Here is a 63,149-nt window from a genome sequence, read left to right on the forward strand (position 1 = left end):
AACAAACTGTTTATTAACACCCAAACAAAACAGGGTAGAACAGGGGAATAAAACCCCTCAAAATACAACAATTTCCCAGAGAGAGAATAGATACACGTGGGCTCGGACCAGCTGGGGCCACCCGCAGGCTCCCTGGACTGGCAAGGACGGAAGGGAGGCAGTGAGGCAAGGGGAAGGGAAGGGAAAAAAGAGCATGAAATAAACCAACAGAACCTTTTCCCATCTACCTGGAACACAAAGGGAACACAAAGGAAACCCAAAGAGCAGCGCAGCGCTCCCGGCACACTCCCTCCCGAGCCCTGCCCAGCCCCAGAGCCCCCGAGCCCTTGGGCTGAGCCGTTCAACCGCCCCGCACTCGGTCCCGTGGCCCCGCCCCCGGGTCCATCCTAAAGGCACAGCGTCCTTGGGCGTTGAGCGGATGGTTAAGGAATAAAGCGGCTTCATAACATCACCCCAGGACACTAAAATTATGCAAGATTTAAAGACTGTGAAATAGATTATTTTCTTTCCTGAAGAAAGAAAATGTGCTATGCAGTATAATTTTAGAAAAATATTCTGGTTTTTTATCAGTTGGTTTATATAATAAACAGGGTCAATTCCGATCAAGGAGACTGATTTCATAGATGGCTTTAGCTACCTACTTGTCTCCAAAATTTGTATGATCTTCAAAACCTTGATCCCTGCAACCTTCCAAGTGTATCCCACTCCTGGGTTTTGGCACTCTCTCTAACAAGCTCCTTGGCTTCCTGCCTGGGGAGTCAAAGCCCCACAAATCCCCTTTCTCAGGAAGATTCCTTCCCTCCTTGCTACTGCTCTGGGACCTGCTGGGGTTTGTATAATCCTTCTGTCACATCTGGTGAACAAGAGCAATTGCACAGCTGGAATCCTATTTTCTACCTTAATCACTTATTAGAAGTCCCACCTGAGGCAGGAAGATCAAGATTATTCTCTTTGTTGTTTGCATTCTGTAAGACCTACGTCTTCAATGTAGTTGTGGATAACAGCCATTGAGATACTCTGCAGTTCACCAGAGAACTCATCAAGCCTTCTGGTTTGAATGACACCATTTTTCATGGAAAGAGGAATTGCAAATAGCTATTTTATTTCTTCCTTGCTGTATTATCTTGAACTAGGTATTAGATACTTAATTGGCCCAGTGGATTTAATCAGAACTCTAATGACCTAGAGAGAAACATGACTAAAAATTAGATATTGCAATGTCCTGCTGTCCAGGAGTACTGTAGGTGCCAACTTCCACCTGAGTTCTTACACAAAGCTGTTCTTAAAAGTATGATACTGCTGCTTTCCAGAAGGCTCCATGAGGGCCACGTGAACCTGAATGTTGGATCAGATATGAAAGCCTCAAGGACTTCAGGAAAGGTTAGACCTAAAACATTCCTTCAGCATCCTTGAATCATCAGCCTTTGCAATACCAAGTTATGGAAAACCTCAGAGAGAAGGGAAAAGTCTTAACATTAATCTGGCAACTCACAGAATCACAGTAAAATTTAGGGTGGAGGTCACCTAGTCCAATCTCCTACACTAAGTTTAGCTACAGTAAAATTTAGGGTGGAGGTCACAGTAAAATTTAGGGTGGAGGTCACCTAGTCCAATCTCCTACACTAAGTTTAGCTACTTGTCATGTAACTGCAACACTAGCACTGAGAACAAGATCCTAAGGCAAATTTATCCTATGCCTGGAAGCCTGGAGGTTTCCCAGTTGCTGCTGTACTCACATGGACCAGACATCCAGTCCAGCTGTGTGGGCCCAGAGCTGAAGCATCGAAGAGATGCTTGCATTGCCTGTCATTCTGGCATCAGCAATGCTGCTTAAAGGCCCCACCTGAGGAGTCTGCATGAATCCTCTTCGCCATGTTACATGTTACCTTTGAAAACCAAGCCTACACAGGCCCTAAAAAGACCTTTGCCTGGACTCATCTGCAAATCTCCTTGAAATTGGTATTAAAGTATTAAACTTAGGTCGAAGGTTGGACTTGATGGTTTTTCAGGTCTTTTCCAATCTTAGATTCTGTGATTCTATAACAATGAGTAGAAAAATGGATTTCTATTAAAGACCAGTAAGGAAATAGTTGGGCTATCCAACTTTTTATTTCCAGCTGTTGTTTAGTGAAAAGAATGGAAAATAAAGAGTGAGTTCCACAGATGCAAGCCTCCATCTATGCTGTTATTGTTCCCATTTTTCTCTCATTTTTATTTTGTGTTGTATCCTCAGATAATATTGTAATATCTCAGTGCTGAGATTTCAACACATCTGGATGCACATAGTACGGTAGTTAATATAGAGATTTTTGGCTTCTTAAATCTGGACCTAAAGTGCTGGACTCAAATCTCACTTCTGTTCATAGGAGCCTTTTTGCAGGGGTTAACCTCATGTGCACAGGAGTGGAACACCAGCACACAGGTGGATACAGGGTGAGAATGGCAGGCACAGATTTTCTGTGCCTGTCTCAGTGGCTGCTGTGCTTTCCTGTGGGTAGAGGGAGGTATGCCAGCAACTAGATTAAAAGTCATGATTCTCTTAAAATAGCATTTTAGAGAGAGACAGGGTACCTGGTACAAACAGAGGAGAAAAGTGGGTAGAAATGAATAATGTCACAGTCTGGCTACCCACAGCAAGGAACTCTGCCTGATACTAGGAAGCAGTGCAGATCTGTAGGAGTCAAGTGCACTGTAGTTCTTTAAGAGCCTATGAAGAAGAGAAGGTTCAAGGGAGAGGTTCTGGCTCTCTGCCTCTACCTGATCAGAAGATCTGAGAAGACAGAAGACATGAGAAATTCCTGTTAGATATCAGTAAACCTTTTTTGGCATGGGGGTGGTCCAATACTAGAACAGGGCCCAGGGAGGTTGGAAAACCTCCATCCTTGGATGACCTGACTGGACACAACCCTTGGAAAAGGTGATCTGACTAGACCTCAAGCAGAAGGTCAGAGCAGAAGGAACCTTATGAGATCCCTTCCCACCTAAATTATTCTGTGGTTTTTCTGAATCTATGTTGCAAGACACACAGAGCCTGTCAGGGGTAAACCTTCATTCTTTGGTCATGAATTGTTATGTTCCCTTTCTGAGTAATCTAGTCTAGTGAAAGGCGTCCCTGCCCATGTCAGGGGAGTTCAAACTAGGTGATCTTCAAGGTCCAACCCAAACCATTCTATGATTCTATGATTCCTTGATATGTTGAACACACAAGTCACTTTCCATGTCCACACATACAAGTGGATGACCTAGATAAGGTTATGCTTTATTTTCTTTGCATATGTTCAGTGGAGTCAATCATAAAAATTTTAATTTCTGAACTTCTGCACAGTACTCCTGCAGATAATATTGGAATGTTGATCCAGACTTTTTGAAGGCTAAAAAAATAAAATTAGATTCCCAAGTCTGGATTTCCAAGAGCCAAGCTTGGAGCCTGATAGAGACCTCAGTAATTCCAATACATGAGTTTATTGTAATTTTCAATGGCTTTTTGTCTGAGGAATTTCTCTGGCGGTAATTTCCACATGGATATACTAAAGTTGGTGTGGGAACATTAGTACATTATCGATGAACTCCTGGTTACACTCCAATGCCCATTCCCATTTACATGCAGAGGCATAGGATTTTGCCTCTTTTGCATGTTACTTGTTGGTTCTTGTTGCAAGCTTACAGAAAGCAAATTGTACTGAACATGACTAAGCTGTAACACTTCTGAGGTCTCTCCATTGTCCATACGGGCAAGCTTCAAAAATCTGATACAGAAGTAGACATCGGTTCAGAGGGGGCTGGTGTTCATTTCTCCCACAGCCTGTACCGTGAAGGAACCTTTGCCCCTGAAAGCTTGTGGTTCCTGGTGGTCTCTCTTCAGGCTCATGAGCCGTGCCTGAGCTGATGCAGACACACAAAGCTTCATGTTCTTCTCTGTTCTCATTCTAAATTAATAAAGCCTTAATTATACCAGCAGAGGAGCAGAAACTATTTTTGAACAAATTAAAATACTCCATCATGTGCTTTGTGCTTTTTTCTAAGCCATTGGGTTTTTTTCCCTCCTCATTAATGCTTTTCACTGGCGATGCTAATGACTCACTCAGCAACGATGCCATTGCTTTTAGTTAATCAGGGCGTTAGCAGTCACTGCCAGTGTCAAAAGAAACCAACCTCCCTGTCTCCCATTGAGTATAACTCACACTGTGAGTGTTAAGAGGTGCAAACATGCACAACAAAAGGTGTGTTGTAAGGTAGCTTTTACCAGATACTTCTCTGTTGCAACCATCACACCAAACCCATCACGAACTATTAATATTTGTTCTCTGTAAGGAATAAATTCCTCTGCATTTTCTCATCTGTAGAGGGAAACAGTTACACAAATAGAAAGCAGTCAACCCCTCTACAAAATGGAAATAAAAAGTTTTCAGTTGGGTAATTTATCTAAAGATTATATAAAGCATGCAAGGAAACAGGCAACAGTAGAAACTTTTGAAGAATTATGCATTTACATATCGGTAATGTCAAATTTTGACAGCTGGAACTAGGGATAGAGAACTTGATACTCTCCACTTTTTATTATAGTTTACGTATCCATTTTTACAACATCTTTTATAAAGATGAGAAGAATACTGGTTTCAGATTACAAAAGGCTTGGGTAACACGCTGGCAGAATATGGTGAGGACAATTGGCAGTACTGACCCCTTGTCTCACTATCAAGGCAGACAGAGGATATGAAAAAAACGCCATGAATCATTGAGGAATTTTACTTGTTATTACTTCTATAGGTAGATTGGCAAGAAATCACTGGTAGAAGGACTCACATTCAATGCTTAAAGTACAGAGACACCCTGCATGAGGGAGAAAATGAAATTACGTGCTAGCCATAACACTGCTCTGGTATTCCCCAAGCTCTGTGCTGTGCCCTTCAAGGGAAAGGATTAGCTGGAGGGGAAGGAGGAAGGATGCTTGGGAAATTCAGGGCAGGAATCATTGCATTTACAACCCCAGACCTCAGAGGTGCCTAGGACGAAGGACTCCAAGTTGCTGTTCCTCTGGAAGGAGGGCATAAACCCAGTTTGAGAAACACACGCATATATACATATACTCACAATACACAAAGAGAGCTTTTCCTGTTTGTAAGAAAGACATGTAAGAAAGAATTTCAGACAAGTGTGTTTCCAGTGTACCCACAAAGCACACCAGGTATAAATGTTGACTGGTGGTGCTTTCCCTTTCTTTTGTTTTCTGAGTCATTTAAAATTGAGCCGTAAAACAAAAAAGTATTTATAGTTCTAAAAGTCAATCTTGCGTCTTACACCAGGCTGGACTAATTTCAGTCTCTTTTAACTCTGCCCCCATGAATTTGTCATTCTGAGTACTGAGTACTGCTCATTACTGGTTTCTTATTTCAGATTTGAATATATGTTTGAATTTTACCCTGTACTGCTGTATTTTGGACACTTTGTGCTGGACTTCTCACATGTGTCTTCTCCCATTAAAATCCCCTTCTCTGACCCCAAGCTGAGGCAGCCAGACAGATTGCCCATGAGTAAGGACACCTGACTGGAGGGCACAGAAACTTTTGAGAATGTTTTTAATTCCAATCATTACCTCCTACCAGAGCCAGTGGAAGGACTCCCATGAACCAGAGGCAACAGAGAACTCAAGTTCTTCAGGAAAGAAGGCAATTTTCACCTGATCTCACCAGTCTTAATGGTACTGAGTAAACAAATATATTTGTAGATATTGTCTGTAAAAAAACCACTGTTTATTACTCAGTTCTGTCTGAAATTCCCCAGAAAATCTTTTTCACAACTGGCTTTTGTTCTTATTGAAACTTGCAAAATAAAAAAATAAAGCAACCAAGGGGATTGTTGACAGAGCATCTTCTTGAACAAGCAGAGCCTTTTGAACGGTCTTTAAACGTGTATATGCTCCTTGGAACAAAGCAAGTCTTATACATTATTGGGTCCCTTTAGAATAGTCAAAAGTATCCATTTAGAAAGAAGAGCTATTATGAGGATTGTGTGGGACACATTTGTCATCAATTCCTTTTTCTTTATTCAGATGCAGTATCTATGGGAGCTTTTGGGCTACAAAAGCTTTATCTCCCCAGCATGTATTATATTTCCACACTCACACTTCAGTGCCACCTGCCTTTGCTGGACCTTATAAACAAATCGGGGTAATTCTGCCCCTCTGTACCTGTGCATGAAATGATTGCATGTTCCAGCTCAAACAGGAGTGACACCATCAGAGCATTTATTGTCATCTCCCAAGCAGCCATAAAATCCTCATAGCTTTCTTTCACCACCAGATTGTGATGCAATCAGTCGGTCAGGCAGGCAACCTCTCTCTCTCCCACTTGAGGCAAAAGCTGTGAGTATTAGAGCAATAACATAAAAGGTTTCTTCCTGATTTTGGCTTCTGGTGATATGACTGCTGATGAATTCAAACTAGAAAATTCACCGCTAATTATCTCACCAGGTAGCTGTTTGTTACATAATTTGTTCTATTTGTGATTGAAATTATTTAAGGATAAAAACAAGGCAGCTTCTTTTTTATATATTTTTTAAAGCTGAATTGGCAGCAGTGCTGCTGTTGTTCTACTTCTCCATGTCAAAAGCCAAACAAAGGCCCCTACTGAAAAAATGTTTCTTCATCGTAGAGAGAACGTTGTATGGTAAAATGACCTCTCCAGAGAGGTTTAGGAGGGGCCGATCCTGATGAGGGAAAATGCACTGAAACCACTGTTAAAGAATGAGGTTGTGTCTGAATAAACTCTTCAGTGTGCTCTCAGGCTGCATAGATAGTAACCATTGATTAGTCCAAGGACGCTTGACGTGTTTTAATGGCCCATTACCCAAGGGCTGGTGAGATGAAAGACTCATGGGGCAGCGCGGCAGAGTCAAAGGGAGGAGCCGCAGGGAAGTATTGAGGTGCAGACGGCAAGGAGACTCAAACCAGGCTTTTCTGGAATTTTTCAGAAAGGACACGGAGTAAGAATGGGTGAGGCGTATAAATGCAGGGGTTTAGGTCCACATGTGAACAGTTAGAGACTACTGACCTCCCCACTCTTGGAAACAAACAGCTTTAATTACACCAAAACAAGTATTTCCCTCTCAGGTGAGAACAACCTAAACAAGTCAACAATTCATTCAGATAAAACAAAATATGTTGAACAGAATTAAACTCCTTTCAATTTTGTTTTTTAATTTTGCTTCCTTTCTATATCAGAAACTGTGGTTTTGAATGAACCATTGTAGTCCAAAAGCATTAACATGAAACGTGTTGACATTTTCATACCAATATTTTATTTCCATGTCCCTTTTCTTTAATGTTGAGGGATTTTACATATCTATGTTTTGGGTGGAGTGAGTACAAGCAGAACTGACCTATATATACATATAGATAGATATATAGATGAGTTTTCTGAGGTACTAGTATGCTATAGCACTGAGGGCTATATAAAATTGTATATTTCTGATGTACAAATAGATTTAGAGGAATTTGACAAAAATTCACTAATCATTACTGAACAGGACCCTATGAACACCACTTTCAGCAGCAAATTCTTAAATTGCAGGTTATGTTTTTATATATTTATTATTACATGCATTGAGTTATTAAATAGTGTATATTAAATATGCAATTATTGAATTATTTAAATACAAGTATAAAGTATTTCAACAGATTTCAGTTCCACTAAGATCATGATTTTTTCCCCCAGTCTGATAGAAACCTACATTAAAAGCTCTGACTTTGGTCCATCAGTTGGTAGAGAAAAAAAAGCCCTTCCAGATTCTGGCACTGGCTTGTGACCTGCTATATCACCACAAGGTCCAGAAATTCCTCTTGCCCTCCCAAAGCTTCTCCATAATCTGCCTTCCACAGCTTTTCTATTGACAAGGGAAGTGAAGTGTTTACAGAAATGGGAAATGTGCAGTGGCAGTGTAGCAGAAAAGGCTCCTGGTAAAGCCATATTGCATTTGTCAGAGCAAAAGGTGAATGCTCCTGGTTCATATAAGGAAGATGCAAGATGTGCTGGGTTAAGCCCTTACAGTCTGACCATGCTGAGCATGGCACTGTGGCCTCACCCCTGGGCAGGACTGGGCAATGTGCCCTGTGTCTCCTACCAGCCCAAAGTGTGGCAGGTCACAGGGATGTGAGTAGACATGGCCCCAGTGTTTGCTGCATTGCAGGTTTGCCCTCCCTGTTCTACCACTTGTGACACGACGTTTGAGCTGCAAGAAGCAGCAGTGTGAGCCACCAGCACCAAACCTGGCTCTTTTTTTGGCCTCTCACCCCAGTTCTCCTGGAGCCATCTCACCATGCTTGTCTTAGCCTGGGGAGACTGGTGGGCATTGCCTGTGCCACTCAGAGACAAGGTCCTGCCCACTAACAGCCCATTCAGCCTGAGAAATACTTTAGGCAGGCCAGACACTGTTCAGGTGAGCATCAGACTATCCCAGAGCATCTCCAGCTCTGTGCTAGGTTTGCTCTACTCATCTTGCTTTCCTGACCCCCAGCCACCACAGGGAAACTCTCTCCAGAGCGAGAAAACACAGCAGTATGTCTTATCTTCCTTTCTGTTTTGTTTTAAATCACAATGACAAAGAAGAACCTTCTTTTTTCCTTTTTATTTCCTTGTGATTCTAAGTCCTAATCAAAGCACTCATGAATCCCCCACTGTGCTATCACGGTGTTTTAGGAGTTGGAAAAATTGTAATAGTCTTTCCCTAGGTGAGAAATAATGAAGGAAAATCTCTGATATTTACTGATAAAATAAACCCAAGAAAAGCAACTGATAAGTATAAAATCTTGCATGTCGTATACTGCCTTACCTTAGTGGGGCAGTTGCATTTTTGTCACAATTTGACTGCTGTTCAACACGTGTCTGACTTTCCTCCTTTCTGGAGGAAAACTGTAAGAGCTGTGCTGCTTGAGTAAACTCCAGGTTTTCATTTGCAAGTTTTGTGAGTTTTAAAAAAATTTCTCACTTACTGTAATGCACAAAATTACAATTCTGCCTTTTACTGAATACTTGCAACATTTCTACTCTGCTAAAATCAATTCCACATAGTTTTGAAGCACTTTCACATCAAGGTTTTTTATGTCCACAGCACTACTTGGTGTAAGGGTGAACACTCAGGACTGGATGAGTGATCTTTGGAATACATAAAATGAAAGCATGACTAAATTGACAGCTATAATTCGCTGGGAGTTTATATGACAAGGATATAACACCTTGAAAGAGCATGCTTTCTGAAATGGAGCATGCATCCAGTTCCATTCTTCTAAAATGTTCTTAGTGAGGCTGAATCCAGTTCTCCTGGAAGTCAAGGTTTTTTATTGAAGTGGCAGCATTATCATTATGAGGAAGGTTGCTATGCCAGCATAAATACCTGGATTTAGTTCCCCCCTTTCAGGAAGCTATAAAAGATCCTTCTAAATTACGATTTATTGACTTTGTTTCAAGGCTCTTAGTCAAAAGCATGAACAGCAGAGGACTATTTCATAGCATTCTCAGCAAGACAAGCAAAGCTTTTGAGACGTGCTGTGCAGACGTCTCAACGAACATGAAATGTCAGAATCTGCATATTTCTACATCTTTGAAGGTCTGGGATTTTCAAGCACCTAATGCTGCAGCATAGCTGTGCCTAAAAGCCCTGCTGAGGGGAATTAAAGCTCTGCTTTACAAGTTACTGAGAACAGATGCAGTAAGAGAGAGGATTTCTGTCCCAGGGAAATCTTGACCTTGTATATAATGAGACACAATGGACAACCTCACTGAATATGTAGGGAATTTGGCCAATGTAAAATGATCATTTAGTATGAGCATCAGTTGCAGTTGAAAGATAGTTTAATATCTTGCTTGTAAACTGAGGGGAATAGCAAAGCTAAGCATAGTATTTCTGTGTGACTACTGGGACTTCTAAGGCATCACTATGTAATCTGTCTTCCTGCACACACTCCTGAACCTCCACTCAAAATTTGTATAACACCACTCAAAATTTTTTCCCTCCACTACCTGCAGATATAAGCAGCTGCTGTTTTGGAAGCTGTAACTTTGGCAAGGCCTTACAGCACTCTGCAAATGAGGCCTGTTTCTGAATGTTCAGAAAAGTAATGGAAATACCTTTGTTATGAAAGGGAGAGGAGGAGAGCTGATAGAAGAGAAAGCTTCTCTGCACCAGAGTTTCTGACAATGAATTCCCATCGATACCCATTTCTAAACAACTGGTAACAGTGAGATGACAAACTGTGGGGAAATCAAGTCTCAGCTCTTCATGTGATCAGAAGTGATGCTTTTCAAGTCACTGTAGTCTTGCATATCTGCATGTGGGAAAAACATGAGCTCTAGCAGGGTAAGGGGAAGGAAAAGGAGAAAGAGAAGGGAAAGGGGAAAGGTAAGTGTCTTCATACCACCTTTCACTTGAAGGGGTAACTAATGATTTGCCTTTTCTTTTTCCAGGGCTCAGCTAGGAAATACTTGCCCAGAAAAAACACTGGTTTGAGAAACAGGGACAGTGCAACCTAAAGCACGATCCCTACTACCCCTTACAATCAGGTGGAGATCCTCCCCTGAACTGCTTCTTCACCATCATGCATGATGAGAAAACAAGAAGGACTGTCATTATCCATTAAATATCCATGCTATTGTGTTGAAAGAATAGTAGGTATCCATGTTGTCCAGTCATGACTTGTTTGGTAGCAGCCAGGGCCATCACAATGTCCCCCTGCCTGACACCAGGAAGGGACTACAGTGGTGTTAAGTCACAGCCTGCCTGTGCTCCCTGATCATATCTGCCTGTTCATCCTGTTCACTGGACTCCTGGTAGTACTACAGAGGTGCTGGTCACAGGAAAAACAGCTTGATACAGAGCTGAGCAAATTATGAGAGTCCAATTTTTCCTCATTTATAGCTGTGCTGTTACTTTACCACTTTGTAAACAAAGAGGTTAAAGAAGCTTAAAAGCCCTTGGCACAGCACATGGAAGGACAAGGACAGTGGAAGGACAAGGACAGTGGAAGGACAAGGACAGCAACCTCGCTGCAAGGTGGAAGAGCTCAAAAGGGGCATTATATATCAACCACAACATGAGCTATGGAGTTGTACCACTCTAACACACCAGCCTGGCTGAGCCGCACAAGCTCTGCTATAAACAAGCTCTTAACTCTGTTCTGGACAAATTCTTCCTGACAGTTTCAAATGGAGGGGCTTAACTAAGTTACTACAGGGATTAATTTAATCATTTGCATGTAGAGAGGTTGTCAACAGTCTTCCCATTACACACAGTCATTAATTTTTTTTGTCTTCTCTCCATCACCTGGCTGCAGGATGAAAAGCTCAAGAATGAAGGAGCCATCATGCAGCTCCTCTGCCTCAGTGGGGTTCCTTGTCATGGCCTGAGGCTGGAGAGGGTGGGACATGTTGATAAATAGGATTGTGGACAGTGATTTCAGCAGGAAATGTCACTCACTTAGATGAACAAGGGGTGTGTAAAAATGCTGTAGAAGAAATATGATCCTGTCCTTTGAATGCTTATGTCTCTATCTGAAACTTGTTTTTCTACCCTTCTTCCTCAGGGGAAAACAAAACCCACCTCCACCTTGATGGTCATTTTAGATTTTGACCTGCCTGAATTGTGGTGGATTTGGTGTGGAGCACCTAAGCCATGATTTCAGATACTACAGACAACTGAATATTTTCTGTAACAGGCAGAAACCAGGGCAGCAGCTGACAGTGAGAGTGGTGACAGCACAGGAGCACAAGTCTGAGAACCTTTGCAGAAGCCAAAGAGGACAGTACCAGGCTCAAGGGGAAGGATGCACTTAGCAGTTATTTCATGATTTTCCCTGTTATTTCCCTATGGCCATCACATGGCCCTAATTACTGCTATGTACACGAGTACTTTACATGGCCCAAGCAGGAGGTAGGGATGCATCATTTGCCAAGTTTTAATAGCGAATTCCAGAGCTTTGTCTAAGATCATTTGGGAAGACTGTCAGAGAAGGAGAACAAACCTGCAGTTCCTTCCCATACCTCAGCCATGAGCCCTGGTTGTTTGTCAGCATTTTATACTTTAATTTCTCAAATACTCCCACTCTGTAATGTTTCATCCTAATGATTTTTTAATGCTGTCCTACTTTTCTATCTTTTAGTTTGTCTAATTTCAGGGAAAAAAATAGACAACTGATGCCAAGGAAACCTATAAATCACTTTATATAATTTGTAACACTACTGAAAAATCTGTTTGAGATTTATGTCACTGCAAATGAAGTGTGCTATTTGCAAGCTGCCTTTTATAATTTATTAAGCAAGCTGAAATGTTTGCTAAAACAAGCTTTGCTAGCGTGTCATCTACTGGAGTAGAAGAAATAGTTTGCTGACAGATCAGAGAAATTGGATTTTTATGGTCCCCCATCCACTTCAAAGGGTTTCTTTTCTCTAACAGGGTTGACACAGGATGCTTCTTTAGAAGCATTGCATGTGCTCTAGGGTACCATCTCTGTTTTTAATTCCTTCAACGATCTATCTTGCATTTTCCTTGAGTTAGCTGAATACTGTATGCTCCTACACCTTAATCTAAAACAAGTAAGTATATAGCAACACGGGTTAAATGTTTAAGGCCGATGTAATGCACACTTGGAAAGATTTAAATCAATCATTTATGCCACATAACCTGCTTTGGGCCCTCACTCAGTTGCAGGAAGCTGTTGAGCAACCCCAGCTGTTAAACCTGGTGGCTGGGCTGTGTGTGTCAGTCCGAGAAGGGCAAATCCGAGATCCATATCCCAGTGAAGTGATGACAAGGTTTCCCTGGGCTTCACCGAAGTTTGACAGAGGACCCAAAGGAACACAGTTCTGATCAATCTCTTTGCTTCAAGACTCTTGCACTAGCCCAAACATCGGGCAGGTGCCTAGAGCAAGGATTATCCTAAGGGCTGTACCAGTATTTTGGGATACAACGCTAGAAAAGCCTCCTGAGCAGGACGACTTGAACACCCTGCATACAATTTCCAGCGTAAGGCCCAGACCAGGAATGTTCATACATGAATCTGTTTCACAGCTTGCAGTGCTGCAGCTTCTGCTTGCACACTGCCCGGAAACGTGCTCAAGCTAACATCTTCTCCAGTGTTAATTCCACGCACTGAGAGAAAAAGAGAGTATAATTATAGCACTCTGTTATTTTCATTTTGGTGAGAGTGCTCATTTTGAAGAGAAGAAAGAGGTGCCCCAAGCTTCCTCTGAGAGAGGCGAGAGCACCATCAACACACTCAATAAAACTGTTTGCAGGCTGGGAGGTTGGACCTCTGCCACAGCTCATGTGATATAGCACATCTCTCAGAAAGCTATGGAAAATAAAATTAAATAGTGACATTCCTTTGCAGGTGGCAAATATTCTGATCCTACTCACATGTTAGAGTGACTGAGAGAGGAAAAAAACAACTAAATAAATAATTTCTGTTCAAGTTGCATGGCAAATATGGGTCATTGCATTTTTGCAGAATCAAGGGATTTTTATATTTTCTCTGACAATAATAATGAGAAATTATAGTTAATGCATCTATTATTTTCTTGATTGCTGTAATTCCTCTTGCCCTCTTTTAAAGACAGAAAGTCCCAGGTCTTCACTAAACGGTTACTACTATTTGCAATACACATGCTCAGCTCTTGGCTGCTTCCCATGCTCACAGGGGGTGAACAGCTCAGAGTTGGAGGAGGCTGAATCCAGTGGAAGTTGTGGTTGGTGGCCACTGAGGTTCTGCAGAGGAAAGCTGTGATGACAGCAGTGAGAGTGGGAGCATGGAAAAGTGAAAGAAATGGGATAATGCCAGCATGGAGGCTGTGGAAAACCAAGAAGCTGCATTGCAGTGGTTCATGCATGACAGGGCCACCCTTCATGGGTTGGTCTGGAGTCTCCAGTTGCTCGCTGGGTGAGAGAGGAGAAAGCTCAGGGGTGTAGGATCCGAATGCAGGCGAGCCTGGGAAGGCAGGCATGGAAAGGCACCATGTGTCCCTGCTCTGCAGAGCGCTCCCCGGGCGTGCTTGCCCACTTGTGCCTCACGTCGGGGCAGAGCTTCTCGCAAACACTGAAGCACAGGAATTTTTCTCAGATATGTAGCAATGCTGTGGGGAATCATGAAAGTCCTCTGGCCTTGATTTTGTGAGTCTTTTCCGACAGAAAATGCTGAGTGAAAAAAAAAAGATAGGAAAAACCCCAAGGAAATCTCAATGGGAATCTGAAATAGTTGCCAAAGTGCGGGGGTGACAGACTTTTTATCTCTCAAGGGTTATCCATCTTATTAAAGCAAATGCCTAAGTCTACTGTAAAATGAAGCTGTTGAGGGGAAAAAAGGAAAAAAAGAAAAAAAATTTGACCTTAATTGTAAATAGCAACGTGAATCATATTCTGTGAATGCTATTTTCCTTCAAAGATACTCAAGAGGTGCTGCCCAGCGTTGTATGTCATGGAAACACGTGTTTCTTAAAATCGGCTAGAGTGGCATTTCAGTCATATGACAGACTGCAAAAAGATGGTCTAAGAAAACAGTAGAACAATTGCTACCCTGCAAAACAGCTCAAGGACAAGAAAGCAGTAACAGCTGTGGCTGGGTTTGTGCTTTTGTTTTGCCCATGGATGGAAAGAAAAACAAATTCCTCCTTCGAGCAACTTCACCTGTGTTGCAGGTGTCATAATGAGTGTCAAGTTGAAGCAGTGAGCCGGAGTAATTGGAGCTCCTCTTTCCAAGGCACAGGAAACAGCATTTCCAGCTTTTGCCCAATCAATCTAGAAACACCTTTGCTCAGAGCATGTGAGACTGCAAATGATGAAGTTGCCACTGGTTGTGACCTTTCTTCAAGGCTGTTTTTCCCTTTTGCACAAAAAACCCCAGAGCTTCATGGAAAATATGGAAAACTCTTATCCATATTTTTTTTATAGTGGGAGGAGAAGGAGTTTTCATAAATATTTCTTTCAGGATTGACATTTTTTGAACTTTCAGGATTGTCTTTGCTTTGAGCTTAACACAGGGGTTGATTGGGGAAAATGAGAAGTTAATTTTGCCCAGTGTTCAGGATAATTGGGCCCCTCAGCAGTGTCTCATTACACTCCTCACTTTTGGCTTATTTCTCCAAACCTCAAACCTTGCAGAGGTCAAAACCAGCTATTCAAATATGCAAAACTGAATCCAGATATTAGAAGATGCCTTTTTATTAAGAAAAAAGGGGAAGTTAAAGTGAAATTACTATGGTGGCTGCTCTCTCCCATCTGTAGTGTGGGAGTTTTACTCATCCTAGTGAATAGAAAGTTTAAAATTCTCCACTTGATGAGTGGAAATAGGCAGCTGTGTGCCATAACAAAATAATCTTACTTGAGGCTGCTTCTTCAGCTAGGTACAGCACATACAGTGCTTTTGACATGTTAGATTTGAGGCCCACAGAACTCCAGACAACATCTGGGTGCTGTTCAGGCTTCCCTCAGTTGCTGCTTTAATTCCAGAGGTGGAAAGCTCAGAAAGGCTTTATAGTGCACTGTTGAAATTCAGCTTGACCTGCAACATGTCAGCCCTCAGCACCCGCTTCCCTGCACCTACAGCCAGGCCCCTCTGAGGGACAAGCAGGGCCAACAGGCAGGAGGTAGCAGGAGAGGTGAAATCCATCCTGTCCTGTACTCGGGAAGGCCATGATACTTCCAAGGCATCACAAGTTTCGATCTGAGATCATACATAGGAAAAAGACTGTAAAGACTCTGTTTCCAGCTGCTCCTAGAATTTCTCTGGAAATATGTGATTCACAAGGCAAGCTCTCATGAGGAAAATGGGCACAAAGCCACAAAAGAAGAGGAGGTGACATGGCTGATGTGTGACCTGCACTTCCAGAGCGTGGGTGCATGCAGACCGAGGGACCCGTTACCAGCGTGGGCTTGGTCCTTTGCAATTCCACCAGCACCAGTCTGTGCTGTGGCTTAGTTAGATCAGCACTGCACCCACACCTTCCATTCCAGCCTCACAGGGTGTCTCCTGTCCCTTCTAAAGCTACCAAGTAACTCAAACATTCCTGGTCCACACTCAGGATGTAGTCCTCCACCAGCACCTTCACCACAAGTTGCGCCTCCTGCAGCATGGAGGCTGGGAGATGCTCATGATGCTGATCTTACCCCAGGCCCTGGTGCTCATCCAGCCTCTCCCATGCCAAGTACCAGACAGGATTCACTCCCAAAAGAGAAAAGTAGTTTTTATTTTCACAGGGTAGCTCTGCAGTTAGGGAGGAGAGGAGTCACTGGGGCCACAAATGAATAGGTGGGAAGGGAGAAGTAGAAGATAGTGCTGCTGCTGAACTCTTTCTATGATGCAGTTTAACATGGTTTCACTCACAGAACAATGCTAGCTCTGCAGTGGTAGAAAGGATACATTCTCTGACTTTCCCCTTTCTATGCATGGTCAGAACACTGCAGCTGCTGAAGAGGCTCAGTGCCTGCTGAAGGCAGGTGACAAGCTGCTCTACTATCATGCATGGAGTCAATCTACACTTCTCTAATCATCTTATCTAGCCTTTTAAAGAATGACAGCAAAAAAAAAAAAAAAAAAAAAATAGGAAATTACTCCTGTAAGGGTCCTTAAAGGCTGGTTCAGCTGGGGCTTGATAATATGAACACACAACCGAAAAGATACTGATGTGATAAGCTACAGCCAGGACTCCTTTCTGCTAAATTACATCTTAGCTGAAACAGCATCAAGGAAGGATAGAGCCTATGAGGATTTCCTTAGAGAATTCAACCTCAAAACCCTTTGGAGAACATTAACAGTTTTCCATTGCCATGTTCATCTCATCCTCACCTCTCAAGACTTTTCTTCATCTGCCAAACACCTCCATAAATTAATTCAAAAATATCACACATAGATCCTGCTTTTGCAGCACTCACAGGAAAATTGATATTCTAATAAGAAAACCCAACAAATTTTTTCTTCCTCAATGATGCAATTTTTCTCTTTCTGCACAGTGTCATTTTTAGGTTGAAAGTTCACCAGTGCAGGGACTGGCTCACTAAGGACTGGCTCATTCGGGACCTTCTTTTGTGCTCTTGACTTTGACATATTTACTAAATAATAGCATGCCTTGAGCTATAGCTGCAGTAGGAATTGACACTGAATTTCTCAACTCCTCTCAAATCATACAGATAATGCTATGCTGTCATTTCACACAGAACATGCTAATTGTGTTTTATACAACTTTCAGTAGAACTTTACTAATTTTAAATATACCTGCTGTTGATGTCATGACAGGTAGTGTCTTCAAACCAGCATGGAACAGGCCATGTGTACCTCAGTAAAAATGTTACACAGGACTGCCAGACTGCTTTCTGTCTGCTCATTTTCCCCTGTTCATAGCCACATAGTCATGTGTTTATAATGACATGAGACATAAAGTCACTGACACTTTTATGTCCTCCCCTTGCTTGTTTTGCAGTATTTAACATGCCCTAAAGATCACTAGATATTATATCCCATCAGCAGGATCATAAAAACATGAGGCATATGAAACTTGTTTTGTACATTTGATGAAGAAATTGCACCTGAGAGACAGTAACTGTGAGAATGGCTCTTCTGGATGTGCAGAATTCACTGTAGGCTGAGCCGAGCTAAATCAATAATGGAGTCCCATCTTAAATCTGGAACATCAAACTTTTGATTTATTTTTAGAACAACAATATGATCAGAGCCTCACACAATGTGTAAATTATATACCTAGCAACTATTTAATAGTGCTGGGTTTTTTTCCTTTGGCTGCATGACCTCCCTCAGTCTCTCCTCCTTCATGCAGGACTTTGAAGCCTTTTGCTTCAAAGGTACCTGGGTTGCTTAAGAATTTCCCATGTAGCACTGATGTGGGGGCAGTTAGATGCAGGGACTTTTCAGCTTTTCAATTAAAAATTAAACTGTAAAGCAGCCTGGGCCTGCTCAGGTCTGAAACAGGGTTGGGACAGAACCATAGATCCTCTGCCTTTAATGGCTGACAGGAACCGATCGCATTCCTCTCACCAGGACACAGGATTCCCTCACATTTCAGGAGAAAAATATTAGAAGGTGCCCACTTACCTTTGAAACAACTCATGCCTATTGAATCTGACATCAGATGCACATCACCAGGTCACAGAGCAGTCTCTGTGTGAAACATTAATGATGAGAAGGACCAGACCTGAACAGCAACACAGCTCACAAGAGCTTATGCAGAACAGATATATGGGGGAGGGAAAGAAAAAGGAAAAAAGGAAAAGAAACCAAGAAAAAAAAGACCACCCCCACACCCTCAAACAAAGACCTCTCTTTTAACTGAAATGATAAGAATGGATGGAGAAGCACAGTGATATCTCTCTGATCATGGCTAACAGCAGGTGCACAAGTGAATAAATAGGGGGGTTGGATGGGAACCTCGCCATGTTGGCTTTCTGGATCCTGAACCAGAAAATCCCTACTGTGCTCATATTTGCTGAAGGAACAAAGGCACAGGGAAAGCCGAAAATATTCACCACCTTTAAGAGTTACAGAGATATTGCCCTTGTTAGGTCCACCTTCAGAAAAGGCTGCATGATTTCAGGTACAGCCTGCCAAGCCACAGGTATCCATTTATGTCCTAAAAAGCCTTCATGCTAAAAATCAAACTCAAATACATGGTTCTTATCTACTGCTTTTTTTTTTAGGTAATCAAGTACAAAAATCTGTCATCAACTCTGGTATCTGTTGCATGAATCAAGTGAATGGTTTTTATAAAAAAAAAATAATCTGAGACAATTCTGAAAGACTAAAAATCTTTGTATTTGTTTGGAAGATTTTGCAAATCCCATAGCTCTCTGGGGTCCTCCAGCAAGCCTTTGAGGAAGATAAATAAAACATATTTCAAACATCAAGGACAACGGTGTAATGTGGCCTCTATGTTGTCAAATCTTGGATAAAAATGTTGGTAGATCCAATGACGATCTGAGTGTTCAGAATGTTGCATTATATTCAGAAACAACTGAAGACCAGATTATATTTTTTGAAGAAATCTCCCTCTGGTGGCTAAAAAGGGAATTCAAATTTTTCCTGACTAATTTTGTTGGGGTTTTTTTAGGTTTAGGAATCTGTTGACTCAGCCAGTCACATTATAATAGACTTTCAAGTCCTACTTAATCAATACTCTCTGTGAGAGTCAGATCTGAGATGGAAGATAGGCCTGGTACTACTGTGTCTCTCCAATAGTGGCTACCTGCAATTTGGAATACAAAACAAAAACTGTAAGTCAAACCCCAAACCTCAGACTAATGTTACTCCTCACTACTTTCAACCACTTTGAGTTCCAGCAGACTGACAGATTTTGACTGACATATTTTGAATTTCAAAACCCAGCCATATGACAGCCATAATCAATAACAAACATATGTCTGAAATTCCACTAAAATTTTGTCTTGGTGTGCTAGCACTTTAGAAAGGGAATTCGGTTAGCTGGATTTTAAAGGACAAGATGTTTAACTCAAAGCAAGCACCAGTAAGAATTGATTTTTAGACCACTACTGTTGCTGAAAATGCAAATGTAGATGATTGCAGAAGAGATATTATTCCAACTAGAGAGGGTTAGCAACTTCAGAAACTTGGTGAGTTTTGCAGAGAAAGAGCGTGCGTGCTAGGAGAACAGATGGCCTTCCTTTGCATTTTACAACATATAGAACATGTAAATTCCTAATCCTACTAGGTGAGCAAGGGTCCCAACTCACAGCACTGTTAGTGGGATGCACAGCCTTTAAGCTGTGGGACAAAAGCTCAGATTGAGTCCACTATTGATGAAATACAGGTTTTTCAATGATTTGCCAGTGCCAGTTCAGCTGAGGCAAATCCCACCCCAATAGTGCCAGACCAGTGTTCCACAGTCAGCTTAACCTAACTGCACACGTGGCAAAGACACAGAGCACAGTGAGGGAGCTTTAAAGAATTTCAACAACTCTCAGGATTTGCTGCTGATGACAGCTACCCAATTTCCTCAATACTCCCTCTGGAATCCCTGTGACTGAAAACAGGTGCTGGTTTAAATATTAAAAGGGACACTCCAGGTGTCACATAAAGCACCAAAACTATTTCAATATGAAATAAGACAATTCAGAAAGATGCTCAGTTAGAACACGCAGGCAGAACAGCCACAAAACACACTCTTTTTACAGGCTTTCCTATTTATGTGCTCCAGAAGTGCTTAGGAAGAGAAGTCTCACTGCCAACAAAAGTCTGCAAACCCACAACCAGAATTTTGCTTCTTGGGTCTTCCCAGAAAGCCTATGGGAAGGCCTGTTCAGAACAGTTCACTGGATTTTTGGAGACCAACTATTTGACCCACTATTGTTTGTCTTGTTATCAAAACCAAGCCCAGTGGCACTAGAGTGACTTGACTCTGGAATGGAATACAAGATGTTTAAAAACACAGAATCATAAAATTACTAAGGGGTGAAAAGATCTTTAAGATCATCAAGTCCAACCTTTGACTAAGCACCCCTGTGTTCACCATTAAATCACATCCCCAAGTGCCACATCCATATGCTTATTGAACACTTCAGTGATGGTGATTCTACTTGAGCAGTGTATTTCAATGCATGAACTACTCTCCAGCAAAGGAATTTTTCCTGATACCAAATCTAAACCTCTCCTGCTACAACTTCAGGCCATCTCCTCTTGTCCTGTCACTTGTTACTTGGGAGAAAAGACTGACCCCCACCACGCTACCTCCTTTCAGGCAGTTGTACAGAGCAATGAGGTCTCCCCTGAGCCTCCTCTTGTGCAAGTTAACAACCCCAGCTCCCTCAGCTGCTCTTTGTAAGACTCCAGACCTTTCCCCAACTCTGTTGCTCTTCTCTGGACATGCTCCAGCACCTCAATCTCTGTCAGGTAGTGAGGGGCCAAGAACCAAACACAGGGTTTGAGGTGTGGTCTCACCAGTGCTGAGTACTGCTGGCACAGTAGTATCCCATACTATCCCACCAAGTCCTGCAGGCCATACTATTCCTGATCCAGGCCAGCATGCCATTGGCCTCCTTGGCCACACTGATGGGTCATGTTCAGCTGTTGTCACCAGCATCCCCAGGTTCTTTTCAGCAGAGCAGCTTTCCAGCCCCTCTGCCCCCAGCACTGCCAGGGGTTGTTGTGACCCAAGTGCAGGACGTGGCACCTGGCCCTCCTAAACCTCATACAGTTGGCTTCAGACCATGGATCCAGCCTGTCCAGATCCCCCTGCAGAGCCTTCCTGCCCTCCAGAAGGTAAACACTTCCCCTTGAATGAGTGTGGCCTCCCCCCTGTGATCTGTGACCTGACTGAGGGTGGCCTCAATCCCTTTGTCCAGATGACTGACACAGACATTAAGCAGGACTGGCCCCAGCACTGAGCCCTGGGGAACACCACCTGTGACCGGCTACCAGCATAAATAGACAAATGGGGTTTTCTGTCAGACTACAAGTTCATCAAAGAGCACTCACAGTTCTGTTACTCAGATTACACTTGGCAGAATTTAGGATCCCAGTACAAGAACAGCAAAAAAGCAGCCTAAAGAACTTCCACCCACTGAGCCAGCAACTTCTTTCCATAACTGCTAAATTTTTAGAGATATATAAATCAGACCTGAGTTTACTAATCTGTACTCTATCTGTAACATGTTAAAACTGTCATTAATGTAAGGCTGATAGAAAACTTGGGACATGGAAGTATCCTTGCTATGGTCAATCCTTATTTTTAGAAGTAATGGTTATGGAAAAAAAAACAACTTAAAAATACTAATGCAGTTTCTTAAAGTGTGGGGGTTTTTTAATGAAAAAATTGTCCAAAAAGATGAGTATTTACAAAACATTGAGCCTTTCAATTCTCTTATCAAAACCTGCTGAACTAGTACATAAACCTTGAGGCAGAATATTATACAAATCCAAAATATAGTAAGATCACTAAAATTCGTGTGATTGACTTAATAAAAACTACATCACTTCCCAAGTGGGAAAGATCAAACATGAACCAGCACAGCTTGAAGAGAATATGCAGACTTCCAACAGATTCACTGGAGACAGCCTCCAGAGTGTAATCCAGCAGTCTAGTAACTGACACAACATCAAACCCATTGAGGTGTGTTTAATGAAATCTGTACACACAAAATTTACAAATATTTTCAAAGGTTCATTCTTAGTCTTTGGAAAGATGTCATAATTAACTCAATAAAATTGATGCAATCTCTCTGTGTAGGAGCATTTCTGTATAAGGGCTTAAACTGTCTGCCCAAAAGACAAAAAGAATTTAAGTTCTTCTGTTGGATGAAAAAATATAAATTTTTCATAAGGCAAACCCAAATTTTAAGAGGCCATTTTACACACACACTGAGAGTCCTTTCATACCACAGGCAGAAAAAAGGAAAAATCCAGATGACTCAACCCAGGATAGGGAGCAGAATATGGTACACTCTTCAGAAATCCACGTATTTGCTTGCAGAGGACCTTTACTCAGTGCTTTCAGAGAAAGGCAACATATCCCTCATCTAGTGTCTAGTACAAATAGCTAAGACGACCGGCATGCACAGAGCTGGGCAGCTTCATGATGCAAAACAAATCAAAGCAGAAGTCTGTACGTGGTTCTCTGCCCTTTTATAAAGCATCCCAGATTTCAGATCAGATGCTGCTTCACCTTGGTCAGTAACACGAGGAAGCCTTCACACCAAGGTCAGCCCAGCACTTCATTTCACTGGGTTACTGGCAAAGCCACGTTGACGGGCACTTGGCTGGGCTGCTGTGCTGGGGACCCATTGCTGAGGGGCTGCTGAGAAACAGCAGCCGGCTCCATTTTGCTGATGTGTGTTATAAAGCGCAGCCGAAGTTTCAAAGCTGGCCTTAGATTACAAATTATCTTCTCAACCTGTTTTAAAAAAAGAAAAAAATGCATTCAGTAAAGAACAGGAGTATTTTTACAGACTGTTCACAAACATCACATTAGCACAACAATGAATGGAAAAATTTTTATTAAAAATACTGACTTTTGGACCTCTTCTGATAACCAATCTTAAAAAAACTGTCCCTGTTGTAAGAGTTGTGCACCAAAGCTTTGTAAAACAGGTCACACAACTGACACTTTTTAAAGCGCATACTGTTATAAACGAGAGATAAATTGGGTGAATAATTTTTCATTGAACATGAATGAAATCTTCCTTTTGTCACAGGTCAAGTTACACTAATGAATCAGAAAATAAGTAAAACTTTAGAGAAACAGACTGTTATGAAACATTCAATAGCTTTATTTCTAGTGATAGCTCTAATAATAGTATTTAAAGCACCCTGAAGCTGTATCTTAAATTTTAGACTACATAAATTAATCTTGCAATCTGAGATACCTAGACTACTCCATCTGAAGCTTTTAAATGTGTAGAAGTGCACCAACTTCCTAATTTGTATATAGGGACTAATCAACTGTTAGCCAATCTGTTGTACTGCTACTTATGAAAAATGGTTCACAAAAAGATTAAATTACTATATGGGAAGAAAAACTGAAGTATCAATATCTAATGTTTACTTACTTGGTCTTTCACACTGTCACCTGTAAACATATATTTCATATGATACAAGAAATCACATATGGGATCCATGTAGTTCAGGTGGGAGCTGTACCGGTCTGCATTCAGGAGCATTTCATAAAATGCCACTCCAATCTGTTTCCATGGACACAAAGAGCAGCCCAAATGAAAACAGGTTTTAAAATGCTTTAGATTAGAAATACTGTTAAATAATATAATAAATATGTACTGCTTTTTAAGTAGCTGTGATTTCTAACAATTTGCTTTCTTACAGGGACAAATGGACACATCTAAGTCATTCCATTATGCTGAACTAAATGATTCCCAAGTTAAGCTCTTCTTTGTAGCAGGGTCTGTACTATCTGACATTTTTCAGCTCATCTGCCTACTGGCCAGCTCCATCTCTTTTTTCCTCCCCTACTCTTATCAGCTGACATGCATGTAAGAAACAGCTTATATTCTCCATCCTCACAATTCACCTCTTGCATACTCCCTTCCAGGCAGTAAGTTTGATGTATATTTTGCAAGTAGTTTAAGAGCCAAAGAACGCATCTATTGCTTGATATTTCTGGGGTTTTATTTCTTTTCTTGCTTAAAAAAAGTGTACTAGGTGTTTTATCCAACAAGATTTCAGTTAATGGGGTAAACTGAATACCCACTCAGCAATTCAGATCCTTGCAATTACTGCTTAATTTGTATAGAATTTAATTCTGAATATTTATTAAAGATTTCTATCCCTTTCTGCTTCATAAGATAATTGCAAAGGTAAAATAATCTATACAGTATAAAGCAGACTTTACCTCTATCATGCACCGTGTCCTCTCCTGCTGGAACCGTTGCAGGAAAGGGCCCACAAGGTGGTAAACATAGAGCAACTGGAACTCTGTTTTCACTATGGGTATCAACGCTTCTGTGAGAAACCTGCAGTATGTCAAGACATTTACTACATCAACTGTTTGGTTATTAGGGGTTTTTCATTTCTTTCACCTGTACCAAGCTTTAGCCAAAACATCACATTCTCTCTCACAGATTCAGACCTTTATTTTAAAAAAACAGCGTGCCTCTGCAAATATGAACTATTTCAAATATTATTTCAGGGCAGCTCTAGAATTTAGAATAATATTTACTGTTACACTTGATGCTTTAGGAACATGCTACAGTCCATGCTTTAAGAAAAATTCAAATTTATAAAAGCATAAAAGCTAATCAAGATTAAAAAAGGATTATTAAAGGCAGTCTCACCACGTGACAGCCCTAAAGCCCACAGACAACAAGAGTTATGTCAGTGGACAAGGGAGCTGGAAAAAACCTTGTGATCCATCTGGCAAATTTTGGAGCTCCCCTGTACATACTTATTTGCTGGTATAAGTGCTATAGGCGGAGCTTTGTTATCTACAGTATGTATGGAATTTAAAAGACAAATTACATTATCAAGTATCATTACACCTACTTAGGAATGAGAGAAAGCTGTCCAATGCTGGAATGATGCCAGACTGCATGTGCCAAAGCCAAAGTGTAGCTACAACTCATCTCGGAGTAAGACTGGTGACATGCTGTGAAGTCAAATAGCTGGAATGGGTAACCAACCCACTCTGTCTCTGATGTCAAGCTGGGACTGTTGATGACATTCACAATGCAATCATGGAGAACAATCCAGTATGGCTCCTGGGGGAAAAGAAAACAAACGAACAAAACCCCAAAAAGTCAGAATTGTTTATAAAAAGAACATCACCTAAGACAATGCTTCCTCAGCTCCTTCTACTACTATTGCATTTCTAAAATGTGTATATAAAAATATATACATAGGTATATATAAAACTGTTATAAATGACATGGTAGTTTATAACCATGTCTGATGAAGATGAAAATTTAAGACGCGCGACACAGAAAGCATCCATGTTAGTGGGTATGGCACACTCAAGGGTGTGGCATTATCAAGACATATCTCACAAATTTAATTATTTAATCACCTAATATAAAGGTTTCTAAAAGAAGCAAAGACAAGGCAAAAAGCCTTAGTGGAAGAGGTCTGAGAATTTTCTAGTCTTCCAAGTGCAGGCACAAACAGACAAAAAAACCAAGATGGAAACAGGAAATAAAAAAAGGTACAAAAGGCAAAGAATATACATGAAGATGCAAGGAGGGAGAACATGAAGAATAAGAACCATTATAAAAATAATGAGGATTAAATCCATGTTGTCTTCCCTCCAAGAAGAGGAACCATTTTATTGGAGAAGAGAGGTCACAAAGGAAAGACAGCTGTGACACATATAAGCAACATGGCAAAATCAAAATTACTCAGGCAGTCTTTGTCAGGTACCAAGAGTCATGATATTCAGAAAATCAAAGTTTCTACTGATACACAAGCTGCAGTACTGCACACATTTCCTTTTGCAATCTTAGCCACATGTCATTTACATGGTTTAAGAACTATAGGATGTAAAAGTGCAAGCATTAATCAAAAAAAAAACTTTGCATGAGAACCTTTATAGATCTTCCTATTACATAGCTCCAGTTCTCAGTACTACACACATGGCATTTAACTATATGTTTAAACAGGAGTGATTTACTTCTTTTCATCCTAGCCTCAAAACATAATAGAAAAACAAAACACATGGTCAATTTTTCCATGCTGGAGGAGTAGATTTTTCTCAAACATGCACACAGCCTTCTGAATAGCTTGCTGTGGAATCTACAGATGTTGGCTCTAAGTTTTTACAATGTACACTAGAAAGATGATAAATCTTTCATGGAAGATTAAGTTTTGTATTTTAAAATACAACATATTGACTCACTGGTAAGGCTGTGATAATCAGTCCAATCGCATTCATCCAAGCTGTGATGTTCTCTCTTGGCACCAGGGGCTGACTAGAGACAAAGAAAAAGAAAACTAAGGCTCTGAAATACACAACTGCAATTTGTGCTTCTTGTGCATCTACAGACCAGGTGTACTTAGGGCAAGAACATTGAGAGAACTACAAAAACACATACAGGTATTTAGAAGAGCCAAAAGATTGTATAAATGCTACTGGGATGTTGCATGCAAAACTTTATTCGGGCGTGTTCTGCATTAGTAGCAGGTATTCTTCAAAGGCTTCAAACTTTTTTCCTTAAGCTTTCGTGCTTAAGGGTTGTTTGTCCCTTTATTGACCCCTTCCCTGCATATTCCCCTAACAGAGCTAACAATAATGTATTACTAAGCTGAAGGAGGCTAAAACTGAGTAATTCCAGTTTGTCATTGCTCAGTGAACGGCTACAGGAATACCAGGTCCTGTCTCCCACTGCAGTTTTTTTCAGTGGTATAGGTCAAATTTAACGCATCGTGACAAAAGGTCACCCTTGGCACACCACTGTTTCAAAGTACCTCTGATCTGCATCAGCATGGGGAAGATTCAGTCCTGCCAATGACTCCTATCCCTTTCTTGGCACTCAAAGATGCTGTGACATCAACTGATGAGATGTCCTTCTCTCAGCACGCCTCAAAGAACAACAGGCTTTCTCCAGGCTTTCTTGCTGAACCCAAAAGATAAGATCTTTGCCTGTGTGAGATCTTCCCTCTAACTTTTATGGGCATTATGCCAAGTTGACCGTTCCTGAAGCACACAATCCACTACACCACAGTAGTCCAACGTGATTTCTCTGCTTGATCCCTGTCACCTTGTCATCCAAAAATACCTTATATATAAAACATTACCTATATATATTTTAATTTTTTTAAAAATTAGAAAATTAGTATCACAGACTACTTTAGCAATCTCTTAATTATGTATGATATATTGCAAAAAAACATTTCAGAAAGCCAACATACCTTTTCAGCACAACATTCAGCAGAGCATTGCCCACCTCCTTCCCTGGAACAGCCAGAGCCATGAGCTCAACACAGGTAACATGCAGGGCATGGGCAGCTGGGTTAGGAAACTCATTGAACCTCCAGTCACAATTTGGAAATGGACCAGGTGATTTGCCTGCCATAGGTGGCAATGGTTAAGGGAAAAAAAAGCTGCCCCAACACAGACAAGTATAAGCAGCACAGTGATTGAAAACGGATGCATAAACCACATACTAAATTGAATTGAAAGGTATTGAAAACAAGTAGAACAACCACATTTCATAAAAAAAAGACATGAAAAAAAAGTATGAATATAAGATGCTGACACTCAGTCATTGAAGGACTGTGGGAATACATAGCTATAAATGTATTACACACACAAGACCATGCAAAGGATAAACTTCCCTGATTAGGAGGTGGAAAAAACAACACCAACCATCTCATTCACTGTCTGCTTCCAAGATGAGAAAATATAAATAACAGGAATTTTCTACTTGTATATTCAGAAACCATTAATTTGCCTCTCTGTAAGATCTTCTAGCAGACTTCTAGGGTGACAGTTTATGCAAAAGGAACACCTGCTTAGTCTCTGAAAATATTTCATTTTCCCAAACAAGACTAACTTATTTGAAATACATACAGAAAAGGTCTCCAGAGTTAACATTTGCATAAAAGCAGGGGCTTATATAATTTTATATTTCACACCCAATAAACTTCTTTCAAGTTACACATTAAACAAAGGGAAGTTCAGGAAAAGGAGTGGAAGAACTTTTAACATCCTGAAAATTGGTCTACTCGTGTAAAGCTGCTTCAGAAAGAAGCCAAAATCCAAGGAGATTCCTATTCTCTAGTTTGCCAGCTATTCCCACATCTTAAATGTGGCACTGCTCCCAATATTATTCTCAGTAATGCTTAATGGTTGCCATTACAGAACAGTAATCTCATTTTCGAAAAAATTTTTAAATACTCACACTTTGCATCAAGCTTATTTTTTTGGGTGATCAGAATCCAATTCAGAAAGCATAAACACGAGTAACTGTATTTCTAAGTGATGCTTCTACAGCGAAATATTTATACAGCTGAATTTCATTTTCACCATATCTTTTAAGGCATCTACTCGGGCAGCACAGCCCCTCTCTAGAATAATAAAGAAATTGAACTTCATATTTTGATGAAATGAAGCTGTAAGACATTGTCACAGCTTACTTAAGCAAACTTTTACAAGGATATTGTCTACCAGTCTTCCAATGAGCTTGCAATAGTAAGCATCATCAGGAACCCATGGGTTCTCTTCTCGGGGATTCATGGCACATTTGAGGTAAGTATCACTCAGACACCAGCCGAGTGGACGATTATCTTTGAGAGAGCCAATTATGGCATGAACGAGTTTTCTCTTGAGGTTTGTGCGCTCTCTGAGATGCCCCTCGTAATAGTGAAGAGTGTTGTACAGGTAGGTCACTGGTCGGTCTGCCAAGGAGGAAAGGAAAACAACAAAACCCAGAAATAACTTCCAGCATCACGTCTATGTTTTTGGTAGGAAACAAAACTGAAATCAAGAGCTCTGCAAGACTAAGTTGCATGTATTTAAAAACAGCACTTATGGAATTGATTCATGTTCTTTACTTCAATGTACTCTACAAAACTGATTTTCCTTTGTCTTGTACATACTTTAGTGCGTATGCAGAACAAAAGAAGTGGAACAAGGAAGGTCAGTATTACTAACAGTTCACACCTTAATGATAATATTAATATATTTGTAAGTAAACTGACTAAATCATCTCTTCATATAGAAGGTATTAAGTAAGAAGAATCCAGGTACGAAGTTACAGTAAAAAAGATTACTGTAAATTGTCTGAGCATAACACAGCAATGACACCCATTTAAAAAAAATTATTATAAAAGTGCATTTCTAAAAGTATTCAAGTATCAGGTCAAACTATTTGAATCTTAAGTAAGGATAGAGAGAGGAACAGCTTTTCAATTGTTTCAATCTTGGTAACAGAAAGTTTGTTAGGACACAGGGGTCCAAGTATTTACTACTAGAAGGGAATGGAAGTGAAAAGTGTGAACGAAGCATGAATTAACAAGAGATAGCCGAATAAAAGCAAGTTCACTGTTAGTAAGCTGAAATTCACTAAACAGGAAATGCACTTCTCTGTGTAAATGTACACGGGGCTTAGAGAATAGGAAAGGAATAAAGCACTGCTGTGCTAAGACATGAACATTATGAATGAAAGAGGTGAAGAGGACAGAATGATCACAACAGGAATACATCCGTCTGTATTCACGGTTAACTTACCGTGGAATTTGTATAAACCTCCCAGATGATCCAATAAAGTTTCTAGTGATTTGGACACTGGAAGCAATTCCAGAAATCTATGAATTACAATGTCAAACACTGGCAGAAAGCGCAGGCATACATTTCCAAAATAAATTGGTAAGTACTGGGGCTGGATCTGAACTGGGGGATTCACTTGCTCTGCCAAGCCTTCAAAATACAGCTTTTCAGGGTATTTCTGGAGGGAAAGAAATCCAACAAAATCAAAATCTCTTTCTTTATAAGCAATGGGTTAAACATTCAGCATCTACATTGCTTTAAAAAGACACTTCATAACCCTCTTTATCACATTTGAATTCAGTGAGATGATTTCACTGTAGAGCTTACTGAAGAAAATTGAACTCTGACTTAAACTGGCTATATTAGAATAGTAGATAACATCTTAAAGAAACCCCCAGAACAAAGTTTCACCGCCACTCAAAATGGGCATAGCAGAACATTAAGAACCCCAAAGCAAAGCTGAAAGCAGCCAGCACTGAAGTGTCCTTTGTCATGTACTTGAAGAGAAAACCTAGGGGAAATCAGCACTACTGGAAGTTTCTGCATCATATACTGAATTGGAACACTAGAAATAATTGAATGAAATAATTCCCTGGGAAAGAACTGTAGTGTATTCAAATAACAGATGGGTACTGCTGAGGGTTGAGCTTGTTTTACCTGTGACTGAACTTTCCATATGGCAGGCTGGGTCTCGTGACTGTGCAGCCATGTCAGAGCATTTCCAGGCTAATTTGCTTCCCTGCTACCCTTACACTTTTAGGCACTGTCAAAACACTGCACAGCCAAGTCAGAGGGCTAATATAGACCAAACAGCTCCTGGATCAAACTAGATGGCATGTACTGAGCTACATGAGAGTTTGCTTGTATCTGTTCCACCTCAGTGTTTATTTTTTGACAGAACAGCTCATTGGCACATCCCTTTCTAGCCAGCAGATACCAGTATGCTTACAGGAGCATTAAAATCTCAGCAATTCTCTTCTCTTAAATATCAGGCTATCATGTTCTTGCCACACAGAAGATGGAAGAAGTTTTAATAATTAGAAGAAAATGTAGGTTTAACTGTTGGTATAGTCATAAAACACCAGAAAGAAATACCTTCTCCTTGACACACAAAAACTGTGCTCTAAATGAATTTCAGTAGAACCAAGATTTTAAAATTATTTTATTTAGATGAGCAAGAATGGACATCCACCAAATTCTTAAGCTGCTTCTATCTTTGAATATTACTGCATTATAATTTCAAAGTTATTACGTACTAGCCTAAACAAATTACAGCTTATTAGGCAAGTCCAAAAATTGATAAATCTGTCCTGTAAATGATGGCTGGTATCAATTCCACAGAAATTACTACAATAAAAGAATGTTATTAGCTGTGATACCTTGTGGTAACTCATATGCTTTGTATGCCAGTCATTCTGCAGCCAGTGTTCGGGAGAATTCTCCTTCACAAAATCACTCACTCTGTTTCTGAAATCATTAGGCTTCAGTAAGAGTAATTGGATTATGAAGTAACAAACTTGAGCTTCATTTCCTTCATGACTACGCATAGCCTTAAACGAAACAGATCAGATACATGAAATCACACTTGACACTGCTGTCTGCTCTAAAACATGGCAGCCAAATTTGCTACATCTGCACACAAATTCCCAATGAATATATGGTCTTTCAACTCTATTTTTCAAGTGAAGACATGAAAAAGAGGCAGATTCAATCCCTATCCCATTCTTTATTCCATGGGCAGAAGGTCTTACAAAATCCCCAGTGACAGCACTTTCTCCACAAATTCCAGCTCTCTTTTATCTGTCACGTTGTCTTATTGAAAATAATAAATTAGTGACAATGAAATTAAGATTGCTTTTAACCTCTGGCCACTCTGACATGATTGAACTTCAGTCTGAAAACCAAATTAGAATTCAAACAACCAGCTTTACATTAAGATGAGATTTTAAATTATATATAAAGGACAACTGTTGAATGCAAATGTAGTTCTCTCTAGGTGAATACTGCTTTATTTTATAGGATAACACGAAAAGCAAGAGAATGCCATTTCTGCCTTACTATTATGATGAAACAGGCTGATTTCTAAGCAAAGAAACCATACTGTAATGGGTACAAGATTTTCCGTATGCTTGAATCATAGCATACCATTTCCCTTCTACCTTCTAAGGCTGCAGGAATCGCACAACCATAGAATCATTTAGGGTAGAAAAGACCTTTAAGATCATTGAGTCCAACCATTAATTAAGCACTGCCACTAAACCATGTCCTGAAGCGCTGCACCTACACATCTTTTAAATACCTCCAGGGATGGTAACTCAACCACATCCCTGGGCAGCCTGTCCCAACACTTGACAACTCTCTCAGTGGAGATATTTTTCTTAGTATCCAATCCAGCACAACTTGATGCTGTTTCCTCTTGTTCTATCGCCTGTCACTTCTTACGGAAGAAGAGGCCGACCCTCACCTGGCTACACCCTCCTTTCAGGTAGCTGTAGTGAGCGATAAGGTCTCCCCTGAGCCTCCTTTTCTCCAGGTTAAACAACCCCACCTCCCTCAGCTGCTACTCACAGACCCTTCACCAGCTCCACTGCCCTTCTCTGGCCATGCTCAATGTCTGTCTTGTAGTAAGGGGCCCAGAAGTGGCCAGCCTGTAGCACTGCGTGGCGCTGTTGTGACTCAAGTGCAGAACCCGGCACTTGGCCTTGTTGAATTTCAGACAAGCAGCCTCAGCCCACTGATCCAGCCTGTCCAGGTCCCTCTGAGGAGCCTAAACAACTGCACAGCTCTGAGGTCAGAGACCCAAACCACTAATCACAACATTTAATAATACCAGCTCAATGGTTGCCATTAAATAGCGAAGAAATGCTTCCCTGAAGACTCAGAGAACTGTAAGAGTTGGAATTTTATGTTGCTTTAAGAAGTAATCTCTTTCTTTTACTCGATTATTGACTTCGCAAATAGTCACTATTTAAGAACAATCCATTTTAAAAAGATTGCTCCTAAAAAATGAGTCAGAAAGCAGACTGCATGAACTGCCATCTTATCTTCTGAAGTGATACTTACCAAACAGAGGATTAACCTATCCAGTGTTACAATATTGTATTTCCACACCATGTCATTGAGAATCTCAATACATTTATTGAGCTGCTGTCCTCCTGCAGATGTAGAGAATTCATACACCAAGAAATCTGCAAATGTCCTGACATGTGCCACCAGAGCTCTGGCCCCAATTCTTTCTAACACTCTACCAGGGAAGAAAAAAAAAAGGCAACAAGAAATTGTTACAGTTCCTAATACATTTATAACTGGTCTATTTGATATGACTTAACAGGTTTTAACACAACTGTCTTAAACAAAAAAAAGGACAAAATTTCCTCCCTTTTATTAAATTAACTGAAGGAAATGCCAAAGCAAAGCAAAAAACCCAACTTCGGAGCAAGTGAATTCCTATGTCCAAATACTAATCAGGAGAAATGCTTCAAGTTCACCAATTTCATCTGTAGTATTCTGCCCAGAACCCATGCTTTACTTATGTAACTGTAGTTATACACCTCTGAGGACAACCTTCTGCAACTCAACTTTTATTTCCTATGCTATGCACTTTAATACAGCCATAGCATTATAAACTATTTCCTCATTGCACACAAGAGTAACACATGCTATCATAAATACTGTTTCAGCAGACCTAGGAAGGACTGAAAAGAAATAAATATATTTTTCACAGCTGGAACTAATGCTATTTCTACTAGGAACAAATCTTAAAAGTCAGGTGATTACTACTTCTGTAATGAATTTTCATCTGAATCCAACATTTGTTTTTTAAAGAAATGTTTGGCCTTTATTCATGCATAAAGGCTAAGTAAATGAATGCTTCAGATTTTCTGTTTACTCTTTCAGATTGCCTGAAACACTGCTATTACAAGTAAACTGCTTAATTCAAACACCTCACATCCTTGTTTCTCATCAGGTAAAACATGCACTGTGGACCACTGCATGGTGGAACCAATCTGAAACCCTACACAAGTATCATGGCATGCTGGCTACTACCTATCTTCACTCTCTTTTTCCATGCTGTGCATGCTTTGGATTAATTAAAAGAACAAGCTGTTAATCCACAAGACCTATATCCTCAGAACCGAGAATGCTGCTGTAATAACTTTAAATTAGCACATTTTTAAGCTCACCTGTAACCAATTTGATTAATGTGATCAGTGTCTAACAACATCTTCCAGAGGAGACAAAGGAAAAGTGGGGATGAACCTTGCGCAGAGAAGTGTGTGATTATTTCATTCTCACTGGTCATCGACTTCCACTTCCGGTATTCTTCCTCTACATTCTTCTTCAGGTTAAAACGGCTTTCCTGGGGCACATTGTTCTGCTTGAAGAACACCTGAAAAAAGGAGGCTTTGCTGTGACTGAGAGCCTACAGTAAAACATTTGAACAGGGAAGTTTTGCCTGACTTAGCATTGTATGTGTTCCTACTTTCTTGTACAATACAACCTCCTAAGGAGGGCTGTTATTTCACCGTGATACCACAGTGACTGTTTTGTCACTAACAAAATCACATGACAAATTGCCACAAGAAAAAATGGCTTTTCCAACTTTTTACTTTTTCATTTTTCAACCATCTGATTGACCTTTCACGAGAAGTATCAGTTGACCACACTTGGCCTTAGAATACTCCAGGGGAATGTAGCTGACACATTTCTAAAGAAATAGCAATGTTATAATCACGCTGCATTCTTTAGGGACTTGAAATCAATTCCCCTAGACAGGGGAAGAATCTCACCAACCCACAAAAGGCAAACGATCTTGTTAAGAGAGTAAATTCACGGTATTTCTAATTTTAAGATCTTCAGTTTTAAACTATTACCTGCAGAGGAGCTGGAAAACAGCTCAGTGTATGTGATGCCCAGTTATGTGGAGTGAAACTCATGATAGTCTGCAGTATGTCCTTGCACCAAGTTCCCTGAATTGAATCAGAGCCTGTGAAAAAGTCTAGAAAACAGATTGATGGTATTAGAATTTCACACAAAACCATTTCTTATTGGTATTCCTTTTGTCATCATATGCATCCAGGCTTTTCTAGTTCAATAGTTTCCTTTTTGTCTGAGTTCTCACAGCCCCTTTCTTTGACTTTATTTCTCTACAGAAGAAGCTGGATATTACCTTTTTTATGTTATTAACAATAATGAAATTATTTGTAAGTTTTGAGCTAGAAATAAAGCAATCAGGATTTTAACATTTTATATTTAATTTCCTGTAATGTCACTAAAACAAGCTTCTGCTAATTAACTGATTAGACTTTTAGAAAAAAATCCTGAGGAAGATAATGATGATGAAATCGCCAGATGCCATTTTATATTCAAAATAGCTTCAAAAAGGCTGTTCAGTAGTACCTCTCCCAATTAAGCTGTAGATATTAAACAGAAGCCTCATTCCCCCAATCCTTGGGTTGATTTCATCAAAGGTTGAGAAATGGCTAAAAAAACAAAAAAGAAACCAACACAAAGAAGTCCTTTCCCTTTCAAATCACCTCCACCAGTCTCTATGAATCAGTTGTTCAAACACTCCAGCGAGGCTGCAGACTAAAACCATAAAAAAGGAGAGAAAAAACATCCCCCTCAAAGCTAAGAAAAACTTGATCCATGTCCCATAACTGCACACTGTTAGAACATTAGAAGACACATTGAAAGCTTCCTCTTCTCTCTTCCCAAAAAAAGAAACCCAAAATGCAGACTACTTTTTCTTAAATGCAAGCTGTACAGGGGCTGGCTTCCACATGAGCAGCACAGTTGCTGTGAATATTTCATGTTTGTTTTTTTAAATAGCATGTATCAGTAATCAATCCAAACATTTAGATGTAAAATAATGAAACTCAAAATAAGACACTAAAAAACTCCAAACCCTACAGTGTACCTCAGCATAAATTTTTAAAGAATGTCTCATTTCACTACTGCTTCAATAATACCTTTTTGCCTAAACAGAAGCAGTTGGAAATTAAAATTAAACTTTTTTCAAAACCAGAAGTGCATGGGATATGTTTTATTAGTAGGTCATTTCCATAATACTCTTTTGAACAGTACTTTAGAGAAACTGTTTGACTACAGCTTTTACTGGGATGTACTGCCATTACCTGTCACATGTGTTGCCCTTGCCAGAGTTAAGATCAAAGCCCTGTTGAGCTCTTCTGATTCTGCTGAAAGAACTGTTTTGGGATCATTGAGGAACCGTGTGAACTGCGGTTGGACTTCTGAGCTGCCCAAAGCTGTGATTAGCCTTAGAGCAGTACTCTCAACACTGAAAGAAGTAAACAGTCCAGTTAGCAAATAATGCTTAAGCTGATGTTTCTAAGTTTCCAAAAATACCTATTTTTTTCCTCCATTTACTGCTTCAAATAATACAGAAACATTTGTTTTAAAGACTATGTTCTTAACCTTTTGAAAAAGTTCACTTTTTCTACTGTTTAATAAATTTGTTATCAACTATTTCAGTATCTTGTTTTCAAATAAAGCACTCAAGACTAGCTTTAGCAAAAATTCCAAGTGCAGAGACCTTGAAAAAGAGCCTCAAGTCTCTCAGTTTAGAGCCCCCCATTGTTCTTTTTTGCACATCTTCATCTAACGAAGGATACACAGATAAATAAATATATGCAAAACCAAAATAAAAAGGCATGAATAATGCATAGAAATCTTCAAAGCTAACTACCATCTTCAAGTAGACAGCAGTAAATTGTCCTTATTAAAGAAATGAGGAAGTTGAGGAAGTACAACTTTTGATTAAAAGCACTTTAATTTCCAGTGCTTTAGTTGGAAGCACTTTTCACACCAGGCAGTTTGAAGTCATTGGAAAGACTTTTATGACATTGTGTCTTTGAAATGCCAAAGCCATAATTTCGTTAACTCTATTCTACTTGCATGCAGTGCTCATTAAAAGTGACTAACATCTGTATTTTACAGACTACGATGCTAAAACAAGATTGAGGTCAATAAAGAGAGCAAGGCCTTGAATTTAAGGAGAAACTTGTCTTAACTTGTTTCCTTTATGCTTGGTACAGGATAAGCAACTAGGCAATTTGAATTTGGACTAAGAAATTGAGAAGCCTGGTCCAGTGGAAGGTGTCCCAGCCCATGGCAAAAGACTTGGAACTAGATGACCTTTAAGGTCCCTTCCAACCCAAACCATTCTACAAATCTGTGAATTTAGTGTATAATTAGACTTTCTCTATATGAACTGGTAATAATGAAGTTACTCTGTCTCACATACTCCCAACAAGATTTATTGTACTCTAAGAGTGAAAGGACACTATTTCCCCCAATTTTTGACAAGCCCCAGATTCTACATACAAACTGAATCTCATGCTCTTCAACTTCGTTAACACTAAGGTAAACTCAGAGCTTTTGCCTGGAATTACCTGCATAACCTTTCTAGACTTTCTCTAACGAGCTGTTTCACTTTTCCTGTATTCAAATTAGCTACTGTTTTAGGCTGATAGGACACACCCCCTATGAGGGACTCCACTCAGGTTCACGTACAGTTACCACAGCTTTGCACAAACTCCTTTTCAGCTGCAGGGTAAACCAGATTAATTCTCTGATCTGACTGAAAAGCAACCTCACATAAGAATTAAGTGGGACCAACTTAACTCTTGTAATGGAATTAAGCATCCTCTACAGAAAGAAGCAAGGACAGTCTCACTGGCAGACAAGCCAAGCACTGACTACAAGTTACAGGCATTGCCCTTTATCTACCATGCAAGAAGCACTTCTGGACATGATAGTTCTGGTGCACATCCTGTGTGCTGACTCATGACACTGCTGTCATGTCTGTGCAAAACACTGCCTCATGCAACTCTGAAGAGCACTACTGCTAACATCCAACTGTACTGCTGAAACATGCCCTGCTGAGATACCCCAAAACAAGTTAGCCACAGAACTAAGACTGGGAAGTATCATTTAAACAGTTCTCATGCAGCTGAATCTGAGACTATGGTCAAATATGGCAAATGTCACTCACCAGAGATGAAGCTGGTTCTGATTAGTCTGTGGCACAGCAGCCAAGGAATGAAGATGGCTGAGGAGCTGGACTCTGTAATGAGGCTGGATGTGATGCATCCGATAGCTAAACATTTCTAGCAGAGTATGCAAAATTCCCCATGCATGAGATTTGAACACTGTTGGCAGGAGCTGACCTTATGAAAAAGAAGTTTGTAAAGTAAGTTTTACAGCTGATCACACCTTAAAATATAACTACAGAGTACACTGGTTTTATTAGGCAGCAAGTCAGACATTTGATTTGAAAAATGTATTCCCTCCAAAGAGCATATGTGCAAGTGCTGTCTGAAGATGCTGTAAATGTACAGAGCTTAATAATCTTTTGAATGAACATATACAGCAGACATGCAAATTATTTTAACAAGAACAATTAAGTATCTTGTGTGTCTCATAAATTATGCTTTTTCCATTAAGCATGTTTTTGCACAATGCAGCACAACCAGGAAGGTCCTGGCCATACAAGTGATGGCCTAAAGGGACAGTAGCACAACTAGTCTGGAATTTACTGCAGCACTAGGACAACTTCTACAGTTTCTTGTATGTTAAAATAATTTATATATGCTGCATCATTACATTTTCAGTTTTACTACAGTCTCCAGTTGCCATTAAAAGAAAATACTGCTTAACAGAAAGAAAGGGGAAAAAAAAGAGGTTTTCTTACTGATAAAGCCTTTGATGCCCAAGGATTCTATTTCCATATAAACCAACAGGCGACTATAGGTTTCCACAAGAGCAGGAGCCAAGGCCACACTAGATTTTGCATGAGCCAGTTTAATTACCCTTGTAGCTATGCTATGAATCAGACTGAGGAAAGAGAGAAAGTGTTTTTCAATCAAAAACGTGGACTTGAAATTTAACACATTTTTAAAGTAAATGAACAGACCTATAAATGACATGTCCAGAAAGCCTTTCTGATGATAATTAGCTACACACAGATTAACAGGTTAAAAAAAAAAGAAAAGCTAGCTGTGTATACTGTACCTCATTTTGGCATGAACTGTGAGTGAGTCCAAGAGGTTCATTGGCAATGGGGTAATAGACCCTGATGCCATGCAATTAGTCCCTGGAAGAGGTGTCCTCATGTTGCCATTTCCATAAATAGTCTCTACTAGTACACCCATTGGCAAAGTGAAACACTCTGAATTGGTTGAGTAAGCATTGCACAACAAGGCAATTTTGTAGTCATTCATCTGTAAGCTTTTGTTCCTTAAACTCTGTTGCAAAAACCTGTGTGCCAAAAAGATTAAACATTAAGCAGAAAGAAGAATACACATGCATTCCAGGAATACAGCTACAACAATCTCAGTCAAAAAATCGATTAGAAAATAGTAGAAAAAATCAAAAGTTATTAATTACACCACATCAAAACAACTACTTCTTATGCCACAGTTTCACTGTATTATGACTTTTCTACATTAGATAAACACCTCAGGAAAAGAAATACACTTAAAAATCACCTTTCCTGACAAAAACTTAACCCAATGTACTGCTTATCCACACTTTCCAAACCACAGCATAACAAAACAAAATCATCCATTTACTTTCAGATTCTCTATCACTAATAAAGACTTATTATTCTGAGATAAAATATATAGTTTCCACTAGCTGGATAACAGCATTTCATGAAACATTTTGAGTTTGAGCTCTGTCTTTTTGAATGACTTTGAAGTCACTCTGTTGATAATCTTTATACAGCATCCCATCACACAATACATTCTGAATACAGACTTGGAACTGCCTATTTCATTATGCCTAGACACAAATCAAAACATAACAAAACCCCCACACTCACTCATGGTGAAGTTTAAGAGAATGAGGAATGGGAATCTGTAACTTGGAGTTGTCACTATGGGCCTTCCGGTTCAGATGAATCCAAATGCAGGTCATTGCAAAAGCATGAGTTGACTGGGGTTTGTTAATATCAGGTACAGGAATATACTAAAGAAAGAACACATGAATGCGACATACCACATGGATTAATGTACAGAAAGCCAACTTAGATAGCCAGTATTCACAAGATCAGGTTTTCCTTTTTTCTGACTTGCTACACCATAAGGAACATTTTTAAAGAACAGATTCTACCCTCATTAGTGTTTGTAATTTTAAATCAAGAGCTATGGAAGAGACCTGGACCTCAGTAATTATTCTGAAAAACACCCAAACCAAACAAAATGTCTAAGACCTTGGCAAAAGGAAATTCATGCTTAAGAGTATACAATTTCCAGACATATATAGTCACAAAACATATACTTTTCCTCTCAACCTCACAAATCATTCAGAAGCCAGTTGTGGTATGTGCTTCCATAGCAGGTACTCAGTGGTTCAACAGTATTTTCTAAAATGTCTAATTGTTCAGCATCACAGTTAATCCTTAAACATTAAACACTTCTCAGGAAAAGGTGCAGACACAACCTAAAATTAAAAAGTTTTGGAGCCAGACAGCTATAGTACTGCCACTGAAAAAGGAACTCTGGCTCTCTCCTTTTGTCAACATCCACATTTCTTTCCCTTGGATACAGTTACTGCTGCACAAGCACCACTGACAGCGCAAGTGAGACAGCACCAATACATAACCAACAGGACAGCAAGACAGATCCTCTTAAGAGCAACAGCCAGAAATAACATTTTAAGTGCTTGTGAAACTGAATCCTAAGTTTCACAAGCACTTAAAATGTAGCACTTAAAAAGCACTAGTCAAACACAGACTTTCTGTAAGTGTAACTTACAGCCATCACTACAGCTGAAGTAAATAGTCCTATTGCTCTTCCCATATTTGATGCTGACAAAAGCAATTGAAAACTCCTTATACAAATTTTACTGAAGAATTTCTGTGGGTCAAAACTAATGCAGCAGGGGGAAAAATATGAGTTTGATACATCACACATTTGTATTATACCATCCATTCACCCAAGTAAAAAGCACAACGAAAAGAGTAAGCAATCAGGACCTGACACTGACAGTGCTGCCAGAATTAAAGCTTAAGAACTTCCTGTAAGTGCCCCCTCCTCAGGAACTTCGATTCTAGAGGAATGTACAAAGCATGAATGTGATTCAATTTGCCCCTGCAGAATGGATTTAAAGTACTATTCTATTACAGCCCAGATGTAACAATAGAATTACACATTATTCCTTTACAGTCTCCTCAGTGCTTTAACAAGCTCCTCCAAACCTCAGTCAAACCGAAGTCAAGAAAGAGAGGAGTTAACACAAGTCTTTCTTGCCCCTAAAAACAAACATGGTTACACGGATAGGAAATCCTCAAAAAATCATTTACTTATGAAACATCTCCCTCCAAATATGCAGCACACTGCTCTAAGAGTGACTCAAGAATGATAATAATATTGACATATGAAGGTCCTAAGTTGAATTAAAAATGAAACTTTTAGTATCAGAGACTTACTTCTTTCTCAGGATACAGGAGGTCAAACAGCTTCATAACTGGGAGGAAGTCAGCCAGTGCATTCTTCTGGATGCTGCCAGAGATGAACTGGAGTAGCACCCACATCAGGTGGTCTCTCCCCTTAATGAGACCACGGCCTGCCAACTGTCAAGAACACTCAGTAACAAATACAGCATGCAGAAGAAAAATCACTGCAAAGATTCTTATAAAAGCAGAAGGGCAGACTAAAACAGTTCCAGCAGAGGTCACTGAGAATTTTATAGCAGGACCTAGGCAGAAACATACATTGTGTTTCCAGAAGGAAGGGAAATAGGTACATTAGCTACAACACACAAAAACAGACTCTGTGAGGGCCACAACAATTAATGGTAAGATTTAAAATGCAGTTAACTCCTGAGGCTCACTGCTTTGAAAAATTAGCAACACTTCAATATCGGTCTTAAATTGCCACCTTGTAGGCCCGCAGTGAAGTACCACATTGCCATCAGGCCACAGGTTTTATAAACTCCTACCAAGGAAGTCCCTGAGCCAGAACAACTTGGGGTTTGCTTCATCTGGACTCACCTGGGTTTTTTTTTTTTGTTGTTAATTAACTTCTTTATCTGTAACAGCAACTCTCTAATAACTAATATTCTACTCTTATCTTCCTTGCTGTAGTTTTATACTTGATTGTGCAATTGTGTTGTATAATGTCTATTGTTTCAGTGGTTTATTAACAGTAATTACAGAAATACAGCCCTGGTAAAACTAATTTCAGGGAAAACAAAGAGAGCAGAGAACTACAATCCATCACAAGCAGAACACAAGATACATAGTAAATTTTTATGCAACACAGAACTGTGGACAAATGAAGACGGAGTAGCGTGTTGGGCATATTAGAAACTGCACCTAAATAGCCACAAGCTGATCCTACAGTGAGGAGAAAGAACCATCAACAGCATACAGCTCTCAGCAAAGAGCTCAGGATGTTGCTGACTGACTGTAACCCCTTGCTTCGCTTACGGAGGACTGGCATCACCACCCTTAGAACTATAACCCTGAGCACCAGAGAAAAGGGCAAATACTAGTATCAGTTTTAATGGAATTATTACTAGGAAGTAATAATAACTTGGGACTGTGATTGCCAGTATTACTATGATTGGACAAATTACCTTTGATTGCTTTGAGTAGATTGATTAGACAAATAGCAAGTTCCTACATCCATTTGCCTGGCATGTTTTTTTAGTCCACAAACAGAACAGGGCATTCACTCTGTTCAAAACTCATTTGTAAACTGGATGCAACAGCACGGTACTTGGATCTTCTGAATTATGCCAGTTTACCTCTTTATTCTAGTTATTAGCACACTTTGAATCCAAATATAGTGCAACATCCTGTAACTGAATACACTAAAAACACACCTAGCTCACAGAACCATAACTTGAGAATTTGACTTCTAGAGAGACCAGTGATTAAAAATTTAATTAATTCTTTCACATAAACTAGTTCTTGCAGGGATGAGCAACACTTCTTAAAAAATACTGGGTTTGTTTTTTAAATCCCTCTTACCGTGTGGGAGTGATACAAACAATTTACCTTTTGATGGAGTGACAGGACCATATGAGGAAAACTTGCAAACTGAAAGAGCACAAAGAAAATGAGCTGGCTGGAGAGATGCTGCCACAGAAGCTGACTGGTTCCACCATCATCAAACTTCTCTTCAGTCTCAGACCGTTCCATGGCATACACCACAAGATCCACCAGCTGGTCCTCCAGCACAGGGCAACGTTGCTTGTGCTGTAAGGCAGAGATCAGATACAGTATTCCAAAAGCCTTGCCATTAACTCCAGAACTTGCACAGTTGCAGTTACAGCACAGTATTTTGACAGAAGGCTGGGAAGCATGAGATGAAGTCTGAACTTAAGTTAAGGATAAGCCAGTGTATTAAAGCTGCACTATGTTACAGGTCACAATGATTTTTACATTTTATCATATATTCCATAATGCCCTACTCAGTTCCAGAACACAGCTCATCAATGCACAGATAACATCTGGGGTTTTTTTTGCTGTTTTATAACAAATCCATGCAGAATGTTATTCCTCTGATCTTGCATTCACAGAAAACAAAGCCCATTCTTTGGGTTTTTTGCTGGATTTTTTTTTCATTCCTTCTTTTCACCATTAAGTCCATTTCAAAAGTAGGCAACACCATAAAGATGTATCAATTATACCACCAAATGCAGAGGAAACATCCCAATACATGATGAAGGTAGTTGATAACTATTCTCTTTTTACTCTCTTTTTACTTGGGTTCACCTACAGCCTACAACTAGCAGCAAAATTAACATCTGGTTATTGCTCCTATCACTAGATGCTGTCCTATTGACACAGCACCACAGGCTACAAGACAACATCAAAAAGGCTTGAAAATTAATCAGTGGTACGTTCTACATACCGTAAATAGAACAGAAATCACACATCAGAGTGAGGAGCTCCTCAAATGTTAGACTGCCACAGTCTTCACACTGAGCTATGCAAACCCAGAAATAATTAAAAATACACACCATCTCTGATGATTTTTAATAATGAGCAAATAAGGAATGCATTATATATTCAGATATATTCTGTTAGTACAGATGTATATAAAATAGGTCCACTACCAGTAATTTGGAACTCAGATGACAAATCTTCAGTTCAAGACTACCAAGTATAATGTCACATGTTACAAGTTCTTCAGTGCAACAACTTTTTATTACTATCCTGCATTTGTATTGTTACACTCATATAATGTACTATTGTTATGGAAAAAAAAAACCATGGAGAATTTAACTTATTTCAGAAAGTGCTAGCACTTTGGAAATAATCTAACCTGTTTGTTTTGATGCAATCTATACTCAGGAATGGTCACATTTACTCATTTATTTATTTGGCCTGATGCCTGTAACATAATGCAGCCTTAAAGAAAAAAATATTACTTTAATGATACAAAAGAAAAGGAACTGAGCTGCTCAAACACTCATCATGAAAATGCATTATCCCTTTCTAGAGGCAAAAAAGTGTATGTAAAAAAGTTTTAAAAGATCACCCAAATACTCATAAAACATTTTAGGGATGCCTTAGATGAATTCTTTGACTTACTAGCCAGGCAGCCTAAAGAAAGGCTACTAGAAAGATATAATAAAAGTAAAGAGAGATGCTGAAAGGAGATGCTTGTTCTACCTTCATTGATGGTAGTCTTTTGCTATGAAAAAAAAGAGATTCTCTTCAATTAAAAATAGAATACAGAATTGGCGAAGTTGACAAAATACAGTGAACAGCATCCCCTGTTGCATGCTCTTTGCGAGCTCAAAACTGCAGAAAGCTACAATTCCAGCTGTGCTTTCTTGAAGCATGCTTAACACAAACCTCTAGCTAAAACAGGAAGCACCGATGATACCTTTTCTCCCAGTACGCAACGTCATTATCACAGACCAACCACGGTACAGGTTTACAGAGAGCAGTATTGGCACCATCAGTTCAGAACTCTTTGGGTCTTTTGTGGCTTGTTTTTCTCCCCCTCCCAAAGCAACTAATTATGAAGCAGAGCAGGGTGCAACAGACAACACTACAGACTAGTTTATAATCCAGCATGCAAAACTACTATGTACAGGGCTTGAAATTTAATAGTTTGCTAAGCACTGCATTAATGTAAACCTAAAGCCTAATCAGGTTAGGCTATATTAATTTAGAAAGTTATTCAAAGAATACAACAGGAAAAATACTACTGTTAAAAAGACAGCCAGAATTTCCAGTAGGAATTTTCACTATTCTGAATAATTCTATGACTGGGAAAATTTTAGAAGCCAGGAAATGAAAAAAATGAATTCTTTTATACTGAAAACCAACTTTTATTGTTTTAAAAACCATTTTCCATCAGAAAAATAGCAGTACATCCTATTCTATCTTCATTAATTTAATTTTCTGTCAATTTTTTTTTCTGTATTTTCAGTGAATATACATTTTTGCACAGATTTTGTATCTATAGTTTTGGAACTCTTGGAAATAAAATACCGTGCTGCACAGGAATTTGCAGGATTGGGTCCTTGTTTTATTAACTGCTCATAAGTGAAAGAAAATCTCAGTATAAACTGAGATGAATAAAATTATAGGTGAGAGCTGATTACCCTCACTACTAAGCAGGAATTCATGTTTTGGCATGGCTTAAGTAAAACAAAAATGAACAACAAAAAACCTCTGAACGCTGGATTATGTATGAAAAAATACAGCATTCAAAATAACTATGCTTTTCCCCTAAAGTAAACATGATTCAAATTTTTACAATTTGGTTGTACTAACATTTTCCCCATTTTGTTCTAAAAATAACATTTAAAGATCTGAAAATACGTAATTTCATTTAAAACATTATTAAACCATGAAGAAATACAGGGGGGAAAAAAGCGCTTCCATGACAACTTGAAACCAAAATTTCTCAAGACCAGCCCTCTGATGGACTAGTGGTATTTCTTTAGAGTGGATCAGAGCTTCACTTCGATGGTGGCTTGCTGTTCTTATTTGGGTTTGAATTTTTAATTCCTTCTTTTTTTGGGGTGTTGAGACAGGGTGGGTATCTAAGAGTGGGGCAGGGGCATGGCTAGCATTAAAAGGGCTTCCTAAAAGAAAAATATTTTAAGGAGTCAGTAAGGCTGGCTGATGGCTGTGATAGCTTTTGAGTATTTTAAACAAACAACATTTAGTAAGTATCTACACTTAAGAAATGGACTCAGAAGACCAAACCACAGATGCCAAGTTCCCTACAAGAGTAAATGGCATCTCCAGAAGTCCAATTCAAAATGCCTAAAGTAGTTAATACATGACAGAACTACTCCCACACTTCCATTTTCCAAAACTGTATGCTAAGAGGACACAAAGCTTATTGTTTATATTATACCTGATTCTATAATCTCTTCCAAGTTTGGCAGCCATTCTCAAGTTTCCCTCATTAAAAAAAGGAGTAAGTTTCAACAAAAAACATGTACTTGAGTGTTCTCAACACATACCCTTACAATCAGAAACATATAAAAAATAATCACACCCCTTAAACTAAGTATTTTGCCATGTTATCATCAGTAAAATTGGATAGTAAGATGCCAGCATCAACCTAAATTTAAAAAAAAAAACGTGAAAGGAAAGTAAATTTTTAAATATTGCATTATGTCATTCCTTTCACTTAATGATTCTGCTTACAACCGTGTCCCCATGCTAATTATCCTGATTTGTAGCTAGCAGAGAACACAACTACATATTCACCTGCACAGAGTAAGGCATAGATAAGCTGCAGATTACCACTGCTGGTTTAAAAGGTGACCAGCCAAATACACTAATTAAAGAGCAAAATCATTAATACAATAGCTGCTAATTAAACATTTGTATATCACAGAAACAAGACACCTGAAAATTACCTCCTCTCTCAAATATTCCCCAAACCAGAGAAATCAAAATAATAGTTTTTGATTGATTAGAGGACTGCAACAAGATCCTAACTGCAACTATGCAACTATGCAAGCAAAAATGGCATTTTATTCTTTATGCAAGTCTGTACATACAGAGAAGGTAAAGATATAATCCAAAACCTCCAAAGTGAGTTCATATCCTTAAGACACTACTTTAGTTCCCTTTTAAGAACCAACTGTAAGATCCCTAAACCAAGTCTTAATGTGGTATCAGTGCACTAAGACACTTTGAACTGTTAATCATTTTCCAAAAAACCAAATTGTTACATAGTTCAAAAAATTACTTAAAAAATAACTAAGAACTGAAATTAACACCCCAACTAGCAGAATATAAATTGACACAGAATTGTTGAGTCACTTAGGTTGGAAAAGACCCTTAAGAGTCCAACTGCAAACCATGATAACATACAGGATAAAATACAATTTGAGTCTTACTTCCTATTGACCAATTCAAACAGATATAAAAGAGTATGTACTGTCCCACACAGAAGTACAGAGCAGCAAAAACTCAAGAGACCCCACTCACCAACAAAAGAAAAGTTTTGAAGTCCACATTATTACATTTGGACTTAAAGCCATATACTTGATAAGGGTATTAGAAAACCTCATCCCTCAAGAAAACGTAGAATCCGGAAAGGAACACATGAATCTGTAAACTTAAGAAATTTTACCTTCATTTTTCTCCCTGCAAGGTTAACAGGACAGCTGGGTTTGTATGTTTTTTACACAACTCAGTGATGGCTTGAGTAAATGGTTTTCTAACACAGATCTGCTTAGTTAAGACTGAACCAGAAAATTTCATTGTTCATCTTCAAGAATATTTGAGAACTAGGACAAATCTGGCTGAACCATACCTAGATTGTGATGCCAAAAGACTCAAATGAAGGCTCCAATCCTGCAACTGGATCTGTGTAAATAGTTGACAGGGCACACAAGCAACTTCACATAAATAATGATCATAAATAAATAATGATCATTGTGTTGTTTCTGTTTTTATTCTGAAACAAACTTGGCACTTTTTGCATTTCTAAGTGTCTTCTATTATAGTGACAGTTCATTTCTGCAGGTTATTTCTCTAATAATAAAATACAAAATTATCAGCCATTTTACTGAAAGCATTGATATAGTTACACAACTTCTGAAAAGCATGCTACTATTTTTGTCACGTGGCTACATTAACAAATTGAACAATAACACAACACTAATTTGTACCTAAAAATGAGAAAAATTTTAATGTTTTCCACAGTTTAAGCAGAGTATATTAACATTTAAATGGAACATATTTCCTGTCCTATACCACTGTACCACCCACCTCTATATTGGTATTTTTAACTCACATATTTTCAACTCACAAATTTTCAACATCTTTATGCTGGTGTAACTGTAGTAGCACAGCTATAGTTCATGTTCTGTCAGCATTTCCTTTATAAGCTACATTCTTCACGTTTGTTCCTCGGCCATAAAAATTCATGCCAGGATGAAACTTTGTGTAGGAATTCCTATACTAGCAAACAAATTTTAAGAAGTATAATTTAATACATTTTATTTCTTCAATTACTTTTAGAGGACAGTGAAGTAGGAGTTAAAACCCAGCATTTTAAACATAAGTGGTTTTTTACGTGAAAGGACAGACCATCCATAGTTAGAAGAATAAAATGGGTTCAAAATAATTTTTGCCTAGATCTTGTACTATTTACCAGCTACAAGATGGACAGAGGAATAGTTTGATTTATCAACTCAGTGCAGACGCAGAAAGACGCACAAATACTACTCATTTAAACAGTAAACCAAGCAGCTCAATTCCAGGGTTTAACATTTCAGCTGCTTTAAGTCTCAGATACAAGAGATCGTCATATACAACACAGAGTACTGTTAGCCAAGATGTAGGAATCTATGCATTCAAAAACATTGTCCCAGTTCAGAAAATGCACTGGTGTATTCCATTACATTGGGAAATATACACAAGGTTTCAAGATCATGTAAATTTTATAGTCAAGTTACAAACCTGAAAAAAGTTTCTTAAATGGAAACACTGACACAACCTTCACTATAGTATTGCAAACAGCAACGCTATTTTATAAAATCTTAAACACTGTTTTTTTAAAGTAGGTGTGGCAATTACTAGCGTAATGAGGGATAAACTGTAAATATAACACATAACTTCAAATTTCAAGCAGAAGTCCACTTGGTTGATTTGCTCAGGTGTTTATTTAAACAAGTAGTCAAAATTTTAAGGAACTACTTTTTCTGTGGTACTCTGCACTACTGTTCTTTCACCTAGATTGGAGAATATTATAATTACCTGTTGGGAAGTTCTTTACAGAGGATTCCTAATGATAAGAAAACTCCACTAATAAACCTTTCTTTTTTTAAATGATGTATTCACAGCCTTATATTTTTACAATTAAGTCCAGTGGATGTTTTTTCCACCTGCTTAAGGAAAGAAGTTTTGAACTAAAAATCTCTCCTCATCTGAAAATTCCAGCAAAGTAAGTTATGACTGGTAAGGGAAATGGTAGCAGTCCATTCCAACGAAAATTTTAATATCAAAGGACCACTAACTGTCAGCTTTATGCTACATCTCTCATATCTCTACAGAATTGTAGTGAGAATTTGCCCTTGACTAATGGTCCTGCCAATTTCAAGCCCTGGCTGTACACGTATTCTCTACCTGGAATCAGTGGCTACAAAGCGGCCAGCGTATCGTTAGTCACAATACAACAGTAAGGTTGTGAACATACCTGAGCAATGTTCAAGGTCTAGAGCATTGGAGGATGGGCAGGACAAGACAGGACAGAACAAAAATAAAGGAAGAAAAAAAGAAAAGACAAAACAGTGACTATGAGGCCAGCCTCAAGGATCCCCAAGTCAGACTAAGCCCCCCCATTCTAAGGTTTCAAAAGAAAAAATGTAACAAAACAAACCCCAGCTTTCAACTGTTCTAGTATTATAACATTCCAATATAACAGAGTATGAAAATGCTTTAAAAACTAACCAACAATAACCAGTCTCCTACTGTCTGTCAAAGGTGTACTTGAGGCTGGCCTTATAGGAAAAAAAAGCAATGCAAAAAAAAATCATATTTTAAATCTCTACTTTTCAATTTAACATTCGTAAAGCAATATACAAATGATAGGAATAACAGTGTCCAATTAACCTAATATGATCTCATAAAAAAAAAAAAAATCACTCTCTGTACCTAAACTGTTTTGCTTAGTTAGCTATAGCAAAGAAAAGAGAAAAAGAATAGTGCAGATTCTATGCAGAATTAAATCACGTTACAGCACAGTACAGTACCTGCTTATTCAGACCTAGCATATTGCAGACCATATCCCTTGAATACGGTTGTTCCAGCACATATCTCAACAAAGCAGTCTGTGGCTCAAACAGATCCTTGAAAAAGAAACAAGCAATCACATACAAACATATATTGCCTCAAGATGATGTTTAATACTGAGTTTACATTTAATTGAACAATGTAAGAATGAATGTTTCATTTATGCAGATATGTATTATCTGGTTAATCGTCTTGCTCTCTGATAACCAAAAGAAATAAGGAGATAATCATAGCTCCTAAGAAGTGGCAGATTTATGAGGACCAAGTAGAAGTACATTCTTCATCCAATAAAAGGATGGTACAATTCCAGGAACAGCCTTGAACTCAAAGAAAAAAATGTAAGACAACTGAGGCAATGGACCAAAGTGCATAAAAATCAGGACTAATGTGAAGAAATCAGATATGAAACAACTGCTCACTGCATCTTCCAATAGCTGAATCACTTCAAATAAAAACATTATCTGAAGCTGGCTTCAAAACAAACAGAAGGAACTGGTTCCTCATGCAACATGAAGCTGAAATGTGGCACTCCTTGTCAAAGGAATGTTGAGGATACTAAAAGCCTACAGGGACTCAAGAAGAGTACTGAACAAGTATTTGGGAGATGAAAGTTTACTAAATACAGAGAAACCACATATGTCTCAGGAAACACACAAAATGGTAATGACTGTAGATTGTCAGCACTATACATGTCATTAGATATACTGTATTTATTTCCTTTCTTAGACATCTAGGATATAGGGAATGGGATGCAGGACAACATAGATATTTGTCCTGATCCTTTAAATTCTTTCAGTACATCACTACTTCACACTCAGAGTTTTAAGGTTAAATATGCAAACTTTAAGTTTGAATTGTAAAATTATCCTTCCTGCAGAATAATGAAGAGCACAGAAAAGAAGGAATTCCTTTCCCATTCTCTTCCATCTAGCCAATTTTCCAATCAATTCTCTGCTCTCAGTTGCTTTCTCACATGCATACACCCACAAAGCACATTAAATTATATCTCATGCTCTTCAGCATCCTGGACAGCAGTTACACCAAACACTACTTTCAAGGTCCTCTGTATACAGCTTGAAATCATTGAAATGTAAAACATCTACACCTTCGAAGTTAGCCTAAGTGGAACAAATGGATATTCACAGTTGAAACTTTTCCCTGCTTTAATGACATAGAAGTTTTGTTTTACTGAATATAACATGTTTGCGAAGTATAATAAGGCGTACCTTATCATATGGTAAGAGACCTTTCAAAGGAAAACGAAGGGTTGTAGGATCCAGCTTCCATGAGTTACACATGGCGCCTGAGTTATTTACCACGGGAAGGAGACTACAGCGACCTACATGCAATGAAACATAAATTCTCAACCAGTGAGACTAGCCCATTGCCTAATAATTTTGATGCAAAAGCTGGCCTTGGCCACTTTAATGCTCTCCTGAAATTTCCACTGTTTAAAGCTCTTTACCATAGGATTGTTTCAAACTGATTTTATTTTTCTAATCAATTTTTAACTAATAAAATATCTAAGCAATAAAGTCCTCATTTATTCAGACTGGATACCCCAAAAATAAAGGTATTTGCAAATATCAGTCTAAAAGTACCCTTACAGATTACCAGAATACTGTTCCCCTACCATTGCTTGACATAGGCATTTGATTTTGGCAGACTGACCCTTTCCACAAAGATTATAGCCTTATAAACCTAAGTATAATCTAAGTCTTTCAATTTCCCTTCATTCACCCTGTGGGCAAGGTTGTGTTCAGTAAAGCATTCAAATGCAAGCGTGTGTATTCCAATTAAAGTCAATGTAGGTCCAGTCAACTCAGTCAGTGTACCCCAGTGAGACCAAAACACATGGAAGTGTGTTTGGTAGGCTACATTTACACTTGTTGGTCAGTGCAGATTAGACAACTAGCCTTTATTTTAGTTGCTTAAACATAAGCCTCTGAACTGAGCCCCAAGCAAACCTGTGTATCAGCACGTAAATTTAGTTGCCTCAACTTTGACCTCTCTCAGTTCAAATTCTGTGATTTCTATTATCCAAATTGACCATATTGTTATCACATAAAACAAGAAGTAAATAAATGCTTATTTCTTCCCTTCAATTGTATCTATACAGGTCATTTACACACACAACACTTGGAAAAAATAGTATGTGATCCCTGTCAGTCATACAAATAAAAGCTATGCCACACTTTCAATAGAAGAATAACTGGATGCTTCTGAAACAAAAAGCTTTAGGAGCATTATGGATGAATTTACATTTTTAATCTCTGCACTAAAGAAGCTCCATCACAACAAACCTTGCTCAAAACTAATGCAGCTGTTATTAAACTACTCAAAGCAAACAGAAGACATTTTTATCTTTTGAAGAAAAATGCAGCAGGCATCACATTAGAACAGCCAAATTTTGATCATCACATTTCTAACAGTAAAGGAAGATAAGCATTTCTTTCACAGAAAAGTAGAACCAGTACTCATCTGAGCTAGGAAATGTTCACCCAGAAGCCTGTGACAACAGGCTGAGCAGCTACAAAAGCTCCAATGGAAACTGAAGTCAAAACACTCCATGACTAACATACCAGTGGATATTTATTAACTCAAAATCCTTGAGCACAGAAAACCTACAATTCTCCTACTCTACTAGTCACCTGTAGTTAGAAACCATACAACCATGTAACAACTAGTACACTTCCACCACCAGCTGGTGGCAAAAAATTATTTTGATCTCATCAATATGAATTTTCCCCTTCAAAACAAAAACTGAAGAGAACCAACTCTGAGAACAAACTGACAAGGGTAGAGGTACTACATGAAACATAAGATCTGAATTATTTTGCTTAGAGATATATGTCCCAAAAGGTTTTAAGAAACAAAATAGTTCAACATAAATGAATTTATTGTAAAGTCATTCATTAAGTCATTCTCTTACCACAAATAGAATTTATTCTTGCTGTAGGTCTGAAGGTATCCACAAAATCTGATACTAAATTACCTAGTAACTGGGTGAGAAGAGGAGAAAAAAATCAGGGTTTAAGTTCCAGACACTGATAAGGAACGTTTAAGACTTAAATATATATATATGCATTTTAATAACATATGCAGGAATCTGCTAAAATAACTAGCTTCCTATGCATCTCAAAAAGTTGGCAAAATCATCTGGAACATAAAACCACATAAGGAAAAATGTGGCATTAGAAAGGAAGTGCAGGAAGCACTCTTCCCAGTTTGCACTCAAGTAGGAGTTTATATAAGAACTGTCTCCTATACCAACTATGTTATTTGAATGCATAACACTTAGATTATTTAAAATAAGCTGTAATTTCTGTTCATAATAAATCTCTGCCAGTGAATAACAATTCCACATAGAAAAATGACCCAGATTAGTACAGTCTACTTCAAATCTCTCAAAAGACAGTAACAGTTTTCCCATTAATACAAGGGAGTTGGGATTTTATCCTATTCCAAAGACCTAGTTATTTTAACAGAATGCAAAATTAAAAACTAGATTGATACTACATTCTTTTTTTGAAACAATGACCATTTTCATCCCACCAGAGCTGCAAATATCTCTGTGTAACCAAGTTTAAACACAGAAAACACTGGTCAGCTCTTTAAAGTGATTTTTCTTATCCTGAAGCCATAGAGAAAGCACAAAGTGGCAGGTGTGCATGACCTGCATTTCCAAACGTATTCAACAAAACCAACTCAGTGCTTCAAGAGTTTTGAACATCAGACCATAAGACAAAATTATGTCATCAGTTTCATGCAAGATCACAGGGAGCTACTGCTGCAATCACATCAAGACCGTATCTTCCTTTATGTGACTAAACACAGAGCTTACTGTTGAACAGAGTTTAAATTTTCACATGAACTTCGTTTTAAAAAGTAAGTGTTGTGTGCAACAAAATTCCCGGGTACATTAGATATCCTATCATTACCCAGTGGGGAAGTTTTCCTTCAGGATATAGTTTTCTGATTTCTGTAACTGCAAAGTAGGCAGGCAACAAACACGCATTTCTTTCCAAGATGTAGGCTACCACCTATAAATAAAAAAAAATACATCAGTGTAAAAGACCCTGGATAGGGTAAATAAATGTGTAATCTGTCTATTAGTCTGAGACAGTGCACTAAAACAGATACAAGAATTAAAATATTTATTCTTAAGTTGTATTCTGACAGTAATACTTCAGTCTAAAACCTGTTTTTAATTGTACAAGCTAAGTTAGACTGTTTGAGCCTAAGTAAGACCATGCCTCTATGTCTGCCCACAAAGTGTTAAAAACAATTACTATTTTTATTCACTAAGAAAAAAATATTAATCGTTACTATATCCTATACATCTTACCTTAGGCAAGCCAAGCATTGGGCCTGACTCTCTTACAGGGATTTTAACACTTATTTACAATATCCCACAAAAGCACTTTGTTTATTATATAAAATGCAATTACAGTAAAGAATTAGAACACAAAGAGTAAGACTTTCCTGTTGAACTATACCAACAATCAGAGCTATCCCAACCATCAGAAACTCACTAATAACAAAAGAATGAGGCCTGTTTTCCTCTACAGTGGTATAAAACCCATATAGTTACCTCTCTTGCTGCTAAAAGCTGCTGTACAACAGCTGAGCTCACAGTGTTTGGAATTGTTAGGATTTTCTCTAGGATCACTTTCAGCAGATCACGCACACCCTGAAAGAAAGCACATGAAATTAACATTCCCAGATATTCTTTATTTCTGGCAGAATGATTACACAATCAATATGGTCAGACAATATTTTGACAGACAAATTAGTTCTTGTTGCTAAGCGTCAGAAGACAAACTGCTACTGACTATATTAATACTAATTACATTAAATTCCTTATGGAACTTCTCAGTCTTAGGATGCTCCCAAAGAGAAAGTAACTCTTGGTATTTTGATGTACATCCAGAGACATCCAACCTACAATGCCTTTTGCAGCCTGACCAATGTTTTATTTTGTGTTTTCTGCTCTAACATGATCAACAATGCTGCAAGGTGATTCTCTGCAAGACGTGTGGTTTCCTACTTCTTCTCATGGAGCTAAGGGCCACATCAAGGACTCAGCTTTCAGGAGCTTTTGCTATGTAGCAACAGGGGTTAAAGTAAATGACAGAACTCCAGTCTTAATGCTTGATAGTTTTATTTTCCAGTGTTTACCACTTCTGCAACTGAATTAGGGTTATTTAGCTTGTAACTGAGAAAGGTGGAAAGGGACTGTAACAGAGAAAAGAGTATGAAGAGTTACACAATATACACAAATACAAAATTCTCTCTTACGGTGAAGTTCAACCATGAAAAAGCATTAAAAGTGGTCTGAGTTTTCATTTGTAAGAAAAGCAGACTTTGAAAAATTGGATGTGTCTGAGATAAAATCATAAAAACAAAGATAGCAAATAACATGTCTCTGCAAAAAGAAAGGAATAAGTGGAAGATACCTTGTAATCTACACCTCCAATAATCTTCCGGACCAATTTAAATGTTAATGCCCACAGCTGAGTCCTTTCCCACTCAAGTGTATCGGAGTTTATCAGAGATTCACAAACCATCCTAGCAGAAGAACACAATGCAAGAATGAATGGCAGGTAATAAGCACGTGTTTTCCAGTAGTAACTGTACAATGGCACTGTAAAAATACCTCCAATATAACATCTTCCACATATCTTATCAATTATTCCAACATGGCTTACCTAGGTGGCAAAAGTCCAGTTTCTACTGCCATTGCTAGACAGTCATAAAGAAACGAAATTCTTTTAGGACTATGTTGGCTATGAATGAATCTTACAATCCACTGGACACACTGTTCATGGGACTCCTGAAAAAGCAATAGAGGGGAGAAAGAATGTATTTACAGGTAGTGAAACAAACTATGAAATTCATATAGTATCCCACTATGAAAAAATGAAACTAACACGAGAACAAGACTATAGATCAGTAGAAGTGATCCAGCTGTCCAACCAACAGTTTTTCCTACAAGTCTTTTATTTTGAAGAAGCTCACTTATCCAGCAGAAGTTGGTCAGCTGTCCACTACAGGAAGTATTTCCCAGCTTAACCACTGATTTCTATAGTCATCTTTGGTTTTCACATGTAAGTTAGCACAGACTAAAGTAAAATACAACTGTTCTATATTACTTTTTCCTTTTCACAGTTATAATCAAATTCAGTGAAATTTAATGAACAGGTGTCCAATTATGGAGCAGTGTCTGGAGTATCTAGCTTTTGAAAGGTGATTTTTGAACTTAAACATCTATTTGTTTTTTTTTCTTTTACCTACTTATTCACTTCTACCAGAAATTCTGTAATAAACTACCTTTTATTGTTTATTTCTTTACTGTTACATTTTTATTTGCTTATCTTTATTTGCACTGCACAACCTCTGCTGAACACTATACAATCTCACAAATCTCAAAACTACCTTTTTTTTCCTTGCTATGTCTTCCTATATTCTTTACTATGGCATGTCTGAAACCAGATTCTGAATGACTGAACACAGCCCTAATAGCTTAAATGTCTGTCTACCAGAAAAGGTATCTTTATATTAAAAAAAGCATATAAAGTTCACACAGATAAGCAACAAATCAAATGTTAACCTGGGAAAGACTGCTCCAGAACTGTCTAAAAGCTCCCAGGCAGCTCATCAGTTTGGTTCTCTCATCTTCAGGAGTGTCCATAAACATCCTAATGCAAATAAGAACATTAGTTTTTGGCAGTACCCAATGAAACAAGTAGAAAAATACATTTATACATAAAATTTTGTACAAATAAAGTAATATCACACTTACCCAGGAAAAGCTTCTTCAATTACTTCTGTTTTCTGTAAGAGAAAAACCCCGAGTGATACTGTTAGAAGGTTTGCTTTGACTATCACACCACCACGATGAAGCACAAAAGAGTAAGTTGTGCTGTTACAGGACTGTACCAGAGAACAATGGATCTCTTCTGCTAAATCACATTCTTCCAAAGATGAGATTGCTTTGTTTTCATATAAACCTTGTAGATCCAGATTACGGCTGTTTCTTTGTTTTGGGTTGTTATTATTTTGTCTTCTAAACACCTAGAGATTAATTCACTTCCCAAATTTGGACAAATTGCTCTATTGTATGATTACAGTTCTTATAATCTGAAAAATTAGTATTTTTGAAACCCATTAATTTTTTGTCTCACTTATGTTCCACAACACTCAGTTACACAGATCAATTAAATATAATTACTTTCTCATCCAAATTTAGATCCATTGCTTTTTAAATTCCATTGAATGATGCAATGATCTTGTACTAGGTAAAAAGCTAAACACAAATATCCAGTTTATCTCCTCTAAGACCTTCCTTTCCCTCCCTTTTCTTTTTCAACTCCATTTTGCTCAAAGGCTTCTACATTGTTATTCTAAAACTTCAGCAAATAGGTTCTGGAAAATACTGTCCTAAAGCTTTTCCTACCTTTCGTAAGAATTTCATATTATACTCAGTTGTGATCTATCACTGACCACAGTGTATTTTCATTGCTATGTTACAGACATAAGAGCATGTAACAAAATCAACTTTCTGGTCCTTTTCCATCACTTGGCCCAGAACTTCCTGTCACTGCTACTCAAGAAGAAAAGGAGAAACTGACACTCATCTGCTCTGCACAGTAAGCGAGGTAAGGTTTGCTGCTGTCCCCCAAGTCGGTACCAGCAGCAGAGAAAGCAGTAAGTTGCTATATTTTCAGTCGTGGCTCCAAAAATACAGTGACATCTTCTCAGGAACTATTTTGTTGTTGTTCCATATCAATTTTAGGCAAGTAACAGTGCATAAAAATGGGCAGTGTGACAACACAGGCAAATGACAATGTTAAAAATGTGAAAACAATCTGAATGGCAGTGCCAAAATGAGGAATCAGTCATGTGTAGGCAATTAATATGCTACAAGCAACTTAACACCACACAAAGAAAAGTACATCACACATTTTATAAGGCCAACTTAAAACAGAAAGGTTGGGCTTTTCTTCCCTCTACTGAAATTCATCATATGGAAATAAATTTCAGCTTCTCTGAGACCTACATATTCTTTCCAGTTCAGGTATTTCGATCAGCTTCTTTAGTCTGAAATGTCAGTCAGGCCCCCATTCAGGACTGTCAGCTACTGTCACCCCAGGGTTTCCAACTGCGAATGTCTGACATCTACCAAGAAGCTCATTCGTGTTCCACAGAAGTGTGATTAATGACCCACTGACTTGGGTTCACAAAGTGAAAGTCCTGTTTAACTAATTTAATATCTTTCTACCATAAGGCATCCCACCATTCCTATCCCACCTAGAGAGGACAAAGAGAAGGCAGTGGAAGTACTTTTTCTGGATAATGCTTTTAATACTACCCCTCACAGCATCCTTTTGGACAAGTTGTTGAACTGTGGGATAAGCAGGTTCACAGTGTGCTGGGTGAAGAACTGGCTGGAGGGCAGAGCTCAAAGGGCTGCAGTCAGTGAGGCTGCATCTGGCTGGTGATGGGTCACCAGTGGTGCTCCTCTGGGCTCAGTTCTAGAGTTCAATATATTGATATCTATATTTTGGTGCAGGAGTTGAATGCACCATTAGCAAATCTGCTGATGATACTAAATTGACAGGTGCTGTTGGCTCTCTTGAGGAGGAGAGGCCTTACAAAAGGATGTGGATAGACTGGAGCACTGGGCAATCAGTGGCATGGAGTCTAGCAAATACCAGATTCCGTACCTGGGACAGAGTAATGCTGGGCACAAGTATAAATGGGGAAAGGAGTGGTTGGAAACCAGCCCTGCAGAAATGGATCTGGGGGTGCTCGTCAGCAGCAGCTCAGAGTGAGCCAGCAGGGAGAGCCTGGGCAGCCAGGAGGGCAAACGCCATCCTGGGATGCATCAAACACTGTGTTCAACCAGCCAGACAAAAGAGGCGATTATCCTGCTGCACTCAGCTTTGGTATAGCCACACCTTGAGTACTCTGAGCAGTTCTGGGGCCCACAAATTAAGAAGGATGTGAAAATCCTTGAATGCATCCAAAGGTAGGCAGTAAAGCTGGTGAAAGTGCTGGAAGGAATGTCGTACGGAGAAACGAGGAAGACTTTGGGCCAACTACTTCATTTTGCAGGCAGCGTTGAGCGTGTGTATTTCCACAATCTGATCATGCCACTATGCTGGCTGGAGAAAAAAGTCTCCTCGGGACATACATCCTCTCACAGTCTTCTTCAAAACTCCTTAAACTGCTTATTTTACAGTAAATTCAGCGCACTGTAATTCGGTATTGGCTAAGCACGCTGTTTTATGCCCAGTCCTGCTCTGTCCCAGCTTTCCTATGAAGCCTAGCGGGGGCAGATTTCAGCCCTGAAGCACCACCTTCCCTCACGGCTCCCCCGGGCGCCCCCGCCGGGAACAGCGCGAAACACGGCCGGGGAGGGCGGCGGAGCTCCACCGCACCAACTGCGCCAGGAAAACCAAAAACGCCTCTCCCACCTGCTTTTAATCTCTTTCAGTACGGCCCAACCCCCTCCCCAGAGGGAGCACGGCGGGCCGCGGGGACCTGGACGAGCCGCGGGTCTGCCCACAACGCTACCCCGGCAGCGGCGGCGCTCCGGGGATGGACTCACCACCACCTCCTCGAAGATGCTCTGCAGCTGCGTCTCCATGGGAACCATGGGGATCGCCATGGGGCCGGGCCGGGCCCTACCGGGCCCTTTGTCAGGCGCAGGCGGCGGCGCCCAGCCCTCCTCCTCCTCCCGCCCCGCCGGAAGCTCCGTCGCGGATCCCGCTCCCCGGGAAGCGACTGCTCGGCCCGGTCGTTCCGGGCGGCACCGCCCGCCCCGGCCTGCCCGCGACGGGGGGAAAGCATCAGCCGCTGAAAACTTGGGAGTGATTTGGTTTTGTTTTTCTTTTTACGAAACTATTTGCTTAGGCTTCTTTGCTTTTTGAATAATCTTTTCTTAGAATAATCTTTTCTTAGAATATTTTGGCGAAATGCTGGTTCTGGTTCTTACGACGAGGATTCCTTGCGTTATGATGAGATCCCTCTCCGCAGGGCTGATCTCCAGCCACTGCTCTCCTGGTTTGTACTTGCGCCCAGTTTGGTGTGATTACTGTGGAGTTATTCATTCCTATAGTAAGTCATAGGACAAACTGAAAATGCGTTTATCTAAAAACATCCAGGAATACAGAATCACAGGGAAGGGACCACAGTGGATCATCTGCTCCAGTCTCCGTTTTCAAGCAGGGTCATCCCAGAGCACATGGCACAGGATTGCATCCAGACAGTTCTTGAGTATCTCCAGTGAGGGAGACTCCACAACCTTTCTAACAATCTATTCTGGTGCTTGGTCACCTGCACAATAAAGAAGTTCTTCCTCGTGTTCAGCTGGAACTTCCTGGGCATCAGTTTCTGCCTGTTGTCTCTTGTCCTTGTTATAAACATATATTATAATATTGGCTTCTCACAAGTATAAAGGTAGATATCATATAATGTTAGAAATGCTTTTTGCTGTGTGGATGTAGTTTTCTCTCGTTTTAGCAAGAATGTTAGCAAGTGTGAGCAAGTAAGATAACCTCCAAGCGAGCAGAGGAGGAGGCCCAAGGAGCTGCTAATCAACACTTTGTCCAGGGAACAAAAGGGCCCAAAGGCTGCTCCGCCCGGAGAACGGGGGCCCAGGGAGGCCCAGAGCCACTATCACCGCTCTGCCCGGGGGGCAAAGAGGCCCAAAGCTGCAATCAGCCCTGACTGTCTGGAGAATTAAGAGATCCACCCTACCATCGACTCTTACCTAGCGAGCCCAACCCCAAGAATCAAAACCGCAAGGCAGAAGACTACGCATGCTCTAAAAAGGCGGACCCAAGGAGTGGCCATGCAGAACAGCTCCTGGAAAAGTTTGAATATGCATAGCGAACAGACAGTAAAAATGGTATAAAAAGGACTATCCTCGAGCATCAGGTGTGCTCTTGGCAGAGCGCCAAGGCACCCGGCCGTTACCTCTTTGCTTTATTTTATGTCTCTCTTATTGTCTTTATATTAATCCCTTTAAATTCTCACAGGAGAGTGAACCTCGTTTTTCACATCCTGTTGCTGGGCACTACTGAGAAGAGCCTGGCTTCATCCTCTCGGCACCCTCCCTTCAGGTACTTTCAGACATTGATGATGTCCCCTCTCAGTTGTCTCTTCTTGAGGCTGAAAAGGCTCCCTCAGCCCTTCCTCATACGAGACATGCTCCAGTCCCCCAGTCATCCTCACAGCCCTCTACTGGACCCACTCCAGGAGCTCCTATGCCAAAACTGGACACAGTAAAATACCATAGTATTACATTTAAAAATGAGCACAATAGTATTACATTAGAATCACAGAATCATTAAGATGGGAAAAGACCTCCAATATCGTCGAGTCCAACCAGTTGCCCAGCACTACCAAGCCCACCGCCAAACCATGTCCCCAGGGGCTACATCTGCACAGTTTTGAACACTTCCAGGGATGGTGATTCCACCACTTCCCTAAGCAGTCTGTTTCAATGCCTAACCACCCTTTCAGTGAACATTTTTTTCCTTATATGCAATCTAAACCTCCTCTGGTGCTACTTGAGGCTGTTTTCTTTTCTCCTGTAATTTGTTACCTGAGACATGTGGCTGACCTCCAGCTGTCCACAACCACCTATCTGGTAGAGAGCATTTTATATCTATTTATATATCCAGAGGTTTTTATACTAAAAATAAACATAAAATGCCAAATCAAGACAGTTTTAAAATTTTGTGTATCTTTGATGCTGACGCTGTATTTTCTGAGCTGTCTGTGGATGTTTGGCTTCAAACATCCAGCTAGTGCTGGTAAACAGATACAAACTTATGTCTTCAATGGAAAAATAAAGCTGTTCACCTCCCTGTCTGATCAACTATCAAGCTGATAACTAGGGGCCTCAGAGCAGTGAAAAGTTAACATTTCTAGGCTTGGAGTTGAGCGGGAGGTAGCAGGGTGTACTCATGGGGGAAAGGCTCACATGGAAATGGGTAGCCAATTGCTTGTTTTAAATATAAACGGCTTCTGTGTAAACAGGCCTAGAAGAACAGATCACATAAACAATGAGAAATGTTGTGAGTAAATTTAAGAAGTACCACAGAAGACAGTGATACATGGGGCATCAGCGCTTGCACAGCTAGCAGAGATGTGTGTTGCAGCCAACAGGTACAGGATGCTTTGAAGTCAGTGCATTCTTGTCAGCAGTGGGAAGTACCTGGTTAGGAAACAAATAATGCTTGCATGTGTGTTATTACCTACATATACATGTAACAGATGATCACTGAAAACAGAGGGGATGCAATTGAAGGTCTGCTTGTACATGCTTGTCTTGCTCTTAGAATTGGGTTGGCCTCAGTTTTAACATGAAGTTATTTATTCTGTAGAAAATGTTGATAATACTCTTCATTGTTTGCTTATTTAAAGAGTGCTGCAGAACAATCTGACATTATTCATGTTTGACATATGGAAGACGATAGAGAATACAGTATCATACAGTCACCCCAGGACACCATGCATGTTCCATCAATACCCAGTGTCAGTACTTGTCCATCCTGGACAGATCACCTCATATTTTATTAAAATGACAATGCCCAGGGTAAGTGTCTACTCAAATTCTGTCCCATGCTCCTAATCCATTCCCACAGTGACCCATAAGAGGACTGGAAACTGAGCCCAAAAGAAGTTGTTTTACTCATCATAATGCCTTATTATTATTTTGAGGACCAATCTACTATTCTTACTTTTTTCTGCCTTACTACTTTGTCACACTTATGGGCTAACAGCCATTCCTATCCAACCCTAATATTACCAACATACAATCTGTCCACTACTTTGTGCCTAATACAACTTTATCTTGATGTTAGGTCATTAGCCAATGTGCATTCTCAACAGTAGTTAGCATGCAAGCCTAAATCTAGCTGGTCACCTCTATTAGACAGACTTGGTCTAATCCTAGCTAGGGTCCTGTTTCACAACTTGTCCTAAATACTATACCAAATTTTGAATTTTAAAATTCAACCACTCAACTATGTAATAGCCTTGAACCCTCAAAGAGGTTCAAATGGTGAATTATGTCCTGAATGAACACCTTGTCTAACCAGATCTCATTTTAACAAAACCAAACTACCTATGATCCTACCTTTGTGTAGAAGAGTGGTAGA

The 63,149-nt window shown here is 39.4% G+C and overlaps 1 protein-coding gene across 2 annotated transcripts; it reads right to left on the bottom strand.

Moving 5' to 3' along the window:
- Positions 1 to 21,776: 21,776 nt before the first annotated feature.
- MED23 (mediator complex subunit 23) lies at positions 21,777 to 59,735 on the bottom strand. Of its 2 annotated transcripts, XM_042016536.1 has the most exons (30): positions 59,588 to 59,735; positions 56,777 to 56,808; positions 56,585 to 56,672; positions 55,683 to 55,807; positions 55,431 to 55,542; positions 54,566 to 54,664; positions 53,913 to 54,014; positions 52,904 to 52,973; positions 51,198 to 51,310; positions 49,932 to 50,027; positions 49,376 to 49,393; positions 42,742 to 42,942; positions 41,167 to 41,310; positions 39,559 to 39,704; positions 38,748 to 38,993; positions 38,428 to 38,570; positions 37,729 to 37,903; positions 35,849 to 36,012; positions 34,586 to 34,710; positions 33,896 to 34,101; positions 32,775 to 32,955; positions 31,091 to 31,261; positions 29,673 to 29,889; positions 28,604 to 28,840; positions 27,353 to 27,518; positions 26,340 to 26,412; positions 24,995 to 25,209; positions 24,345 to 24,465; positions 23,548 to 23,679; positions 21,777 to 22,892 (listed from the first exon to the last, which is right to left on the bottom strand). In XM_042016536.1, exons 1-30 carry the CDS (start codon positions 59,645 to 59,647, stop codon positions 22,719 to 22,721), a joined length of 4,152 nt encoding a protein of 1,383 aa, XP_041872470.1. In that variant the 5' UTR covers positions 59,648 to 59,735; the 3' UTR covers positions 21,777 to 22,718. The 2 variants fall into 2 exon arrangements, with proteins under 2 accessions (XP_041872470.1, XP_041872471.1); XM_042016537.1 differs by lacking the exon at positions 49,376 to 49,393.
- Positions 59,736 to 63,149: the final 3,414 nt, after the last annotated feature.

The sequence above is a fragment of the Corvus kubaryi genome, unplaced genomic scaffold (assembly GCF_017639235.1).
Source record: "Corvus kubaryi isolate FWS band 111438036 unplaced genomic scaffold, C.kubaryi_AGA036_p1.0 split3-73, whole genome shotgun sequence".
Lineage (NCBI taxonomy): Eukaryota > Metazoa > Chordata > Aves > Passeriformes > Corvidae > Corvus > Corvus kubaryi.

What these genes read in the sequence shown, in the direction of transcription:
- MED23 (XM_042016536.1), bottom strand. Translation starts at nt 59,647, where the DNA reads ATGGCGATCCCCATGGTTCCCATGGAGACGCAGCTGCAGAGCATCTTC. An exon ending in ACAGTTCATGCCAAAATGAG is followed by an intron (nt 38,571 to 38,747) that starts GTACAGTATACA and finishes CTCTTTCCTCAG; the next exon opens with TCTGATTCATAGCATAGCTA. An exon ending in ATAGGTTAATCCTCTGTTTG is followed by an intron (nt 31,262 to 32,774) that starts GTAAGTATCACT and finishes GTTTCGTTTAAG; the next exon opens with GCTATGCGTAGTCATGAAGG.